The sequence below is a fragment of the Gobius niger genome (assembly GCF_951799975.1).
Source record: "Gobius niger genome assembly, chromosome: 1".
NCBI lineage: Eukaryota > Metazoa > Chordata > Actinopteri > Gobiiformes > Gobiidae > Gobius > Gobius niger.
This window is the reverse complement of record NC_136852.1, coordinates 46,053,257-46,124,705: the sequence shown is the minus strand read 5'-3', so window position 1 is coordinate 46,124,705 and position 71,449 is coordinate 46,053,257. Positions and strand designations below refer to the sequence as shown.

Genomic DNA, 71,449 nt, shown 5'->3' with positions numbered 1-71,449 from the left:
ACCGACGCTAAAACATGTTAAGACCCCAAAATGGCCTGAGGAAGTATGTTAGTAAATTACTACTGTAAACCAGAAACAAGTAGAAATAGAATGAATTATGGTAGAATTGACCTTAGTCATTCAAATAGAAAACAATAATAGAACAATAATAAGGAGGGCCAGCTCTGTCCTGGGCAGCCCCCTGGACTCTGGACAACACCCCTCATCCACTGCACGAGGAGCTGAGCAGCTCTTTCAGTGGAGGACTGAGACACCCTCAGTGCAAGAAGGAGTGCAGCCACAGGTCCTACATCCCCACTGCTGTCAGAATGTGCAACACTGCTGTAAAGTAACTCATGTGCAATAACTTCTATGCAAAACTAAATGCAATAATCTCTGTATCAGCGTCACTCGTTACTTTATCAACCACCTGCATTATGGCTGCAAACTTTGCACTGCCAATGCTGACATTTTAATATTCTACATTTTATAGTCTGTTCTATTTTTTTTAAAATTATTATTATCAATAGTTTTTGCCCCTTAAAGCTTTTTTAATCATAAGACACCTCTATTTAATATTCAATTGTTTGCAAAAGTGAATTTCTTCATTGTGAGGTCAATAAATGCTTATCTTATCTTGTTATCTTCTTTATTTATTAGTATATTTGACAGGGACAGTACATTTCTGTAAATGTGTCAGTATTAGCTGCAACGCTAGTTTTCAACTGTTGTCCCTGGGCAAGGTTTATGTATAAGGTGTATATCTATCTTATCTTATCTTATCTTATCTTATCTTATCTTATCTTATCTTATCTGAATGAACGGTAATCATATTAAAGAGTTTGATATGACGAAGTTGCCAAATCAAGACATAATTCCACGAGAACCGTCAATGTTGTGCCCAAATACAGTATATGAGTGAATAAATAGCGAGATAATGGAAAAAAGAAAACATCAAAGACATACTTGAATCCGCATCTCTGATCTGGCAACCCTGTGGAGAAGCTAAAGTAGCCGCTGCCTGTTAGCATTACTTAGTTGCTACTTGCCATTGAAAATGGCTTCATCTCCTGGTTGTGAACATTATGTGCGTTTTTGCTTGTTAAAAGTAAGTGTTGCGTCTAAGTTCTTTTTGTGTCTTTACTCCAAGAATAAGAAATGTGTGTTTTTATTCAGTGTAGCATCCAGTTTAGCTAGCACGCTGCTTAAAGATGCATGTTTGAGAATCGTGCAGCTGTCATGGTTTTGTAATGACTATTGATAAAGCTTTTATTAGCTGAAAAAAGCTATTGTTTTTAGATGAATATACTCATTAAATTGTGTTCATAATCCTTTATTTTCTTCGGCTTATACATTAATTTATATTGTGTTTACATCATGTATAGGCTCCCTGTTGTGGAAAGCTGTACGTCTGTAGACTGTGCCACGATGCGGAGGAAAACCACCAAATGGACAGGTTTAAAGTGAAAGAAGTGCAATGCTCGGAGTGTCTTACAATTCAGAAGGTAAACATAAGAACATCACCATTAACAACTCTTGTAATCTTGACATTCAATCTAGAAGCAAACCTGCCAAGCCACATTTTTTATTGAATAAAGTTTTGTGCAGTTTAACTAACTCCAGTCTCGTGCAGAGATTAATTCAGAAACCTTCGAGTAAACAGTGCAGTGGCTTGTGGGAGGAGTCCTCTTGGCTCCTTATGGCTTGAAGAAACACCCAGAGGGACCGATGTTATGATCAAAGCTCATCAGTGCAGTTAGGAAGACATTATTTAGGCGATGTATTCCTAACTGTGCGTACACATTCAGGTCCATGATGAGGAGAGACAGAGCTTCCTAGGCTTATTGCCACATTTCGGATGCAGCCCCACGTTGGCCTCCATCTCCATACACTTTAACATACATACTTTGTAACATACTTTGTCACTAGGGCTGCGTGCCGTTGTCACTGATTGCTGTTTTCTTTATCTTCAGGCTCAGCAGACGTGTGAAAAGTGCAGCAAGCAATTTGGGGAATATTACTGTGACATTTGCCATTTGTTTGACACAGACAAGAAGCAGTACCATTGTCAGCCCTGTGGGATTTGCAGGTAAGCCGTCACAACAGAGTGCCAGGCTTTCAAGTTTGAGTTCAATATCTGATGCGTCATAAGCTGCTATTGAGCGATAGGTAACGCTTTTTTCCTGCGACAGGATTGGACCAAGAGATGAGTATTTCCACTGCAATAAGTGCAATTTGTGTTTAGCCCGAACTCTTGAAGGGAAGCATAAGGTAAAGCAAGATGTCAGTTACAAATCAATAAATGTCAAGTGTTTTCCCCTTTTGTTTATACATTGTTATTTTCCAGTGTGTTGAAAATGTCTCGAGGCAGAACTGTCCAGTGTGTATGGAGGTGGGATATAATTCTGTACAATTAAGAAGAAGAAGAAGAAGAACTTAAGGAATACTCATTTGTCATTTGTTTGAAAACACAGGATATTCACACGTCTCGTATCGGAGCTCATGTGCTTCCATGTGGCCACCTTCTGCACAAGTAAGAAACCTATTGTTACGTGTGAAATAATCCACATTTACCCACCCAGTTTGTCGAAAAGGGCTCCTCTCCAGCCACACACAATTCAAGTCTGCTTCTATCATATCATAATCATAACGGCAACATGTGATTCTTTCTCTAGGACTTGCTTTGACGATATGCTCAGAAACTGGTATGTCTCATAACTGTATTAAAGTTAGAAGCGCTCATAAATAGATTGTCATTACTCATGTTTTTCTCTCATTTCTTTTTCAGTGCATATCGCTGCCCTTTATGTATGCACTCGGCCTTGGAGATGCAGAACCACTGGGAGGAGATTGACCAAGAGATCGCTCAGTCACCAATGCCCACGGAGTACAGGAATGCAACCGTTAGGGTGAGTTTAGCATCTTGATGTTTTGGATGTATTCGGTGCTTATCAAGACCTCGTTTATGTTCAGGGCAGTTTTTCAGGAACAACTGTGGTGAATAGCTGACTTTACCTCATCTAACAAACAAAAAAATGACTCAAACAATCAGGGAATGATTTGGATATGTCGATACAGACGCAATAAGGAACAAGGTTACCATGCAGCTTAGAAAAGCCAAGGCAAACTTTTATCTAAATTTGATTAAAGATGCAAAAGGTAATAGTAAACGTCTTTGGAAAAGCATGGATAAATTACTTGGGAAAGAAAAATCAAATTGTGACCATGTACAACTTAAAATAAATGGAACTACTCAAAATGACAATACAGAGGTGGCAATACATTTTAATGATTATTTTTTAAATTCCGTGCGGGATCTGGCAGATACGTTCCCGAAACCAAATTGTGTATATAATTTCAATTGTGATGAGTCGTTCCTTAAATTATCAAATGTAGATGAAGGTGCAGTTTTAAAAGTAATATTGCACTTAAATAATAGTAAATCTAAAGATATTTTTGCCATTGACACTGTGTTTTTAAAAGAGTACAAGGACATTTTAACCCCAGTGCTAACTAAAGTCATAAATCAGTCTATAAATGAGAGTATTTTTCCTACAGTGCTGAAAACAGCTATGGTAAAGCCTATACACAAGTCAGGAGACAAGCTCCAGGTCTCTAACTATCGACCTATAAGCATCCTTCCTACTATCTCCAAAATCTTCGAAAAAGTTGTCGCAGCGCAGCTTGTGGAACATCTTGATTACACTGCTGCATTACATCCTCTCCAGTTTGGTTTCAGAAAACGATACGATAACGGAGACTGCATGCTGCTACTTAACAGAGGAAATAAAGTCCAGTCTGGATAGTGGAGGAGTTGTAGGGGCGGTCTTTCTTGACTTGCGTAAGGCCTTTGATACAGTAAATCATGAACTACTGATAGATAAGTTAACACATTTCTCCATAAGCACAAGTACAATAAAATGGATTCAATCTTACCTCAGTGCAAGGCAACAGTGTGTGTCAGTAAATAATGTATCATCTCCCTTACGAGCATGCACTATGGGAGTGCCGCAGGGTTCTATATTAGGGCCCTTGCTGTTTTCTCTTTATATTAATGATTTTCCATCTGTTTGTATAAATGCCAAAATGATAATGTATGCTGATGACGCTGTGGTGTATATTCATGGGAAAACTGTTAAAGAGGTTACCCAAAAGTTAACCGAGGAAATGAAAAACATTTCTGTTTGGTTGAAAAACTGTCATTTAACCTTGAATATCGACAAAACGCTTTCTATGTTTTTCACAAATCGCTCTAAATCCTCACTATGTGAGACTGGACCAAAAATCACCATTGAAGGTCAGGAAATCTCAAACGTAGACCAAATTAAATATTTAGGAGTCATTCTTGACCCACATTTAAATTTCAAAAAACATATAAAAAAAATGAACCAATACGTTGAAATTTAACATAGCGAATTTTAGATATATTAGAAACTCTTTGACTATAGATGCTTCTAATCTTTATCTAAATGCGATGATAATCCCGCACTTTTGCTACTGTATGACAAGTTGGTCGCAGGCTTGTAAAACAGCATTAAGGCCCCTGGAGTCATTGTACAAAAGTTCTCTTAAAGTTCATGACAAAAAATCTCGCTTATATCATCACTGTCATATTCTTAAAAAACATAGTATATTAAGTTTTGAAAACATAATCATATATTCAAATCTCTGTCTGCTGTTCAAGATAATTAATGGTACTGCAGCTCCTCCATTAAAAAAAGTTTATTTCACTGAGCTCAGAAATGTCATCTCGAGCCACTCGGTCGACTGTTCGGGGCGAGTGTCGGACCCCCCAGTGTAAATCCGCACTCCGCAGCTCCGCTTTCTCCAGTGTGGTCATCAAACAGTGGAATATGTTGCCAACAGAGCTGACCACATGAGTAAATTTTAACACTTTTTCACACCAGGCTAAAAAATGGCTTATTTTAAAACAAACTTGTTCCCATAATGTCCTGTAATTGGTGTGTATGCAAGAGCGTGCAATCTAATGCTTTGAATGAATGAAGTGTGTGTTGATTTTAATGCTGTTTTTGGGGAAATGTATTATTTCTGTATTAGTATTTTTATGACTTTGTTGACATCAGTCTGCCCAGTGACTACAGGTGGAAATTAGCACAAGTGCTATAACCTGGTACAATGCATCTCTCCCTTTGAGGTTAATGTATATTGTACACTGTCCCTGCTCAAATAAATAAAGAAAGAAAGAAAAGAAAGACATTTTACGATTTAGCCATTTTCCACATCGTCTGTTTTCAAAAGCACGCAGCCCTAGTGCAAGCAGAACACAGAAAAGTCCTCCACATTTTAAAGTTCGACCCCATTCATTAAAATAAAAGCTTGTATTTTCCATTTAAGATGGACAGTTCCCACAGCTGCCTCAGAGGGCGCTCCAACCAAATGATGAAGAGATTCAAACTAACAGTCCAAAGATAGAGAGTCCTTCACGTGGACATTATTTTAAGTTTGACAGTTGATCGTATTGTAGCTTCTCATTCATGATTAAGGAAAACCACAGAGAAATAACTAGTGTGATACAAAATAATTACGATACTAATATAACTTTTCTCTGCAGATAATGTGTAACGACTGCCAGGCCCACAGCACGGCGTCTTTCCACGTTCTGGGGATGAAATGTGGGAACTGCGGCTCGTACAACACGGCCCAGGATGGAGGTCTGATTCAGAACAACAACGTGGATCAGCCTGAAGAAAACGAGAACAGCGACACGGAGCCAGAGACAGACACCGAATCAGAGCAACAGCAACAGCAGCAGCAGCAGCAGCAGCAGCAGCAGGACGAGGAGCCCGCTGTGGAATAAACTTATAACAATACAGAGTAATAGATGGTTGTTAACGGTATAGACTTTCTGCAAACAGTGCCTAGTTTGTCCTGAGCAGTGAAGTACATAGTATCAATTTAATTATTCCCATGCAAATTGAAAGGACTACTATAGGAGTATACTATCAGTAAATTACAAAGATTCACTACTTGCCTAAAATTAAAACAAATCAAATAATTCTCATAGGGATAAAAATACAATTGGGTTGCATAAGAAGGGGCCTATGAGTTTTTGGAGACGGGACATTTTGACAAACGGTGGAGTTTTCTGAATAAAGAGCTGCTTTACCAAGTTTCTGTATCTAAATTTACGTTCTGTCCTTCATAAAGACAGGGTGCATGCATGCAGTATATAAACAAAATTAATATTGGTCTAAGATTCTGTTCAGGTGTCAACGCTATCCTCTGCTTTTCTAAAAGTAAGGAAACCGCTAAAATTTGTACTTGTACACAATTCTTTCCCCTGGTAGTTGAGTGCATGCTGCATTAAAGCCGTCTTTACATGAATGCTGAGAGAAAGAATTTTTGTGCTAGAAATATTTTATATGGAGACGGGTTAAGTGGTGGTGAATGTAAAAATGTAAAGGAACGTTTAAGTGGGAATAAAGGGCACAATTATTTTAAACTGTCTGGTTGATTTCTCATCTTCCCATAATTTCTGCACAAGTCCAAGACAAAATTCCCAAAAGGGACAAAGTGGGTGTAGCAGTTGGTCTTTCTGTGTGGAGTCCAGTTTCCGCTATATTGGTCTTAATCTTTGAACTGTGGTAGCCATCAAGTAAAAAAAATGTGTAAGATAAATACAATAAATCCAATTTTTAGTTTTTTGAGTCTGTCACAGCACTTTATATTTTTTGAGGTAGTCTGCCAGAAAGATGACAATTTCACAGTTTTGCGATGATATGAAAAAGCACATTTATCTCAAGTAGGCCTACATGGCGGAAAGATCCACACTAAGAGAACCAACAAAGGCCCCGTAATGTCTGGGAACTGGAGTTGAAGGAACCAACCCATGTTTTCCACTATAAATAAATGAAACAACACAAGATCATGAGAATAAAAATCTTTATTAGTGTTTTATGAAGTCTGCATAATATGCCACACGCCTGAGAAGCTTATAGTCAGAAAAAAAAGGAACTGCTCTATCAATACCGCCCTCTACTGGTAAAACAACTGCGACATCTACTGTACTGACTGCTTTGCAAAAGATTACTATGAAATACACACATACTGTACTACGGTTATGTATATGTACGTCTGGTCCACGTTGGTTCTTGTAATGCTTTTTTTTTTTTTTTTTAACTTCACATTCATATGTTGTATTAGGCCAAAGATAGATACAGGGCGTGACATTGACTTCATTCTCACTGGTCTTTTTCAAAGGTTTAATTAGTTATGACCTTGCTCATTTTAATATAATAAAAACCTATTGAGGGTTATATGTAGATTATTGCATGAAATAAAACAAAAACCCGGCAAGAATGTTTGAGTAAATCCTCGAGTCGTCCAAGCATTTACCCATCCTGGAGGTTTTCAAATACTATCGATTGAACTGAGTTGTTCGGGTCTAGGACATTGCACCTATCTCTCCTCTGACTCTTCTTCTCGCTCATAAGTCATGTGACGAGCTGGGAACTTAATAAAACGGTGGATCCCACTGCAATGTGCATTGAGCAGAAGAGAGGGGAAACAAAGCAGCCCTCGCACAAGAGGATACATCAGCATCATCAGAGCAACTCATCTTAAAGCCACTAACCACACAACTGACGACAAAAAGTCAAGGGAGGAGTCGAAGCGGCAAACGTAAGCAGGGCTCAAGAGTGTCCCCAATTTAGTCATAATTAAGACCAAGATTTCCACGGGAGCGACTCTACATGTTTTTCATTGGTTGCACCGGCCATGGTTTTTATGAACTCAATTCAATTAACTCTTTGGCTAGCTTAATACATCTATTTTATACCAATTCATTGTCTAAATCCCCAAGTCTCAAACTGACAGTGCACACTTTAAGATTTTAGAGGAGATTTCGACATGTATGACTGAAGATGTTTCTAAAGTGGTACGCTTAAAATACTTAGGCGTACCGGTGCAACCAACCAAAATGTTAGTCTTGGAGCTCTGGGGAGACATAAGCCTGTTTTTAATACGACAGGCTCTTCAAATTGCAAGCTATCCTGGGAATACCCGCGATGAAGTGTGCGCTTGAATTATATCGAACTGCGCAGCAGTCTGGGGACCATGGCCGAAATTTTCGCATGGATTTGGAGACCAATCACAGAACGAGGAGGGAGGGCAAGACGATGACGAGCTATTTGACATATAAGAAGAAAAAAAACAAAGAAAAAGTTTATTTACAGATCCAACATGACAGAAGCATCTTTGGATCAAGCTATAGACCATGTTTTAAATAGTTTACAGCGGGTATGTCAAACGTCATCGGGTACGATGACATGATTGGCTATGGCCACGTGCAGGCGCATATGACATTTGTAGCGCCCAATAAACAGCTATGGACAATCATACGCCACACCTCTCCTACGAGAAAATGAATTAGTGGTCCCCAGACTAAATATAACTTGACCCAAGTGACCCAACGACCCCGAATATCATCCCCATAGTGCTGCACGGGTTGCCTTTTTCTCTGGCCTGCTCCAACCTCACCCGATGAAAATCAAACTGACCTAACCAACCCGAAAGAAATTAGTCTCAATTTGCCAACCTGAACCTGCATGCATTAAAAAGCCGCCTCATGAGCGGATATCGGGGTCGACTCGCACATCGCTATACCCCCAGTTCAGATAAGTGGTATTTTAATGAGTGAATCTTGCTCAAACAAGAGCAGGTGGTGCTATGGCGGCCCTGAGTTTAAACAGGTGACCAGCTCGTGTGGTACAACCTATGACAGAGGAGAAGCCTGTGGGAAACTCAAGCAACACAGTCCAGTCAACATTATTTGAAAACCTTCTCGACTAAAGGACTAACAGATGCAATATGATTGACTTTATACTTTATACAGAATCAGGTCTAGGCATCATCAATTGGCCAGAGTAGCCGTGGAGCGTAAATGAGTTCCTAGCCAAAATATAAATCCACCGTAATCGCTGTGTGGCCAGTGGGTGAGCGTCAATGTCAAGCCCCGAATAGAAACAATGTAATACTAGACCCCGCCCACAGGAGGCGACGTTCGCCTGCCCGCCCGATATCTGACCTCACTAGGTGCACTTTGAGTACAATCACTAGTGCCATTATTATAGGTAAACAACATTTACATCAAAATAGGAGCGCGGGGACATGTCGAAACAGCCACGTAATGACAAGAATGGCAGAGATTAAGCTAGGTATACAAGTCTTTGTTGTACATATTGTATTTTATAGACAGAACAAGTACAATACGAATATTAACACTCGAATGTCCCTGTGTGCAGACCAGGCACATCCATCTTACTATGTGATATATTAAACCATGGAAGCAGAAGTGGTCTTACTCCCATGTTTGAAAAAGCCAATAGTCTCCACAAAAAAACCCGCTCAAGTTAAGCACCAAGATGCTTCGAAGAGGTCACAGGTGTTCTTCAATAAAAATAATAATAATATCAATAATAAAAAGGAGATGAATGTACTCGTTGCCATCTTTTGAACAAGCCTATAAGATCCTGAAATGCATCGAAGGACGAGATAATGTGAAGAGGTTTGGGTACAATGTTCTGTGCACTTTAAAGGAGAAGAAAAAAGGTTTACTTCTGATGTTGTAGTTTTCCTTCAAATTAAAATCAGAATTAAAAGATGACGTAAAAGGTGCTTTGTGTAAAATTATGTGGCATTAATTGTCCAAACTTTTTGTAGATCAGTTTGTATTATATTTTAAATAAACATAAAAACAGGTAACGGAAGCTATTTTTGAAGCCAGAGATCTTTAATAAATAGTCTATGCTTATCTTAACTTTAATACTACAAACAGACAGAAATAAATTTTCCCCAATTTTTTCAAATCAAAATTTGCCCAATTTTCCCCCATGTTTTCCCAATTTTTAACCAACTTTCTAAAATTTTCACCAATTTTCCCCCCAATTTCTTCTCAATTTTTCCCTCCATTTATTTACAAATCTTTTACAAATTTTTCACAAATATTCTCCCACTTGTTTTTCCGAATTTCCCTCACATTTACCCTCACTTTCAATATCGTAAATTTGCATACATCTTCCAAACAGCAATTTTGATATTATCTTGCAGAAGATATGCTGACCTCAAACTTGAAATTGGATAACAAATTTCAATTTACTTTTTATTGTAAGGCAAAAATACTAATTCTTTTTCTATTTGGAGTCAAAATGAGTCATTCATTTGAGTAATTGAAATTAGCACTTTTACAGTTGCGCTATAAATGGATGCCTGAGGGTTAAATAAAAAAAATGTAAAAAGATTATAATATTGATGCCATTGTCATTTTGCACGAAGCACCTTTAAGGAGGAATGGAATAATGCTAGTTGGAGAGCAGTAGCCTGAAGGATGTTATCAGCTTAGGTTTGTTGCCAGTGGTTGGATTTTGAAGTATGTGCGTGAGGTAACTGAGAGAATACTCCTCTTCTTCTTTACAGCTTTGGTTAACAGCAAAGTTACAATGCTGACTGCAAGCAATGTCGTGAAACTTCTACAATCCGTAACTTCTCCTTTAAAATCCACAAGGTTTCTTTGGGAAAAAAAAAAAAAAAACAAAGCAGAGGGAGGCTACACACACAGAGAGAAAACAGGGCAGTGATATCGTCGTTAAAACCGAGACAAAAATCATGTGAAATGAATCGAACTGAACCCATCCGGCGAAATGAGGAATGGTCCGTGCCCTCCGCTTTGAGAAACAGCTGTGGTCTTTTTTAAAATATTACTTTTAATAATAAAAAGTGAATGACAAAGTATTTAAGTATATTTATATATAAAAATACATGAGAATACAAAAAGTAGCAAAAAACAATGGGGATAGAGGCTAAGAACAAGATGAAATCGTAGATAACCTTCAATATCTTTGTAACCCCCCAGTGTCGTCGAAAAAGAGAAAAAATACTCCTACCAAACAACAGCTGATCGTTCTGGTCCCTGCCCAGTGCATCCTAAAGCCAGGCTCGACTCGAACCCTCGCGTCCTCAAAAACCGGGCTTCCTCAAATAAATCAGGGATGCAAAAATCAACTAAACTAGAAGGTCACGCGACTAGTGCCATATAATGACAGAGTTTACTCACAACTGCAGCCAGGCTGAGTTTCAACGCTTCGTTTCACTTGAAAGTTTTTTTTTTTTTTGATTTTCGTCAGCTAACATTCCTATTTGTCCGTTTAAGCTGCGTGTCCTACAACGACACACTTTGAAAACCTTTCGACAGGCTGCGTTCACGCGACGTGACATTCGAAAGAGGTCCGTAGGGTTGATACCGAGGAGGGCGGGCAAAGAGATTCTGCGATTCTAGGATTTGAAGGTTTATGACATCTTTGTAATTGCTGGGTTCATCCACAAGAAAAACCTGGCTAAAGTGGAACGTCTCCCGTGTCAGTACAAAAGAACTCGAAGCCACAATGTATAGTAAAATCACTTATGTCTTATATCTGATCAAGTTTTTACACTTAATTTTGTTTTGCTAGCTTGGCCTGAAAAACAAAAACATGGCAGCTTAATGTGTAAAAGTTGTGATTTTCCTAATTTAGTTCCATTTCAGCCACGGCTCAGTCCTAATTTAGTCTTTTTTTTAACCATTTTTGTCCTATACACCAGTAGTTCCCAACCTCTAATGTCTCTCGTACCCCTTGAGTGGTTCATTTATACTTTGAGTACCCCATACCTCGAGGATCTTGCCAATATTATTACAAAGTGACCAACTTAACTAATCTTAACTCTGAATTTAATAGTGTGTTGTGTTCAAAATGACGCTAAAATGCTCTCAAAATCAAACCTTTTACTGAAAAACATAATTAAAATTAATTTTCCTCTAAAATTCAAACAAATTCAATGAAATTCACTAACACTTAAGCCCGCGTGTTCCATGTGTAGGTACAGGGAACAAGAAAGTAATTACACATGTACGTACAGGTAATTACACATTCCAGTGCAAGGCTTAATAAAGGAGTACAAAGTGTAACAACTGTATACGATGTGTAATAAAGGTGTACTAGAAGTAAAAAAAAAAAAAAAAAAAGTGTACTAGGTGTTATAAAGGTGTAATAAAGGTGTACAAAGTGTAGTTGCAGGTGTTTTGTCCCTCATAATGATGTGCCAGGGCAGACTAGTTTCATAAATTGGGGAAAATGAGCGGCTGAAGGCTGTAATCTAAAGCAGTGTTCCCCAACCAGGGGTACTTGAGCACTTAGCAGAGGATACTTGGACATAGGGGTACTTGGACATGGGGGTACTTGGACATAGGGGTACTTGGACATGGGGGTACTTGGACATAGGGGTACTTGGACATGGGGGTACTTGGACATGGGGGTACTTGAGCACTTAGCAGGGGGTACTTGGACCTGGGGGTACTTGGACCTGGGGATACTTGGACCTGGGGAGTACTTGAGCACTTAGCAGAGGATACTTGGACCTGGGGGTACTTGAGCACTTTGCATAGGGGTACTTGACATGGGGGTACTTGAGCACTTAGCAGAGGATACTTGGACCTGGGGGTACTTGAGCACTTCGCATGGGGTACTTGGACATGGGGGTACTTGAGCACTTAGCCGGAGGAATTATACTAGATTAAAAGAGAAAGTGAAACAATTTCAATTTTATTTTCAAAGGAAAGTTAGCATTAATTGTGTTTTTCAGTTAAAAGGTTTGATTTTGAGAGTATTTTAGCATAATTTTGAAGGCAGCACACTATTAAATACTGAATTACATTAGTTTAGTTGGTCACTTTGTAAAAATAATGACAAGATCCTTGAGGAAAGGGGTACACAGAGTATAAATGAACCACTCAAGGGGCACGTGAGACAAAAATAAGGTTCTTGCAATGTGCAACCATTACTGATCAAGTCAATAACTGTCTTGAGTATTGCGATATTCTACAAATCCACCCCTTTAAAAATGGTCATAATAATACTAAATTAATGCTAAACAAGGCGTGAATGCAAATAAACTAGGAAGACCATGACAAACTGAACTTTTGCTCATTTTTAAGTGACCATTTGTTTTTGTTTTAGGCCGTGTTTGCAAAAAATGTGTTAGATGGAGGACCTCGGTGATATTATATTGCGCAGCTTTAATTAAATTGAACGTTTGTGGATTTTCTATAAAAGGTCCGTGCCCTCAGTCTAGAATTCAACATCAAATTCTCAAACGTGAACGCAACCTATCGAAACGGAAAGCCGTATTGGCAAAAAAAATAAACTAGGAGTCCTCGAGTCCCACAACCGAATTTCATATAAACATCGTTGTGGCGATCCTCTCAAAAAGGCCACCAAAGGCAATCATCGTCAAGCTAATTCCCTCACACAAAAATATGGGGTAAAGTTCATAAAAAAAATAAAAATAAACTAAACTAAACTGAAAAAGCTAGAATAACAATGGTTAAGTTGGGCAAATAACATCAATTTCAAGCTTGCTTTTTTTTTTTTTTTGTAACTCGTACAAGCAATCTTCAATACTGAGAAACTATTCACAAATATTTTTGGTATTCCCCCTACTTTTCAGGACTAGAAACGAATATACACTTTATCTGTACCACAAATAGAGATAATATCAGGGACTATTTTAGGAGTTGGGGGTGCATTTTAACAAGGTGCAAGACGTAAAGGGGTTAAGAAAGTGCCAAATTGTAAAATGTTTGTGTTCTTTTGTTCGAGTGAGTGCAAAAGCGTAGATTTTTTTATTTGAAATTTTGATAAAAGAGGGGTGTGGAGCCAAGCCACAAATACTAATCATGTACTTGTTTTTTTTTTATAGAAATCCTGGGTTGACGGAGTAGTTTCCAATGAAAGGACTCGCAGGTTAAAGAGATAGTGTAGTATTTTGTTTTTGATGCTTTGGGATTGGCAGCTTAGTCCACACAGTAAATAATAAATGGCATAGTTCACGTTTGGAGGAAGCAGACTGGAGCCGTCACATTATCCATTGTTTCGTTGGCTTCGAATTCCTCTTGGTTCACTCCTACTTCAGTCCTTGAGAAACATGCTTAGGGCTGGGCATTGTTAACGCTACCAGTACGTTACTCGAAAAAAAAATGTTTGGGCTATTTTTCTACTTAGAAAGCTTCAGGTTTGAGTAATTTTGGCATATTAACCCCAAAATCCGAAACTATGATAATTTTTTAACAATATTTATTTGTTTCAAATATAATTCTCAACTCCCATTCTCCTTATTTTGCTAAGTTTACGTAGAACTGCTCCCGTCCGTTTGAAAAAGATGCTCATTCATTATACTGTGGGGGCAATAAAGGATCGATCCCAAAGTGTGTAATCAGACCATAAAGCTACAAAACACTGTACTGTCCCTTTAAGAGGTGTTAAAATCTTTGTAACGGGCTTTGTTTTTGGGTGATCCACAGCTGTTTAGGACATGCTGGAGCAGCGGGCGGAGGGAGAGCCCATCTGTGTCAGAACCTTGTCCAGCCACTGCAGCGGCCCGTTCAAGTGCAGCTCGATCCAGCAGGGGGTGCTCGTCACCGTCTGCCGCCTGTGGGACACGAGGTGAAGAATTAAAGCGGGGTTATGTTTTACCTTTTGTGGTCATTTCACCGTTCACACACATCTTAATCTATATTTTCCATTATAACTTATTTTGTTGCTTAGAACAACCCTCTCCCCTCATCGATACAAGAGCAAAAAATGAATGCAACACTGGATCATTGGACATTGCAGAAGCTCATTAAAGGGTCACCGGAGAGAGTTGTGGAGACCATCGCGACTGCCAGTCTCTGCAATATTTCCACACCTCGTACTGATTACACGTATACAAAAGGCCTATCCCACCGGCCTAGAGATTTGTTAGAGACTCAAGTTGCCACTGGTCACGCAGAAGTCTCTGAGACGTCCCCTGGAGAAAACGAACAGGTGCGATTTCAGCAAAGACTCTACATGGTCTCCGAGAGGTGTCCGTGGTCTCAAGCAGCTGTGACAACATCTCAAACACTATTTGTTGTCCTCAGCCTGTGAGACGTTTCTGTGACATCCCTGCAATGTCTCTGAGACCTGTCGGATATGACTCTTTGAGTTCTCCTTAGTATTCGACAGCTCTCCGAGACATTGCAGGGACGTCACAAAAACGTCTTACAGGTTGAGGATAACAAATAGTAGTCACAACACAACTGCTTGAGACCCCGTAGACCTCTCGGGAGACCACATGGAGACTTATTCAAGTCTCCAACCAGTCTCCACCGAAATCGAACCTGTCCATTTTCACCAAGATTACCTGGAGACTCGCCTTATCTCCAGGGGATGTCTCGGAGACATCTCCATGACCAGTAGCAACCAGAGTCTCCATTTAGTCTCCAGGCCGGTAAGATAGACCCTAAAGCTAAATTTTAGAGTGAGTGACCTTTAATCTGTAGCGAAGATTTTTTTTTTCTTTTTTTTGGTCAGGCCGTGTTTGTCGACACAAAGCTTTTACAACTTCCAGATTCACGCGAAAGACTTACCTTTTTTCTTCTTCACTGAAATAGGAGATAGAACATTGCAGACTAAAATCCAAAATGATGAAAACATTACAACAAGTTTTCTGCTGAGATGGTCTACATTTATCCACGGCCTCACTCACCTGTATTCTGCGCCCCAGCCTTTGACGAAGCTCATGCGGATGGTGCACATCCGGGTCAGCTGATACACCGCCTCGAAGCCCTGGTTCACCGATTGAGCCAAAAGAGCTGCAAACTCCTGGTTGTTGAAGATTTTCAAATTACAGCCTGCAAAAGAAACACGATAGATACCAAATTATTAATGTGTTGTTACTTTCCAAGTTCAAGCAATACTTCACCATGGTCGGATTACGGTTTTCAGTTGTTTGTTGTGATTATAAATTGCACGAAATATTAACTATATAGATTTCAGAAGCAGCATTGTGTGATTTATGTGTAATCTATCTTTTGTCGGTTATTTTAAAATAGAAATTGTGGCCTGATTGAAAGTGGGTCAGTGGTCCCGTTCGAAAAGTATAATCCTCTATTAGCAAAGTGAACCAAAGAATCGGGACAATCCAAAACACAGAACACTGAAATTAATCACTAAATCCATCACTAAAGTTTGAAACTGAAACATCCGGTTACCTGGAGGTATTTTGCACACGGTCGCCGGATGCCAACCGTACCGCTGGTTGCAGTTTGGACTTTGGACAAAGATGGCGCTATCACTCAGGCACTCTGCAAACACCTCTCCTCCGATGTAGTAAAGCCTAACGCCTCTTCCTGTGTGACAAATGAAATTCATCTCCCATTAATGTAATGAGAGCCATGTTCTTCACTTCAAAAGGACAACTGAAGTCGCATTAATTGTCTTTGCGTAGCCTTTTTTTGAATCAAACGTTTCACCTATGTGTCTGCGGGTCATCTCCACGGTGGCGTTCCTGTTGACGTTGGACAGCAGCCCGAGGCAGAAGCGCTCGGAGTTGGAGGGGTCCGTGAAGCCGTCTACCGTCAGAGAGGGCTGCGAGGCGTGGAAGGTCTCCCCCACACGCTGGTTCAGCTCGTAGTACGCTATCGAGCACCAGAACGCCGGCTCCGAGTAGGTCACCGGCTGGAGGTCTGGGGGGATACCAATATGAACAGACTTTGTATTAAACATTCCAAAGTTGTGCATGGAATCATCTTAGGTAGCTTAGTTTATAAAGTTGTTTTTGTTTTCTTGGCTGAAGTAAAGGTGAGTCTCAGTCAGAGGTAGTAATCAGTTACATTTATTCACGTACTTAACTTTTTGAAGTAGCTGTAGTTTTGTAAGCAGTTTTTTCGTACAGTACTTTTTACTTCAAATTGAGTAATATTAAAATTAAGCATCTGTATTCTTACTTGAGTAAAAAGCACGGCTGAGTAAATCTTCAACCGACAAATCTTTGCATTTAATTACGTTTGTAATTTATTTCTTCATATAGATTTGTTTTTTATGGTTATTTTCTTCCATTTTTGGTTTTGGATCTCACAATGAAACATGACACAGACTTTTACGCTCAAACAGTTACTCCGTCCTGAAGTCAAAGCACTTTTTTACTCTTACTTAATAATAATGCATCGGTTTTATATAGCGCTTTTCTGGACACTCAAAGACGCTTTACATTGCACTATTCGTTCACTCCATACTCGGTGGTGGCAAGCTACTATTGTAGCCACAGCTGCCCTGGGGTAGACTGACCGAAGCGAGGCAACCAGTCTGCACCATCGGCCCCTCCGACCACCACCAACCACTCACTCACTCACTACATTCGCTAGGCTTCCTGGTGTTACTAAACGGTCTCCCATCCAAGTACCGACCAGGCCCTTCCCTGCTTAGCTTCCAAGGTCTGACAGGATTGGGCATCGCAAAGGCGGTATGGCCACTACTTGAGAAAATATCTGGGACTTTGAGCATGAACTAGTCAGAAGGAGTGTTGTGATTGATTAAAGATGATTAAAAGGTCGATTAACACATTTAAAAGGTCGATTAACACACTTTTTAACACACTCTTGCCTTTTCACATAAAAAATGAGCTTTGTTTGAGGTCATCGTGTTTGTTTGGTCACTCATAAATAAGTATTTCTTACCCATGCTATGGTTGACAGGGGAAAGAGTGCTTGGGGACAGTTCAGCTGGAGAACCTGAAAGAGAAGAATGTATTCAGTGTTTGGCTACAGAATTCAAATTCAATAATACACACACACATCTTGAACAAAGGGGTTTATAGACTGTTCAAAATGTCACACGGTTTAGCAACATTAAATTAATTAGAAATATATTATAATAAGCGTGTAAAGGCAACAGCTTGAAGTTTCCTCCAAGACACTGAAATAAGGGAGTGCAAAACGTGGAAAGATTGAGGACATTGAAGCACAAAGGAGGAGAATATAAGTCTGTTGTGATTTCACTCAGCTCAGAAGGATGAGGGAAAAGGTGCAGAGAAAGCAGGAGCTAGTCTAGGATACCTGTGTCCATACTTTGATTCATCTGTTGATCACTGGCCTCTCCATCCTCGCTGATGTATCCCGGCGGAGGTGTTTCTGTGCAAAAGAAAATATAAATCAAGCCGCGTCTTCTTTACAGCTTAATTTTGACAGTATGAAAAAAGATATATATTGCTTTATTTTAAAAGGTGAAGCCAAGTATTTTCCGTCCAGCCTTTAGTGCAAGTACTGACCTGGTATGTAGTTGCTGGGAGGTTCGATTCCTGCGGGGAAGTTTGTGTTTTCGGGGATGGAGTGAGTGTAGTCGTCCAGAGGGGGCAGTTCAGTCATGATCTCTGAGTGTCGAGGCACCAGAACAGCAGGCAGCACTGCAGAAAGTATGAAATAAAAATAAAGGTAAGGCAAAAACAAGGACCACCGTGAGCTACTGTATCACCACTTTACAGCCACAGACGGCACTGTGGACTTGGGCTGATTGTGAGTGCTTCACAGAAGGGAAAATGTTAAAAACAACATATCTGAGAATAAAACATTCACAATCTAAGGCAACGCAGAGTCAGTAGGATTAGAATGCTTTCCTAACCAGACACATTTTAGGTGCTTTTTCAAGGCATCCAGGGAGCTGCTTCTCTACATCATGATAATCAGTTATTACATTTCAGGCATTTTATGGTGTTGTCAGAAAAAAATCACTCAAACGGCAGAGGCGCAAGGCAGGATAAAACGATCTACCTCAGCCCCTTGAGGTTAGGTTACAGCAGCAGCTCTAACTCGGTTAATCGTGATCAGTGTATACGCTCATGTGCGTGCAGCTGCTGTGTGCGCTCACCTGGGGTCTCCACCCTCTGGTAGTGGTAGGGGTTGATGCACACCTCGTCCTTCTTCAGGTGGAAAGAGAACTCGCAGGCCTCGATGGCGCGCAGCTCGTGGTGGCTGTGCAGGTCGGGCCATCGCCACAGACGGCTGTAGATCACATGAGGGGGGGACTTTCTGTGGGACACCTGCAGACGCCCGTCCAGAGACCTGAATGGAGCGGAGACGGGGATGGGTTAGATCAAGAGGTTGAATGACCTGCAACTTGAACCAGTCGGGATGTTCAGTCACCTGGTTTGGTCGGGGTAGTTGTACAGCCCAGAGGTGTCCCACTGCTCTATCGTATTGGGAGTGCTCAGGCCCCATATTTCAGAGCAATTACTGTCAACAGAGAAACAGATCATAAAAAAGAGCCATTAAAAACTGCTTTCAGTCAATAGAGGCCAATAGTGGTCAAGAATTCAGTCAGAACAGCAAAGGGCAGCACTACAATGTCAAGTACTTGGACCAAACACTGTGACACAAATATATTACTTTTAGTTAGAGTTATAATTATAAATAAGATAAATTTGTGGTTGATTTGTTCCTTTTGGAAACGGGCCTGTGGTTTTTTGTTTAAATGTAAATTAAGTGATGCCTCTGACAGATCAACAGACCCAGTAAGTCAGGGATCATTTATTCATTTATTTCAGAAAAAGGGGTAAAAGGCACAAGAAAACAAATCCTGAATAATATGTTGAATGTTCAAAGGTTAAAAAACGCATGGTTCGTAAAACAATTGTGATGTATCGTAGGTTATTTTTCTGCGGTACCCAGTATCGTCAAATCATTGTTATTGTATTGAGCCATGCATCGTGTATCGTATCGAATCGAGGGTACCCAGAGGTTCAAACCCCCAATCTACATGACCAAACATAATCCATTCTAATGGATTTGTTGCTACTTTTGAGTAGAATTATTACATTCAACACCATTAGAGCATAACATGAAACATGATAGCGAAAAAGCAGCTGGAAAAAGCACAAAGTCTGTTCCATCCAGGAACGGACTTCTTTCTGACCTCTGACAAGAAATTCATTCAAAGGAACCAAAATCTTTACAATTTTAACCCTGGCCAGGTTGTATACCTGTTGCTGTTGTTGCTACCTCACAAGAGCAACTTCACTATTGTGAAACTGCAAAATAAACAAACTTAATGCCAACAATGTCAACAATGCTCCAAATGTAGTGCAACAAGCAGCACCTGATAAAATATTGTCCACATAAAGACATTAATGCTTGTATTTTACTCCATTTATTGGGTGAAACTTGCACATATGGCATTTATAGTGGCATTTACAAATTAAACAACATATAGAGGGCAGACCACATTAAAACACACCTTTATGCTTGAATTGTCCAAATGACTGGAGAGAAAATGTGCCCTGACTTGTAATCACTTGTGAGGAAACCACTTGTACGTTGAAAGCCATAATTATGCATTTAGAAATAATTAAACCCGTCTCCTTTTTAGACATAATTATTCTGATGGGCACTTCTGATGCAACAACAGGCAAACCAGCCTTCTACAGACGCATGGACAGAGTGTTCTTTAACACAAATGTCTCCATTCAGCAGTAAATTAATCGAGGCCAGACTGAAAACTGATAAGGAGGACATCAATCTCACCCTCCAAACTGCGCTTTGCACAGACTACAAGCAAACAGCAAGTTCACTCAAATAGGAATAAAAACAAGATTTAATGAGATGTCAAAAATGCAACGTACCAAGCGCTTTTCTTTGACAACATTGTCCAAAACAAGTGAAATGTATAATTACCTTTGCTGATCACATTGAAAACTGGTTGTAATGATCTGCTCGCTATGCTGGGTACATGTCATTTTGTGATAATTAGACATCTGCTTTAATAGTGTGGGCTGACAGACACATGTAGGGCTTTTCACAGCACAGCTCAGCTCGACCTCTAATCCCCTCCGAAATTAACGGTATTTTCCTTTTTGTTGTGATTACGGACTATTGAGAACCTGAAAATAAGCTGCACCAACTATGTAAAGATTTAGTTTTTACATATATAGGCCGCACATATAGAAGCTACAGCTGTCCACGACCACACAAAAATAATTCTATATTTTTTTTAAACCCGCTTGTGTTCACTGTTCAGTCAGAATAATGACTCCTCCTGGGAGGGTGGCCATGTTTAGTGCAGCCCTCCTTGGCCTCGGGAGGTTCGGCGTGTCCCTTCATAATATTTCAGTGGTGAGAGTAGTTCTTGTGTTATTGTTTTTGTTGGATACAAAAAGAACCGCGTGAGATCTCCATTGCTCCACGCGCACAAGTTTATGTTTGGATTTGAAGCCGTTATTGCGTCTTTCATTAGAAAGAGCTGAGTGTTTTTGGCGCATTGTTATTGATCACACAGTATCCAGTATGACTGTAAAAATGCATAAATAAGCCGCATCGTTGTAAATGCCGCAAGGTTCAAAGTGTGTGAAAAAAGTAGCGGCTTATGTTTTAGTACAAGCGGTGAAAGTTGTTTTATCTCGCTAGAAGCGCAAAGCACATGGGTCGGCAAATTCTTGAATCTGAAAATTTCCCTCCAAATAATGACATCTAGACGCAGCAACCACTGTTGTGAATTTGAAGAGAACCAATTCTTAATGACCTGAGTTTTAACCAGGACTTTATCAGTTAACCCGCACTATAGCACTGAAATGCCTGTGTTTTTACCTGGGGATGGTGATACACTTGGTGTTACAGTTCTGCGTCGCGATGGCCTTCTCCAGTTCGTCCAGCTGCCCCGTCTTCTTCAGTTTCTTCACCAAGATCTTCACGGCTTTCTCGCACCATTTATCCTCCTGCCCGTTCTGGTCGCCGCCCCCCGCTCCGCCCGGGCTGCCAGACTTCTTCCACCCCAGCAGCCTCTTCACGACTGGAGGGGTGAACGGCAGGATGGAGGACATGTCTCTGCAGCGGATGTCCAAGTCTCGAGCCCTGGTTTGAGGAGAAAAGAAAATGTGATTATTATATTATCTGGACTATATGTGCGCGTTATTACTGAAAACTAAGATTTGGCACATATTTGAGAAAAGACTAGAATAGTAAAGTAATACACGAATCACATACCAAGACAAAGTCAGGTGAAAGAGGAGTGACGTTAGAAGATGCTCTGGGCCCTTGCTTTCAGGGGCCCCTGTGCTGCTCAGCGCCTCACAGTGTGGAAGCCAGGGTTAGCAGGACGGACTCTGTGGATACCTGAGGAGAGAGATTAACAGATTAAACGCAAAACAAGCACAGTGTGGCATCTGATCCATTATCAAAACAAGAAAACACTGATCCCAGTAACACAGCTTTTTCAGCTATGCAGAGCTGTAATAGTGATAAGAGCGGCGTTCTGGAGTAACCTCTGTGTACAAATGTTATGTGAATTTACTTCAAACTGTAGTGCTTCCGGTCACAAATCTGAAAGAAAAATCTAATTCTGAGAGCAATTTCAGATATTTTCCAAAATCTGGATATACATTCACTATGATCACATAATCCTATCAATGTTTTCAGTATCAAAATGAAACGTTGAAGTTTGTCATTTGTCTCCTTTAGTTTGAAAATGCTGCTGTCACTTTACGTTATTTTGAGGTTACTGGCCAGCAGAGGTGGGGAGAGTGGCAAAAATAGTTACTCAAGAGAAATGTTAATTTGAAATGATTTTACTTAAGTACAAATAAAAAGTAGTGACCCAAACAATTACTCAAGCAAAAAAGTACTTGGATAGAATGTTACTTGAGTACCGAGTGACTAACAGAGCAAAAAAGTCTGATTTACTTTCAACTTCGCCATAAAAGAAAAGACAATTCCAGAAATGGCATGAAAACACTGAGAAACTAAATAATGCTAAAGAACAAGGTAAATGAGATGAGTTTTAACATTTACATTTTCCACTGATATATTTACTCACAGTGGAAAAGGTAACATTTATTTTTATTCAAGTAAGAGTCCAGTTCAGTATGATTTAACTCAAGTAGAAGTAAGAAGTACCAAATGATAAAACTACTCTAAAGAAGTAAAATTTCTTCAAAAAGTTACTCACTGTAACTGTAAATGTAGCCTAGTACTACCCGCCTCTGCTGGCCAGACAACTGAAGAACACAGCATTTAATCACTCACACACGACAAAAACAACAACTTTATGAATTAATCCAAAAGAGGGAGCTCTAAAACTCATCCAGGGACATCATGAAGAAAAACCATAAGCATTTCAGTACATGTTTGTAGAGGTCTAAAGAGCATGTACATTGTATACATAATACCCCACTGTGGCTGTATTTTGAAGAGATTTTACTGTATTACATAAGAGGTTGCAGCATTTGCAGTTTTCAGATTACAACTAAAGGAATGGTGAGTTGCGAGTCATAATGTTGAAGTCCTACTCAGGTTTATCAAAACATTCCACATTTTACTTTTTCTAAGGTTCAATATATTAACAACCTTATCTGGATAATGTTGGTATTTGTTATCATTTGTTATTGTACTTTTCCCCCCCATTATTACTATTAACCGTTGTAATGGTTGCAAAATCGGATACAAAGTTCCCTAAATAGGATAATTAGAGTAATTCTGATTCCAACAGACACAAACAGGCCAGATGCTAGCTACAGTAGCTCAGCATAGCATCATTATTGGCAGATTATTAGCGTGTTGCAAATACAGACAGCCACAACAAAAGAAAGCCAACAGGACTGTGTGCAATCTGGAGCATAGTTTGGTCATTTAGGTGCATTGGAAGCGATTCAAGGAGGGGTCATCGAGTGGCTAGTTCAGCTAAAATGGCGTTAGCAGAGGCTTTCCAAATCCCTGGCGTTTCGTTCGGGGGGCGGGGCTTAACGTTCTACGTCACTCGCTCATTTGTTGACAAAATGTTCACTTATCTTAACCCAAAACAATCTGAAATGCTTTGTTTAGTCTTGTATATACAGTGAAGGGGGTGGCAAGTCAGTTTTTACGTGTTTTCAGTTTAGTACGAGATAAAGCAACTACCTTACCGTTACTCGTCCACACTAACATAAACGATAACCAAATCCCTATCTTGCTTTATAATAACAATTAAGTACTAGCTATTACATACAGACACGTTTTGAGCAGAAATTCATAGACAAATATAAACCTTAAATGTACTATTCATTTCCTGTGATTTGACCATCCTAAACCAAAACATTAAATGGCACCGTTGATGTCTTTTTAGATCAAGAGGCAGAAGTTTATTTATAAAATTTATCTCGAACAAGCGAAAGCCACTCCTTTGCATCAACACATTGTCCATGTAGTTGTTTGATGGAAAACAGCTATTATCAAAACAGGTTGTCATCATTATGTTCAGAATCACGACGACGTCCTCGGTTACGTACGCCCACTCGAAGCGAAACGCCTGGGTTTTAGCGAGCCCCGTGTTAGCTTCAGCTTGTTATCAAAATCCTTTTGTTGTGATCCACGAAAAAACCTCCAGCGCGCATTAGTCCAGTCGGGCTGCCTCTACAAGCATCGTCAGCCTGTCTGCTCACGTCAGGACACAACTTAACAGAAAGTGTGCAGTAATCAGTGGTGACTTTGTGAGTATGACGGGTTGATTTGCAAGGAGTTTTGAGATTTAAAGTGCATAAACGAGCTAGCATCTCGGGCTTGCAAACTGGCTCTCGCTGGCTAACGATGCTAACATGCACAACAACATCATTAAAAGTCAAGAAAAAGATGAATGCGTTGCAATATTTACCCAAGTTACGAAGTCATAAACTCATCCTTTTCACAGAAACGATGCAGACAGTTCCATAAAACCCATAAAAGTGGATAAATTGCTTTGAATCACGGCTAATTTTTGACAAGGCTCTTCTGAAGTTGCTACAGGAGCTAGTTAGCGATAGGTTTGGTAGACCGGAACAACACAACAAACGTGCTGCCTACGTAGGACCTCTTAACTCCTCCTACACTTCAAAATGAAATATCTATTTTCTTTCTGAACTTTTCATGGCCTCACTGCAAATGATGTGCTGATGAAATAATATTATTAAACGTGGAAGACATTTTAACGTGTTAAAAATAATAATAACTGGGGATTACATTGAATACATGAGGAAAAAACGAAAAAAAAAAAAAAAACATACAATATACATGCATACATTGAACATCTAGTGTGATGAGCTCGAAGTAGAGTTGCTGCTCCTCCACGATTCGAGGAGACGCCTAATCCAGGATGACCTGGGACACGCTGGAGGGACTTTCAGCTGGCCTGTCCCTGAGGAGGAGCTGGAATAAGTAGTGTCATGGGTGAAGGAAGTGTACCTAATTAAAGGCACACTGCATAACATTTTGGACTATAGTGTTGCCATTAGTGCAAAACATGCTCCTATTGACCAGCTCGACACAGAAAAATACTATTACTGCAGGGAATAATCAAAGAATGGATTTGGATGAGGACCTAACCTGTTTTAATCTCAAATTCTACTGCCTTTAGTCACATCTCCATGGAGACGAGCTGGAGACGTACCCACTCCTGGTAAAGTTACAGTCATGTCTTAGGAGAGCTGAGCCGCTCACAGCAAAAACACATGTTTGTTTGTGTATTTATGAGGTATTTTTCAATGAGGAAATGATCTATCATAAAATAGATACTAGTATTTCAATTATATTTATAAGTAAAATTCTACACGGTGTGCCTTTAAACAACTGGCTCTGCATCACATAATAAGTGGAAGAAAATAAATGAAATTTGTATTTATCTAAAAAGCTTGAGCCCTCCTGGTTCACTGTTGGCTGGACAAACTAACAAGGCACTTAGGCCCCTCCCACTTGTGTCACTCAATCAGCCTGCATTGGAGTCACCTGTTAAATCCCTGCAGCTCCTTTTGTTTCATTTTATTTTTTATTTCTAGCTATGACATTCGTTTATTTAATTTGTTTGATCTTGTTACAGCTATTGGGGCTGTTTCATGGTGAGGCAAGAGGATAAAACCTCATCTTTCTACTTTTAACTGTCTTATTGATGCACAAAGTATGGTCTTCACATTTTTAACACGCTTTGTTTTGGTAAAGGCTACACGGTTGTTTCTGCTGGGACGGCTCCATTGAAGTGTGGCAGAGCGTCTAAAGCTTGTAGCGATGGTTCGCAGTGTGTCCCGTACAGCCATGTGTGTGATGGGGAAACCGACTGCAAAGACCGGTCTGATGAAGAAAACTGTGACTCAGAATGCACTGAAGGTAAAGGACTTTTTCAAAACTTGGCACAATATTTAGGTATGTGGAGATTTCTAAAATGGAGTTGCCGTTTTTGTCCCCAATATCTGTGACCGGGTTTTGCCCAGATCATTTTTAAAGCGGGACAGCAAATGGCCTTTTTGGCTGGAATTAGATGGCCTACGTGACTAGTACGGCACTAGTCACGTAGTCAGGATAATTGTCTTCAGTCTCGTGTGGAAATGGAGAGTATCTGTCTTCATTTACTCACGCAGTAGCAAATTCAAAATTTAATTTCTAACTTCAATATGCAAGAATTTAATAAGCACCTTTCAAATACTGTGGACACTGTGGAGAAGGAGGTGGACATGAAGAGTGTCTTGTTGTCGTTTGCTGCTCAAAGTTTTGTGATCTTTCAAACTCCCCCACATTTTTTGTCACTACTGCTAATGCACATGTGGAAGAGATAAACCTTAGTGCCAACACCATTCAGTTACTCAGCTCCACTTTTGTTGCTCGTTTTTCCCCACTTTCTGTCCACTATCATTAGTTTTGTTTACTCTGCCCACTGACACAACTGAAAATAGCCTAATTAAACCAAACTCCAGAGCCAAAATATAAAATTATGTTTCAACACGTACAACCAATGGAAATATGTTAAATCAATCATTGATGAAAGAATCTTGAATATTTAAAAAGTTCTGGTCATTTCTCTTTTTGGGTCACACTTGCCTCCATTCGTTTCAATGGAATGGGCGGGACTAAAGATAGAGGCTGATTTTGAACTAGAAACCGCTGTAACTTTCTTCATACTGAACATATACACACACATTTCCTTGCATATTGTAGGGGGTTGCTACATCTTTCCACCTAAACTATTTACTTGCCTTTCTATTGAGTTTGAAAATGTTATCCACATACCTACAATGTTGTATTTGAAAACGATGTGAACATATCTCACCTATTTAGTATGTTTTAAAGTTGATAAAGGAGTCTACATGCCATTATCATAAAAACAAAACAAAAATCACCCAAATAATCAACACTTGGTGCGTCTTGCCACAAACCTATATACGTTTATTTATTTATTTTTAAAGGGCTTGGACGCACTAAGCAACATTTTATGACAAAAATAAGATGAACAAAGCGCTGTCCCTTGTCTCAGCTGGAGGAGGGATGTCAAAATGAATGGCGATATTTTTTTTCCATGGCGTAAACCACAATTGCTCTGTCCAGCCCAGTTCCAGTGCAGCCACGGGAGTAAGTGCATAGACAAAGCGCAAGTGTGCGACGGAGAGGCCCAGTGTCGGGACCGGTCCGATGAGCTGCACTGCACGAGCGCGAGCGACGGCTGCGTTCACCACTGCGACAACAAGACCCGCTGCCTCCCTGCCAACTTCCTGTGCGATGGAGAGAGGGACTGCCTGGACGGGACAGACGAGGCTGCATGTGGTAATGTTCAAGACCATTTCTAATCGTAACTCCTATCACTTTCAATTCAGTTTGTTTCATTGTCAACTCTGCCACATGTTTAGACCTATGCATTTTTTTCATGGGTTGTCTTCCCATTTGTCACCTTTTTTCCAGAGGACAAAGTGGGAGACCCTGTGGATAAGAATACTTTAACGCCTTCCGCTCACCCCTCTGCCTCGTCTGCTCCACTGAGGTGCTCTTTTTCCTCCAAACCATGTAAGGACAACTCCCGGTGTGTCTCCTATGACCACTTCTGTGATGGAGAGGTGGACTGCAAGGATCAATCAGACGAGGACGACTGCCAGACTGACTGTTCGAAAGGTAAAGATGGTGCTTTTCCATTTTCTGTTTTGTGCAAAGACTTGAGAGGTTACATGCATTTCACTGGACCACCACTTGCATTGTTTCAATAAGCTTCTGCAATGTCAAAAGGTCAGACCGTGAATCTTCTCTCAAATGTTAATGCCCCTGGACATGTGTGAAGTATTCACAATGGACTGAATCTTGATTTTTAAATCTTAAATTGCAAATCTAATCTCAATATGCACTTGTCTTACTCATTTACTTATTATTCTCTTTATGTGTAGACCAGTTCCAGTGTGGCCACGGGCGCAAGTGCATTGACCGGTCCCAGGTGTGCGATGGGGTCCCTCATTGCCAGGACCGTTCAGATGAACTGGACTGCTCTCGTGTCGTGGAGGGCTGCTCTCACCAGTGTGACGACGGCAGCCGCTGTGTGCCGTCCAGCTTCCTCTGCGACGGAGAGCGGGACTGCCAGGATGGCACCGACGAACTCAACTGTGGTATGACTCATTTAAAGTGTGCATTAGGCTTTAATCGGGCTTTTGACGCACCTTCACAAATTGTATGACTTAAATTAATGCACAAGTAGAGAATCATTGTTAAATTCAGCCACAATTTCTACATGTATGCATTTACATTTCTGAAATCAGCTGGAGACACTGTACAAATGAATCTTTTGCTGCCTTGTGACCACGTACTTATGGTGATTATGGTAAAATTGCATTTATTTCTGGGAAACTGGAAGATAATTTTGATGTCCGAGTTCCTGAGATGAGATGACCTTTGACCTTTCAACACAAGAGTGAGCAGCTATAACAGAGCTGAGGGAAGAGGTTTTGGTTAGGGGTGCTGAGGGACAAAATCTGTGCGTATTTCCTATTAATTAATATTGCCTGCAGTTCACAAACTATCCACCGGGGGTACTGCAGCACCTTCAGCACTCTGGCTACCTGGCTTTGAGCTAATACATTTTTATGTCTTGAAGTCTTTGATTTGAGGCCTACACAATGCATTTAGCTATTTGCATTAAAATAAGTGGAAAAAGAGACATGTTTACTGATCAAAGTAGACACAAAGTGGCAGTAAGTCAGCGGCTTACTGAAAAGCACTTTAACACAATGCACTTGTAATTTCCACTTCACTACTAGAAAGGCTCATCTTTACCAGAGCAAAAGGCAGCATTAAACTATTAAAGTGCTGAATGTGCATGTTTACCCTTAACCTTCACAACAAAGTGGGTCAAGTCGAGATGTACTTCCCAGCTGTGCAAGTTTCTACAGTTTTCTGTAAAAAAGGTGGCCTGGATGGATGGACTTTGTCAGATGCAAGGATCTGGAATTTGTTTTGCAAAGTTCAGCAGCTCCGTAGCAACACACAGACAGTGAAACTCTTGACTTTTACTAGTAAATCCAAGAAAAATATCCCAAGAACCTTTTTGCTTTTTACCTCCATTTTCTTTAAAAAAAAAAATCTCAATTCCACTGCCTCCTAAGTTAGAGGTTTGTTGCTGCTGTCCTGCACCATCCTCACTCTGCAAAGTGCTGTGTTGCATCAGGAATTCATACTGGTCACACATTTACTACTTTTTGACAATTTAAAAATAAAAGATAACTGTAATTTGTGTCGGTGCTAATCAGTCCAAATGTTGTGTTTTCGCTTGCCTAAACAACAAAACTGAGATAAAAAGGGGTTCACTTTTGTCAAATATTGTCAACCGCACTTTGGCAGCACAGTTTCTTTTCATTTTAACCTGAGATTATCCATTCGTCAGCTGCTGAAGAATGCCGCCCCGATGAGTTCCGATGCAGCGGTGGTCAGTGCGTGGCGGCCTTGATGCGCTGTGACGGTCACCCGGACTGTCCCGACCAATCGGACGAGGACCGGTGCTCCAAACCTCCAGTGTGCTCCACCAAACAGCGCTGTCCCCAGAGCAGAGAGTGCCTGGTGCAGGAGTGGGTCTGCGATGGAGAGCAGGACTGCAGGGACGGCACCGACGAGAAGGTGAAGGTTTTATCTGGAAACTCCGCCTTGTAGGTTTTGTGTGGGAAGTTCATGAACTGTTTGTGAGAAGAGGAGAAAACAATCTTGATATTAACAGGCCATTAATTTGCTAATTCACTCAACAGTTTGTACTTTGAACTTTAAGTAGACTTTGTTATCTGTTTTTAGGACTGTCCAGTGGCCCAAGTGTCATGTGGAGACTTCCAGTGGGCTTGTAAATCCAAAACAAAGTGCATCCCGGCGTCATGGAGGTGTGACGGCTCCAGAGACTGTGAAGATGGCAGTGATGAGGAGGCGTGTGCGTAGATTCACTTTTAAAACGACACACATGCTGAAAACTCATTATTGGGAATTTGAGTTGGGTCTCGACTTTTATAAATTCTAAATCTTTCCCTGTCCCCCAAGTCTCTTACAAAGAGTGATCTAAATAACCATTTGTAAGCGGCTCAGCTCTCCTCAGACCCGTCACTTCACTGGGAGTGTGACGTCTCTAGCTCGTTTCCATGGCAATGTCGACTAGAGGCAGCCAAATATGAGCTTTAAATGGGTTCGATCCTCATTGAAATCCATTCTGTGACTGAAAGAAGCCTGTTTTGTATTGTCTAAAATGTTATGCAGAGTGCCTATGAAATGATGCTGCATAAAATAATGTAGTGCTGCTTTACATGACGTGACAAGTAATGCTATGTTTGTTAGTGCGACCATAACTAGTTCGTGAAAATACATTGAAAAAGGACCTTTTTTAGCTATACAATATTTGAAAACTGTCTTGAATATAATGATCAGGATATTTCACCAACCAACCACCGCCAAGGCGCTCTAAGTTGCCTTGTGTACAAAATGCGTGGTATAAATAAAGTTGCCTTGCGATTTCATCATGTGCGCTCCATTAAAGTGTGTCAAAGCAAGACTTGTAAACAAAATCTGGACCAAAACAATGTTTCAAACGAACTAAATCAGAAAAATCCTGTCTAAAATTGAGCTCTTAACACACGTTTAAGTTATCATTAGGCCCGAGCGGCCTGCCGTCGCAAGGGCCTATAGTAATCGCAACGCAGTGCGCATTACTTTTGACTTGCTTATTACTCTTTGATACACATTGATAGAAACCTTTATAATGTAAAATCTCTTTAGTTAGAAGCTTGTGTTTGTCCGTGTTTCTCAGGCGACGTGGCGAGATGTGCCCCTCACCAGTTCCAGTGTCAGGACAGGCGCTGCCTGGACTCCGCTCTGGTGTGTAACGGTGTCCGAGACTGCGCTGACGGTTCGGACGAAGGAGGAAACTGTCAGGTCAAATGCACAGCGGAGGATCAACAGCGCTGCTCTCAGACCTGCCTCACGACTCCAGAGGGACCGGTGAGCACAGCGAGACCAGTGAATTTACCGTCTTTTCATCACGCGTTTCAAAAAGTGCTACATTTTGACCTTCTCCCGCAGCGCTGCAGCTGCGCCCGAGGATACAGGCTGCTGGTGGATGGAGTCTCTTGTGCAGATCTGGACGAGTGTGAAGCGCAGAGTCCCGTGTGCAGTCACATGTGCAGAAACAGCCCCGGCTCCTTCACCTGCGACTGTCACCCGGGATACGTCATGGAGACGGACGGACGGCGCTGCAAGGTCACAGGTAAAACATGCCACACATCATTATTTTGTACTTTTTTGTTCCTTTTTTAAAAAAAATTTTATTTGGAGCTGTTTTGATTGAGAGTGGCTAGGGATTGAGGTAAAGTGAGTAACATTTTTTGGGGGGGATTTCTTAAAGGAACAGGCCACCGTTTTTCCATACCAAATTATGTTTTTACCTTAGACGAGTTGATACGTACCTGTCTTTGTGTGTGCCTGTGGAAGAGCTTGGTAGCTTCCAACTTAACCCCTGTTTGGAGCTATAGGGATATACTGGGAGAGGCCAAATGCTAACAACATCTTTGGTCTTTTTGCGTGACTTGGTGAACGCACAAAGACCAGTTTGTACTTGTACTTGTTCATGTGCAGCTTAAGGCAGTCTTGCTCTAGTGCCTTTTTAACAACAACAACTCTTTAATTTTGATCCACTGTGGAACATTTAAATTACATTACGGCTTATCAAAGTGATTTTCCGGTCCTGATGCAGTACACAGTTATGTTCTGTGCTGGCATCTGAATGTCTTGTGCATTGTTTCTGTCAGGTGAGCCGCTGCTGCTGTCGTCGATCCTGAACAGCCTCTTTGTGATGGGGCTCCGCAGCGGCAGCCTGGACGTCCTGCTGTCTTCTGCCAAAAAGGCCATTCTCTCCGTGGACTACGACTGGAGTGAGCAGCGGGTCTACTGGGACAGCCTGGACTCCGAGAGCATCAAGTGGTCCTCACTGGACCGCAAGACAACCGGCACGCTCATCAGAGGTACGATGACTAAACCATCATCCACACCCAGTGCCGCCTCTATCCGGCAAATGAAACATGGCTGACTTTTCTTTAGTGAAGAGCATGTGTAGGTCCTTCAAGCTCTAAACTAATTGTGGAAAAAATACTGTGCATCTAATTATGAAGCATTTGCAAACTAGCTTTACTGTGACCGTGGTCATGAAAATTGACCATGCCAGTTGTGAAGCGTGCAGCCAACTGACCTGAAGTGTCCAGAAGTACAAGGTGTTCAGTGCTGAGACATTGCCAGTGTAACAAAAGTGTAAACAAGGGCTGGACGATATATCACAAAAAATATCGTATCGAGACATTAGGTGATGCAATATCCGTATTGCAAGAAGCCACAATATACAATGGGAGAAAAAAAGTATTTGGCCAAAATCCAATACAAAGTCTATGGGGAACTGACCAAATACTTCCTGCCCCACGGTATCCCAACATTACTAAAGTCTTCATCTGACTGAATTTTTTGCAAACTCAGTCAAAAAACAAACCATGCAAAGTTCAGTTTTAGTGAAACATGTCCTTATGTAGTTAAAAATCGAGTCTTGTTTTAGTCCTGATGACACAATGTGCTGAAAAACTAGTTCCTTACAGTTTGTGATAATTGGAGTGGACCGTATTGTGTTGAAAGGATTTAGTGAAATATCGCAATATTGCACATCTGATTCGCATATTGCAAGTTACTTCAATATCATTCAGCCATAGTGTAAACCCAACCACTATTGATCAAGATAAGCTAAAATGTTTGGACTGGGTGAGGACGGATTTTCCAAAGGTTTTAAGGTCTGAATAGATCAGTGACTGGCAGATAATGGATTCCTGATGGTTTTATGCTTCATTATTCTTCAGGCTGTGGCCGTTACTTTGCGTCTTTTTCTGGCAACTCACTTCTTACGACCGTGATGGCCACTGACAAAGCATTAAACGATTCTGTGTCCTGTCCCAATAATTTTTTATGGGGTATTACTCATAAGGGGCACTCAAGGCAATACTTGACACTTCTAGTTCTTGCTGTATTGATGTGAGAATCAATGGCTCAGTTTGTAAAGCGTTCCCCCACAAACCTAAAGGGCAGTGGTTCCGTCCCAGCTCCCTTAACCAACCTCGTCTCCAGTGTTAAATAATCTGTTTCTGTTCCGTCAGGAGTGCGCGCTGACTCGGTGGCTGTGGACTGGCTCGGGAGAAACCTGTACTGGATCGACGCCGTAAACAGTCAGATTTTCGCCGTTCAGCTCCCCGCAGCCGGGGTGACGAGGCCAGACTTCACCGTGATCCTGGACGAAGACCTGGACCAGCCCAGATCGCTGACTCTGCTCCCACAAAAGGGGTCCCTATTTGTTTTTAAAGTGGCGGCTCGCAGTTTGAGTTCTTAAGTTTTAAAGAGTGTGTTCCTCTTCTACAGGTTGATGTTCTGGACGGAGATCGGGAACACGGTGAAGATAGAGCGCGCCGGGATGGATGGGTCTGAGCGGAGGGCGGTGGTGACCTCCAGTTTGGGGTGGCCTGTGGGCGTGGCCGTGGACACGATATCCAACAGGGTCTACTGGACCGACCAACGGCTCCGAGCCATCGGGTCGGCAACACTGGACGGAGAGGACATTCAGGTAGCGCTCAAAAGGCAAACATGAGCGTGACAAAGCGGTACAGTACAGCAGTGTGTGACAGATCAAAAATATAAATGCATTTAAGGCGAGAGACTGCAGGTGAATAGGGAAAGATATCAATTTGAAACTTGAAGAGGGAATTTTGGATCTTTTTTAATTATATTTGTGGGGGAAAAAAAATCATTGTTTTTGGAGAAAACTAGTAAACCTATATTCTGATGTGTTTGCAGTTACCGGAGTCAAATATTTGTACATTGTAATTTCAAAGCGGTTTATTTGAAGTAACATAATCCATAATGTTTTGTTTTTTTTCCAGATCCTGCAGATGAAGGAAACCACAAACCCGTTCTCGTTGGCGGTCTTCAACGACATGTTGTACTGGTCCGACACAAAGAGGCGCGTGGTGCTGGCGGCGCACAAACTCACGGGCAAAAACAGACAAGTGCTGCTCAAACGGCCCCGACAACCCTTTGGAGTCAAGGTCAGGAAATGCTCTTATTTTAATATTTTCTCTGGGCAAAACTGAGAAACCATTGAACCCCGAAGTTACTGATATATTTATTAGATGACAAATAAGTCAACAGTGTTTTAACCGTATGACCATGAATTGTATCCCAACATGGCACTTGTTCATGGTTGATATTTAAACCATTTCCCATCATTCCTGTTCACTGGAAAAGTATTAAAAGCATTACGTTTGACTCTCCGTAGTCTGTATAAGCCCTGTTCTCTTCAAACGTCTTTCAGATCATGCACCCGCTGCTGCAGACCGCCTCAGAGCGCCCCTGTGAGGCTAAAGGCTGCTCCCACCTGTGCGTGTTGGCCCCGGGGCCCAGAGCCGTCTGCAAATGTCCCTACGGTCTGCTCCTGTCTGAGGACGGACTCTCCTGCTCCAGCTCCTTCAACACAGCCTTTCTCCTGATGCTCTCGCCTTCCTCAGTCACACAGGTACAATGATCGTTCACAGCTAATGCGCATTATGATTAAATGTCACCATGTAGTTCTTGTGACTCATTTACAAACTCTCTCAGATCAAAGAACAATATTCAAGAAAGGGTTTAGATCTTTTTGTAATTACAATTACTGCAGTTACGAAAGCTCACGATGGGTTAATTGTAAGAATTTTAGGACTGCTATCACGTCTCATGAGCCCACATGAAGTATATCCTTTTTTTGCGTGATAATTACATAATGTTGCTAAAGGAAGAGTCCCAAAAGAACCATGTGCAGCTGCGCGGTGAAAACTAAAACTTCGAGCACATGGAAATCAGCTGATCATTTGTTTTGGCTGTTTTGTAATTATAGTGAATTAATGAGACACCGATCAGAGGGAATATCTTGTAGAATGTCTTTTGAAAGCATTCAAACCTATTGAATATGCTTCCTTTTTAGATATAGATAATATTCTATTGCTTATTTATTTTAAAGCGGTACTAAGTAACTTGTATTACTCAAGAGGTGAAGTAGAAATGATTTTCAGGATAATGGCAGGTTTGTGAATCCAGTCACTATCAAATATGATTTCAAAAACTGTTTCTCTCAGAGTTGTATTGATACCTGCCCACCAATTCTATGTGAATGCAACCTATCAAATCAACCCTTTAAGTAAATATAAAAATGCACATATAATGTCCTGTTTCTTTTTGTGAACATTAAACAGTACTGTTAAGGCTTTGACGATTTCTTTTTCTTTAATTTTGCTTATTGTGAATAATTGTAAAATCTCAATCATTTTCCTCACTATAATTGTGACTCAAAAATATAGAATCGTGACATCCCTATCCCATGCATGTTTCCAGATCTTCCTTCAGTCCAGACACCTCACCTCGGGGCTGAAGGACTGGCCCGAACACTCCGCCCTCCAACTCCCCGGCATCAACCAGGCGGCCATACTGGACTTCAGCCTCAAAGAGAGCGTTTTATTTGTAACGGACGACAGCACGACTGCGCTGAGCTTCTTCACGCTCAAAGACGGAGGCTTGAGCGCCGAACATCAGCTCCTGAAGATCCTGGACGACGGCATCACGACCATGGCCTTGGACTGGGTGACCCTGAACATCTACTGGAGCGGCACCAAACAGCGGAGGATACACGTGACCTCCGCCACGAACGCGCACACGCTTGTGGTTTTGAAGGAGGGCATCGGGAGAGTTGAGTCCATCGCGTTGCATCCTCAAAGCGGGCACATTTGTTTCGCCAACCTGGTCACAGTGCGGGGCAGTGACACCGAGGCCACAGTGGAGTGCTCCAACATGGACGGAGGGGAGAGGAGGGTGGTGTGGAAAGATGCAGCGAGGCCTACGTCGCTCGTCTTCTCCAGCAACGGGAAATCCATCTACTGGGCCGATACCGGTAAGAGCAGGTCTGAAAGAACTGCTACAAAGGATCCAAAACACACTCCAGTGTAGTGTTGTAACTGCATGTCTCTGGCAATAACAAAGCATAAAAACAATCAAATCGTATTAAAGCAATATAATTGATTACATAAACACTACAGAAACCACAAACAACAAATGAAACACTAGATCCCAAGTGCTGCAGCCCAACTACCCACTAATCGGTCAGCAAAACATTCAAAAATAGTCAACTACGCTAGACCATATGAAGTAACCATACAAAAAGCTAAAGACTAGAACAAGCGTGTACAAAAAGTGAAAGGAGTAAAAGCCACCGTTTCACATGCAGGTTTCACAAAAACTTTCAGGTGTGCTTAAAGTTGCCTAGTGAGTCCTATTTATTTAAAATGTCTACATTTTACCCATATTTCCCTGTTTGGAAAGGTTTTGTTAATCTTTAATTATGATTAATGCATTAATCTTTAGCACTTGAGGTAAAAATAGCGTCTCTGAGCACAGAAATGGAATTAAAAAAAACACTTAAGTTTTGGCCTGCACTTGTAGAAACCCGGTAACGGCTCATGTTTGAGACGTGTTAAATGATACTGGAGTGAAAATTGCGTTTTTTTAATTTTTTTTATACAAGGTCTATTTAACCATGACATCAGTACTCATAATAGCGAAGCCTATATTTTATTTAATGAGATTGAATAAAAAAATTGATTGCTCAATGAGGGGTTTCTTACCATTCTGAAAACCTAAATGTCACGTAAAAATTAAAAAAATTTAACTCCAGTTTGAATGTGATGTTTGCTCCACAATTCTTTGTTTTATGTCCAGGTTTGGGGACGATCAGCTCCGTGCAGCTGGACGATCTGGTTTACAGAGAGATGAAAGTCGGCGATGGTTTGGCGGCTGTGGCCTTGAACGACGACACACTGTTTTGGATGACCACCGGAGGTAACGGGGTTCCTGAAGTGAACTGAATATGCCAGAATTTAGGCCTTAAATGTTATTCAAATCACTAGATTGGACTGATTGGAAACTTATTGGAAAATGATGGCATTGCTCAGCTTGTTTTCACTGCATACCTTCTCAAATACTGCAGATTTGACTGAAATGTTTTGTTTAAAAGTTGCCAGTGTCCAGTTTTATTTTGACCATGGCAATTTAATTTTTATGGAATGTTTGCACAGTTAAAACAAAATTTTTAGCCTTAAAATGGCATTTAAAAGCTTTCAATTTTACTTGCTGCTACTTGTAATCGTTAGTCACATTTTTCTGTATTGCTGGACAATTGGATGACTGTATTTTAATTGAATGGTGCCGTTCACAGATAAGACCAGAGTTTGGTTCCGAGACGAGTCGCAGCAAAACAAGATGTGGTTTGAAGTCGGGACTGAAGTGGTCAGTTTGAAAGTGTTCAGCAACTCCATTCAGAAAGGTACCAGCGCAATATTCCTTTTAACAAGTACTGTGAGAATAGTGATACTGAAAGCACTGGAACGAGACTATTCCACGAGAGCCCTGTTTCATAGCAGAGAATAACAATAGAATATCTACAATGCAGCCGTGTCACTCTTTAAGAGTTTTTTTTTTTAGATCGAAACATGTCATGTGACCTGGTGTAGCTTCTTAAGCTGTAGTTTAGTCACATGTGAGATAATCAGGAAACCTCCCAACAAGTCCTTTTTTATAAATGAATAAAATGCAGTGTTGCTCTCTATTTGTGCATAGATATAGAGGTCCTGTGTCGGGATCCAACCTGAAATGTCCCATTTCTTATCAATTTTTCAAAAAGTTAGCTGATCAGCTATGTGCGAACTTTTCTGCCTGATGAGGCTTTACAGGTGCCTGAAAAGTGCATTTCATTTACTTGCGGGAAATATCAGCTGCTGCTCAAATGCTCTCACATTCCTTAGAGATGATGCTCATTTAACCCCACATTTCCATTTCTTTATAATGGAAATGTGGGTGTTTGCTCAGAATTTTCAACAAAGTCAACTTTGTAAAACGTGAATGACAAATTCAAAATTAGTTTTCTGAAATGAATCTAATCAATGTAGATTGTGATTGTGTTATGTACTTTCAGGCTGAAATGAACAGCAATAATTCAACATTTTATACTGATGAACGGTAAAGGCCAGAGCACACCGGAACGCAACACACCGCATCACAGCACTTCAAAGGGTTTTCTCAAACCATGCAGCGATTTTAAACACTTATCATAAATGAAAAAAGCTGGGTGTCAAAACATCTCTGGCCTTAACAAGAGCTTTAGGGCCTTTTGTTATAAATGTCTTTTTCTAATGCATCTTTTCCATATTGCTGCCTCGGTTGCCAGGTTCAAACCGATGTTCCTTAAACAACGGGGGCTGCTCTCACCTCTGCCTGGCTACTGCGGGGGGTCGTTCCTGTAGATGTGCCCACGATCACGTCCCTCTGAACTCCACCCACTGTGTGCTGGGGCAGAAGTGTCCCGCCGGCAGCAGGCTCTGTCTGGACCAGCTCTCCTGTCAGCCCGACAACAGCTTCTGCAACGGACATGTGGACTGCCCCGACTACTCTGACGAAAACTGTAGGTCTCAGACATTCTTCAAAACTAATGGTTATTTACATGGTTCTGTTTGTTTTTTTCAATACATGAAATGCAAATTTGATGAGGTTCTAAACTAGAAGTCGGACGATTTATTGATCCAATGCCGATATCTCCGAGACAAAGTGAGAGACTTCCTGTTTTTTGCATTGGAAAGTGCCCAGTCAGAGAGTTAAAAATGAGCTCACAACTTCCTAGGCTTCAGGGGAACTGAAAAACATCAATGAAAACCCTCAAGTATTTGTATTTTAGTTTATGAAACAACTGATCAAACATATATATTGATTTTATGCAACCTAAAAGCCTGTCATGTCTTTTACATTACATTAGACTGTATTGATCTCACTGGAGAAAAGAGGACCATTCACTTGTTCACACAGAGAAAGCCACTTTTAAGAAAGGGTATTGGTATTGGTTAGTATCTACTGAACAGGAATGTTTTAATAAATCATACCTATACCCCTAATCAAGCAATTTCAACACAATACATGGGATTGACACAAGATATTATGGAAAATCGGCCGTGCTTATTGGCCTTAGAAAAGCCTATATTGGCCGACCTCTGTTTTAAATATCTGCATTGCTTACTTTCAAGCTTGTTTCAGTAATCCCGCATATTCAGTCTCTCTCCCTTCCGCCCTCAAAACGAATGCCCATACTCTGATCCACGTCACAGTGTAGAGACACCTTCCCCAAACCTGTTCAGATCCTGTCCATGAGCGTTAAGTCTTCCTTGCGTCGGTTTACAAGTTTGCTTGTTGTCGTCATTCACTATTCTGTCAATTTGAGCCACTTCCTTGTTCACTAAAGCGAGATAATCAAGGTTGTTGTATCCTGAAGGTGTTCAAAAAGTTAAGTTTACTCTACTATACTGTGTACATCTCAAAATGTGGGTACAGCAATGCCTTTTTGAGAAGTTTACATTCGCCTTGATTCCTGTGTAGAAAGATTTCTTTTTTTAATCTTTGACTACAGGGCAAAGACATTCATCGTAGCACTTGTTTCTCTTCAGGCATCTCCATCAAACAAATATCGTCGGACAGCTTCGTCCCCCCACATCTCCACAACTCTCCGCTTGCCCCGTCTTTCCCCGCTCTGCCCACAAACCGGAGCTCCTCCCTGAACGTCAGCGAGGGGCTGTGGACTCTCGGCCTGGAGCAGTGCAGTTCCACGCGGTGCGGCGGTAGGGGGCGCTGTGTGGTGGTGAACGGGGAAATGCATTGTGTCTGTTCGATGCTGTACTCGGGCGAATCCTGCGAGAACCACCTCCTGAAGACGCTGCAGCAGCCGCTCATCTACGGCGCGGTGGGGCTGGTGACGCTGGTGGCCGTCATCGTGGTGTTGGTGGTTTTTAGGAGCAAGAGGAACAACCAAACAAGGTGAGATCAGTGCACATATGCTCACGAAGTATTCATCGTAGAGAAGCTTAGATCGACAGGGTTTGGTAAAAGTAAAGCTTCAACTCGACTAAACCCAATAAGGCAAGTTTATCTGTAGAGCACAATTCAAAGTTATTTACAGGTGCATAGAATTACAAGTAAGCAGATATCATCAATAGGTAGCGTTCACGTGACATCACAACATTCTAAAGAGCCTATAGTTTAACATTGAGGTGGAGGTCAACTGACGGTAACTATGGTAACGGTGGTAACTGACAAAATGCATATTTTTATGTCTTTTTATGGCTCATATCTCAGTCATTACTGGAGGAATCCACATGAAACAAAAACTGTCACAAAGTTCATGATCTCCTCTGTCGGCTCATATGAACTAATGTCCAATTATTATCTCAGAAAAATGTCAAAAAGTGGTGACAATATGTGAAAACATGACCGTGATGTTGTCCAATAGAAAAGACTTTCAAACATAAAAATAGTATCACAGGTTTGTGAATCCAATCACGATCAAATACTGAAGAGGAAAAACATTTGTCAATTTTCGTTTTGGAGATTTCTTCCAAAAACTGCATTTCTCCCATAGAGTTGTATTGGCCCTGCCCTCCATCTGACATTATGACATCATCACATTCTAAATCGTGAACGCCACCTATAAAACATCAACATAAAAATGTATCAATTAGAGTAAAAAGCAAGAGTGCATATAAAATGGTCATACCGCCTTTGCGATGCCCAATCCTGTCAGACCTTGGAAGCTAAGCAGGGAAGGGCCTGGTCGGTACTTGGATGGCAGACCGTTTAGTAACACCAGGAAGCCTAGCAAATGTAGTGCGTGAGTGAGTGGCTGGTGGTCGAAGGGGCCGATGGCGCAGACTGGTTGCCTCGCTTCCGTCAGTCTACCCCAGGGCAGCTGTGGCTACAATAGTAGCTTACCACCACCGGGTATGGAGTGAATGAATAATGCAATGTAAAGCGTCTTTGAGTGTCCAGAAAAGCGCTATATAAAACCGATGCATTATTATTGTTATTGTCATTATTATTATTATAATACTTTCAGTCATATGCACGAGTAAAAACTGTTTTCAGCTTGGATTTGTATATGTCAGAGTTGAGGCCTATCTCTCATTCTCATGAAGACTGTTCCAGATTTTAGCTGCATGAAACTGAAACACAGCCTCACCGTGTTCATTATTGACTCTGGGAACCACCAGGAGACCCCTCCCTGAAGTTCTCAGGGCCCGAGATGGTTCATATGGCTGTAACATGTCAGATGTACTTTGGCGCTAAACCATGAAAAGACATAAGTGACAGGAAGCCAGGGTTGATCTTAGTGAAGCTTATATCTCTGCACTAATGGGTAAAACATAGTGAATTTCTTCTGCATGTCCTCCAATAAGAAACTTGGATTGCATATTGGAAAAAGTCCAAAACATTATTTTAGGGCTGCACAATATACACTGCTCACAAAAACTTAGGGCACACTCAAAAAACACATCCTAGATGTCAATCAATTCGATTTTTCGGATGATAATCTTTATTCATAGTGTAGGGCAATGTGTTGAGAACAAAATAACATAAGAATGAGAAATGGAAATTAAATTCTCAGCCCCTGGAGGTCTGGATCCAAAATTATAGTCAAAATCAAAGTGACAACTCGGGTCACTGGTTGATCCAAATTCTGTAGAAATTCCTCCAAACGAGTCTGTATCATCCTCAGTCGTGTGTGTGGCCTCCACGTGCCTGAATGCACTCCCTACAACGCCTGGGCATGCTCCTGATGAGACCACGGATGTCCTCCTGAGGGATCTCCTCCCAGACCTGGATTAGAGCACCAGTCAGCTCCTGGACAGTCTGTGGTGCGACGTGGCGTTGATGGATGGACCGAGACATGATGTCCCAGATGTCTCTATTGGATTTAAGTCTGGCGAACGGGCAGGCCAGTCCAGAACATCAATACCTTCATCATGCAGGACCTGCTGACACACTCTTGCCACATGTGGCCTGGCATTATCAGGCATCAGAAGGAACCCAGGGCCCACAGCACCAGCATATATGGTCTTACAATAGGTCTGAGGATCTCATCCCGGTCCCCAATGCCAGTCAGGGAACCTCTGGCTCGCACATGGAGGGCTGTGTGGCCCTCCAATGAAATGCCTCCCCAGACCATCACTGACCCACCACCAAACTGGTCATGCTGGATGATGTTGCAGCAGCAGAACGTTCTCCAGGGCGTCTCCAGACTCTGTCACGTCTGTCACATGTGCTCAGGGTGAACCTGCTCTCATCTGTGAAGAGCACAGGGCACCATTGGCCAATCTGCCAATCGCTGTGTTCTCGGGCAAATGCCAATGGGCTGCACGGCGTTGGGCAGTAAGCACCGGCCCAACCTGTGGACGTCGGGCCCTCATACCCCCCTCATAGAGTCGGTTTCTGACCATTTGAGGACCAACATGCACATTTGTGGCCCTCTGGAGGTCATTTTGTAGGGCTCGGGCAGTGCTTCTCCTGTTTCTCTGTGCACAAATGAGCAGATAGCGGTCCTGCTGCTGGGTTGTTGACCTCGGCCGCCCCCCCCAGGTCTCCTGGTGTACTGGCCTGTCTCCTGGTATCTCCTCCATGCTCTGGACACTGCGCTGGGAGACACAGCAAACCTTCTTGCCACAGCATGAATGGACGTGCCATTTTGGATGAGCATCACTCCCTGAGCAACTTCTGTGGGTTGTAGATGCTCCTCATGATACCTCTAGTGGTGAGAACACTGGACAAATGCAAAAGTGTTCCAAAAATACGGTACAAAGGATGAAGACAGGGAAATGGTATGTGGTCACCACCTGCAAAACCATTCCTCTTTTGGAGTGATCTTGCTAATTGCCTCTCATTTCCACCTGTTGTCTGTTTAATTTCCACAACACCAAGTGAAATGGATTCACAATAAGCGTGGCTTCCTAACTGGACAGTCTGATATCCCAGAAATTTGACTGACTTGGAGTTACATTGTGTTTTTTGAGTGTGCCCTAAGTTTTTGTGAGCAGTGTATAATTGCAATAATGTGACACATGGTATCCACTTTGAAAGTACTTGCACTGGCTCCTTCAGTTGATTAAACTACACAACGCCATGAGCCAGGTGAAGGAAAAACAGAGCTCCAAAAGGACTCCGCTTTGAGGCTTGGTAGTTTTTACATTTTGCCCGTTATACAACTAAAAATAGAAAGGACAAATGGCACGCCACCTCCGGAAACAATTAGCGAGCAGCTACTCTTGGAAACTTTGAGAAGTCCAGAAATCCGTTTCGTCTGATTCTGAATGTCAAAATTGTATTCATTACCAATTCCTTGGTAACAATGAAAACGGGACACCGGTTTTGTGAATTTATACACTTTTAGATGCATAAATGTAAATATTGTTATTAATCATTATCGTCTCCTTGTCAAATCTCTAATTCATAACAGCAGGCTGGTGTGTTCATGTGTAAACAATTTAATGTGTTTCCTGCAGCAGAGCGGATCCACCGGCCGTAAAAGAGACCAGCCTGACTGAGATCGAGACCAAAGCAGAGCCCAGTCCCAGTGCACAGACCTCCACGCCAGAAGCGGACAAACCAGAGGTTCAAATACTGCGTCATAAATCACTAAATCAGAAGTATACGTGCTTGGAAGGGGTGTGACAGTCTGCATTTTTCTCTTCCAGGAAGTGGTGACTCCGGTGGACTGACAGTGATTTGAGGGAAGGCTAATTTTAAATAAACTGTATATGAATGTATACTAAATGGTATGGGTGTGTGTTTGACTTAATGACATGGCAAAGATGGTGTGCATCCCAATTGAACTAAAAATATGCACAATGGCCACCAACATAGATTAGAGCAGACCTTCCCAAGTCCAGCACATTGCGGCTTCACTTTTTTAAATATAAAATATATTTATTTTGAACTGGAGTCCATAAAATGTAGTGTAATATAATCATTTTGCATAATAATTAGAAAACACACATTGATTACAGACTGAATACATCAAACAAATACACATAAAGGTCATTTCAAACCTGTTTGAATTTGTGGATAGAGGCCCTTCTGAGGTCCCTGGACCCCACTTTGGGAATGGCTGGATTAATGTAGGTCTTGATAAATGATGTTTTATCTCCAAGAATACCTATAAAGAATACATATTTATAAATACCTAATATAATGTAATATAACTTCATGGTTTTTTTGGTTTTAAGAATTCAATTGTTTGACAAAAAGCTCTAGATTAGGTTATTTTGCCGCTTGGTTCACTGGTTCCAAGAATTGTGACGCCCCAGATACAACTGTACCATTTCCACCTTCCAAATAATTATGTATGGGCGATTAATTTTAATGATTGTCTCGTAGTTTTGAGTGCACCCACCCCAAAGCTGTTAAAGGGAAAATCTAAATGTAGAACACATTTTATAAAATGTGTGAAATTGGCCACCTGGTCTTGCATTTTTATGTAATGTGTATAATTTTTTGTAAAGTCTCTCCATCGTCTACTTTTTAAAATTCTGTTCCTGCTCTCATTTTTCTAACTAAGGGCGGGAGAGGGGAGAAATTTGATTGACCATTTCACTCTCTCTCACTTTGCAAACTTACAGACTATCACTTTAAGCTTTTAAAAGGGACAAATATAAATGGAGAAAAATCTTGTTTTGACGAGATGATACTTAAAATAATCTCCAGTAATGGCTAAAACTGGCGCACATTAAAAATATGTAATGAGACTGTATAACAAGATGGGATTTTGGGGGGGAATTGAACTGAATTGAATTGTCTGACGAAAAGCTAAACATTTTTTTTTTTCCGTCTGCTTGGTTCACTGGTTCCCAAATTGCAGCACCCCCTGATACAACTTTACAGCATTTCCACCTTCCAAATAATTATGTATGGGCTATTGATTTTACTGATAGTCTTTTGTGGTTTTGGATGTTCCCGCCCCAAAGCAATAAAGTCTATTAAAGGAACTAATAGTTTTCAGATTATGGAAAAGTCTGTCAATAATGAAGTTGGTTTATACCTCACTTTCTTGTTTAAAAGCATTTAACGAAAGCTTCTTCTGAACTTGAATGTCTTAACTTCAGCTTTGAGAGGCTAAAACCCTAGCGTTGAACACACAGTAGCTTGTTTCAGTCGTGCACCAAACATTACTTTAGGTCAGGGGTGTCCAAACTTTTTTCATGGGGGCCACATATTGGAGCGTACACGGGGTGAAGGGCCATGGGTCGGTGGTTAGTTACACGAAACCTTCGAGTAGCAGAGGTTTAAATTGTGCCTCATGCCTTTATGCTTAAAACCTTAATGCCAGCTCTGTCTCACAATAAAATGCTAGTTAGGTTAGAATTGTGTAGAATTATTACATATTAAATAAAAAGGACCATGATGTGAACCGATTCAGCAAGCAGCCCGAGGGCCACCAAAAATTGGTCTGAGGGCCACATTTGGCCCATGGGCCGCACTTTGGACACCTCTGCTTTAGGTGATCAGCTTGCGGGCTCGGTCGAACATACCAAAGTAAACCGGTCGCTAGGAACTGCGTGACTTGAGGTTGAATGAGTTGTATTTAAAGACTCGACAGATGCTTCCTATTGTTCACCCCCAAAGCCACAACAATCATGTTTACGCTTTGTTTGTAGGCACTTGTGTCTTCTTCTATTATCCGCCGACAATTTTTAGCGCGGTCTAATTTCAGAGCGTCTCAGCCATGTAAATGATACGGCTTTGTTAGTGGATGAGTTACTGCCACTTTGTGCCCACACATCACTCTGGGACTGTATATAAACAGGACACAGTTGAAAGTTGGATACCAGTCAGTTTGTGAAGCGAAAGGAAAGCAAGGTAAGACATTGAAATCTTTTAAAATGTACATTTGATATGTGTCTGAATAGAAGTTCATCCAAATTGTTTTCTCGCAGCATAAAATATGGGGGATAAAGCCGTGACTCTGCTGTGGATGGTGGTCGGTGCATTGTTCCTGTTGACTGTTGTAACATCAAAACCGGTGAGTTTCCTTTTCCTTCTTTTTGAACAAAGTAAGATGTACATATACTTTGGCCTCGCAATGTTACAGATAGATTAACACAAATGTAATGTCCATTGATAAATAACAAGCTGAAAAGATTAAGATTTCTGTAGATTCCTGGATGGAAATTCTCAAAGTGTAGATAATATGGGTATGTACAGTACATGAATTGTACTGTGGTATAGGTATGGGTTTCAGTAGCCTATTTGTTGGTAGGTTGTGGTTAGGATTAAGGTTGGGGACGGCAATCGTGATGCAAGTTGTGTTTCACTCACACAGATCTGGCACATATTTTTAGAAACTAGAAGGTCTTTGCTTTCAAATTAGGTATCACACTGGCATATTGTCTGTAAGCTCTCCAGTCAATACGCTTTGAGATTTGGATCATTGGAGAAAACAACCCTAACCCTAAGATGGCAGACAACAGGTTAAAAAGGGACCATTGGTTGGCGGACATTGAAAATTTGTTTTGAACACCACTTGCAAAGTAACACTTTCATAAAAAACAGTTTGGAAAAGTGCAGTTGTGACGGATTGGCCCTATTGTATTTGTGTTATCTTGGGTTCTTTTGCTGGGTTGCCATCCAGGTCTCCCTCCTGGAACATAGGATATTGGATTTTAAATATCTTGGGCCAATACACACATGAGGACATACACTGTGTGAACTACAGTGACCTCAAAGTGCAAAATTAGGTTAAAACAAATGTATTGTAATAGACGTTATATTCTTGTTTTTCCATCCAATTAGATTAATATATGCAGTTCACCTTATCTATAATAATTTGCAAATAGGATGGAAATGGAATTACTAATGAGGAATGCTTCATTTTGCAGCTGTGTTTATATTAGTAAAGTGATTTACAATTTGAAAATGAATGTTGCATGTCCTATATCTACTGTAAGTAAATGTTTCCTCCCATTTTCAGGCACTGTGCTATTTCCACCCTTACTAGTAATATGGTGGTACTGTGCTGTAATTTGTTAAATGGACTATACGGAGTTTAAAAATGCTAAAATTAAGTATTCCCCCCCCCCCCCCCCCCCCCACTTGCTCCAGAAATGTCCTAATGTGTAGAATGAGCCCAGACCTGTTCACCACAACTGCCGTTCGCTTAATATAGAAGCTGCAGTTACGCTCAAGACCTGAAGTGGCAGTAGTGAGTTTAAAAATGACCAACTTGCATTTAGTCCCTTTAAACAAGTGAATGAACATGGCTTCACTGTTACCTATGGGGGTGTCTGGTATAAAATCCCAGAAATATTGACTGATTTCTATTGCCAGGTCTCGTTGCACACTGCGGCAGACGAGTCCGACTCTGTTGAAGCAAACTCCTCCGAAGAGGCGGCGAATGAGGAAGTTGAAGAAGTGGAGGAGCCAGAGCTGCCAGAGACGACTGCCACAGAAGCCACCGTCACCGAGGCCCCGAATATTGTGACCCTAACCGACCCGCCCGCCACCATCGCCCTGCCCGTCGCCGTCGACAGCACCGCTTTACCATCAGACGCCATCGACCCGCAAACCTCCACAGACGGGCTGCAAATGCTGCCCGAAGACCCCTCCCAAACTTCCCCTGGTGTGGTGGAGGTGTCCCAGGACATGCCCGAAATCGATCCCGCCCACGCCCCGCTCACGCCACACGTGGACGTCGGTGTGGAGGTTGCCGTCGCTTCTGATCTGCCACAGCAGCAAACCAACGACGTGCAGCAGGAGGTGATCCCGGTGGCAACTCTGTATCCGCCGTACGTTAAAGGGAAGTCTACGCATGTGTCCGTGATCAACGCGGTGCCGGTGCACGTCAGCGAGCCCGGGGTGCCCGTCTGCTTCACCTTTCACACACAGCATCAGTATGTAGCTCCACAGTACAATCCACCCAGAGGAGACAACTATTGAAACTCAATTTTGTGTGATTTGTTTTGTTATTTTCAATGTTATGCATGCTTTTTGAATCTGGAATAGCCTTTTAACTTTGCGTGTTGACTTCTGTGACAGGCTTCATAACAGTTGCCTAATGTTCTTGACTGTGAAGATGAAATTGTTTCACATGCTTTGACCCTTGCCTGTATTCTTCTTTTTGTGTGTGATTTAAAATGTAATCTTTATAAAGTAATAAACTTAAAATTTGAAACCGGTTTATCTGTGTTTTAATGCTTTAATTCTCATGTAATGCAGTTACTTCAAGCAACATGGGTTCTTCTGACTGTCATGAGTTGTTATAAATGGCCCAGATTTTGAAGAGCAGAGACTGTCCAAATGAGGGACAAGGGAGTTATTTTTTCCCCCAGCTGCAACACTATTAAATTTCTCTAATTTGTTTAAAATTGTGTAATGGTCCTAACGGGTCAAATAGTTGTGAGTCATTTAGATGAGGTCCTTTCTTTTTGCAAGTCCATTAATTCTCAAACACCAGGGCTTCAGATGATGCAGAGTCATCTGAAGTTTTGTGGTTCCCGGAGAAGAACGCCCGCGGACGCACCACACCTTCAGCTCTGAGGCTTTCCGATTTTCAAAAGGAGATTTATGGTTCTCCAATCAGAACCTTTGAAATGATTTGAGGGAACTAACAAAAAAAGAGCTTTTAGAACTACCCACACATTTTGGGAGGTTTAAGGCAACTATCTGACAGTGAAGCGCTTTGAGAAAGTTGTCCACACTGGCTTGTAAAGTGCATTTCAAGTTTAGGTTAGGTTAAGGTGCTTTATTTGTCATTATACAACAACTACACAAGATTAGACCCATCCTTCCGACACCGCTGGGACGCCCTGTAAGACGCAGTGGGCAGCGCCCGGGGACCCGTCTCCAGATGTGGAGCCAGGCTGATGGTCAGAATCAGGATCCACCTATTGTACATGTTTTAGTGCCAATATTATTAATGAAGACAAAGTATTTCAAAGCAGAATGCCTCCTCTTATTTCAGTATACAGGCACATCAGGTGACTCCCTGTGGAGACAAATATGCTCAGTTATTCATGCATTGCTAAAATGTTCAATGTAATATTGTAACCAACCAGGCTACACAATAATCTGTACTCTGTATTTAATCATAGCAGCAAAGACTCTCAGGTCACAATTCATCTGCTTCAAAATGGCTTGTTGCTCACATGACGGCAGCCAACATCAGATGTGAGTAGTACCTTTACTTTTTGAAGTACTTGCACTTCACTTTTTCAATGAAATGTTCAATGTAATAAATTACATTATTGTAACCAATCAGGCTACACAATAATCAATACACTATATTTAATAATACCAGCACAGATTTTTTTTTTAAAACACACACAATCAATACTTCAAATTGTCTTGTTGCTCACATGATGTAGTTGGCCGACCTCAGAGGCGACTTTACTACTCAGTTGTTTTTTGAAGTAATTTCCCTTCTTGGAATAGTTTTCATATATGGTACTTTTTACTTCTACCTGAGTAATAGGCTATTATAATGAAGTAACTGTACTTTTACATGAGTAAAAATTATAGTTCTCGTTCCACAGTGAGTTAATCTTGAAGTGGCAAAAGCATCTTCTTGACACATGCAATAAATGTAGTTTGTGTTTATATACTTTATTAATCAGAACAATATTCTTATATTTTTATGGCATTTCCTTTGGAAAAAATAGGAGCTCGGAGGTCCAGCCCTATTAGGTGACGGTGATCCTTCAGTCTCCAACTTTCCAAACCAATCCATAACTTCATACTGATATCACTCACCATTACCATAGAGCCAGAAGAAGAAGCAGAAGCAGAAGCAGAAAAAGCAGAAGAAGAAGAAGAAGAAGAAGAAGAAGAAGAAGAAGAAGAAGAAGAAGAAGAAGAAGAAGAAGAAGAAGAAGAAGAAGCAGAAGAAGAAGCAGAAGAAGAAGAAGAAGAAGAAGAAGAAGAAGAAGAAGAAGAAGAAGAAGAAGAAGACAAACATTGCTGTCAGGCTCTCCATCATGTATTATTTTAATTAATGCAATGTTTACAATGACAACAGTATATACAATCATTGAGTCGACAGGCTCTCCATCTGGTTATACAAATCACGATTGACGCGCGCGGCGTCACGAACGTGCCGTGCGTCAGTGCCATGGAAACGGGGCGCTATTTAAACAGCGACTTGACCAGAATCTTTCTTTCTGTCACTGACAACCCGACTTGGAGATTACACGTGAGGTCTGTATCTTCATTTCTTGTGAAGTCCATGTCAACTATTGGTCAAATACACATTCAAAACACTTTGTAACACTTTGTTTCTCTTGTTATGTGTGTTTTGCAGATTTACTGAACGAGCTAACTACTGAACAATGGCACCTTCGTTCTTCGAGTTCCCTCTTCGTGGTAAGTCCTGTCTAAAATACTGTATATCGACAAATATTGCAAACATAGCGTGAGTGTTGAATGTTGGCAACAGTTTTGTCCGCGTGAGGGCAATGCGGCTTTTGCTAAAGCTAATGTTTGGGTCATAAGTGGTTCAGTTGACGAAATGGTCAAGTTTACAGGTAACTTAGTTGGTAACTTTCACTCGACGATTTCTTTTTAGGACATGGTTAATACCTGATAAAAAGGGCTTAAATGTATCAGTAGGAGTCTTCAGTAAAACATTATCAAGGAATTTGTTGGAAAACGAAGGTATTTTCGTTTCTGGGCGTCTAGTTTTGCGCAGTGTTCAAGTTGCTGAAATGGTTTCCTTCACAGGTAGTTTATAACTTTCACTCGACGATTTCTTTTTCGGGCATGGTTAATGCCTGATAAAAAGGGCTTAAATGTATCAGTAGGAGTCCTAAGCAAAACATTATCAAGGAATTTGTTGAAAAACTAAGGTGTTTTAGTTTCTGGACATGTGTGGTGTGTTACACAACATGGACATTCATGGATGTTTTATGTAAGCTTTCCAGTCCAACTTTCTAAACTGGCAGATTATTATTAGTTACAGGAATGCATTGGCAATGCTTAAAAAGCAGATCAATATTGTTTTAGTTGACTTTTGTGCATTTTTAGGTGTAGATGGCACTATCAGGGGCCCTGTGAACTTACGCAAAACTGAGGTTAGTGATATTTCACTTATTTCTTACAATTGTAATATTTAAATGTTAAAATGTAATATTGTAGCATTCAATGAATGGTAATTAACATGAGTTGGTTAATAGTTATTACATGTTCCTGTAAGTTGCTTATGTTTGTTTGTTCCAGGCCTTCTGCTGGACGCTCCGTCGGTCGCCCTGTGGGAAGACCCGTGGGACGCTCCAGAGGTCGACGAGGACGAGGACGACTGGTTTGAGGTAAATGAGTTGTTCTTTTTCCTAGCATCTTCTGATGAAGAGGAGGAGGAAGAGGAGGAGGAGGAGGAGGAAGACGCTGCGGACTCTGATGAAGAGGAGAGGGGAGAAGACTCTGCGGACTCTGGCGACAGCTGTCTTTCAGAGGAAGAGGAGGGTGAAGAGGATGACCAGCGCTTTCCTCCAGAAGAGTTTTGGGCTGGCTGGCGGGCCCCTCCTGCTCAAGCTGTGGAGAACCCTGTCCCACAGCAGCGAGCAGAGAGCCTGTCTCCAGCCTTCAGCGCTCTGCAGAGGATGTTCGAGGAAGCGCTTCACCGTCAGGACCTCGGTCAGCTCTCTCCCCCTGCACCCTCCCGTCCCGCCCTGGATGTGTCTTCAGGTTCTGCTCCGGACTTTCTGCCCCTCGGCGGATCCAAGCGCAGCAGGGATGAAGATGACGAAGACAAGGAGGTCGGCTTCAAGCGCCCGCGCCTTTCTTCCTAAGACGGCCTGACAATCTCTCCACTTCTGCTGCGACGTCCGGGGACTTCCCCCGCGAGTCCCTCCAGTTCCTGCTCCAGGACCCAGAGTCAGACGAGGACTGAGTATTAGCCTCAAAGCTTTGGACCTGGAACCTCCGTAACGGCGACTTTTACCACCGTCCACGTCGCCGCGCTTTGACCTGTATATAGTCTTTACTTAGTCGTAGCTGTGTGTGCGTCAAAAACAAAGACAACAAATATATATTTCTTGTGGTAAGTAAGTAGTAAGTAAGTAAGTAAGAAGTAATAGTACTAGTATTTGTGTGTGCGTCAAAAACAAAAAGACAAAAAAAAAATCTTTGTTGTAATAGTAGCTGTGTTTCCAGTTTTCTAAATGTAAAGGTAAGTGTGTGTGTTTGAAACTATATATTTACAATATTTTGTACATTCTACTTATTCTTCTTAGTCGTAGCTGTGTGTGCGTCAAAAACAAAGACAACAAATATATATTTCTTGTGGTAAGTAAGTAGTAAGTAAGAAGTAATAGTACTAGTATTCGTGTGTGCGTCAAAAACAAAAAGACAAAAAAAATCTTTGTTGTAATAGTAGCTGTGTTTCCAGTTTTCTAAATGTAAAGGTAAGTGTGTGTGTTTAAAACTATATATTTACAATATTTTGTACATTCTACTTATTCTTCTTAGTCGTAGCTGTGTTTGCTTTAAGACAAAGAGACAAAAAAAGTTTAAACTCAGTGTATTTGCACTTTTCCTGCAGTTGTAGGTGTGCCTTAACTAGTTCTACTCTGGGCATAGGAGGGTTAGACAGGATCGCCCCATAACCCGAGGGTTGTCTGTGCGACTCCTTCACTGTGCGTTTTGTGTAAATATTCCATTTGACTTCTTTATTGGCCGTGTTTAAACTGAACATTTGGATCAGGAGGTCTGGGTTTGTTGACGAGCTGGTCGGACAATCTCTGTCCTCCTGATGAGGTTGTTGTTATGGGACAGCAGTGGCTCAGCTGGTAGAGTTTGACCTCTAACTCAAAGGTTGGAGGTTCGATCTCTTATACTGGCAACGCTCGCTGTCGTTGTGTCCTTGGGCAAGACACTTGACCCGCCTTGCCTCTAGTGTGGATGTGTGTGTGTGGAGAGAGTGAATGGGTGAATGGCTGACTGCTGTACTGTGAGGTAAGTGTGTCTTTGGAGACACTTACTGACTGTGATGATCTGTAACGTGGCGACTTGGGTTTGTCCATGAACTCATCAGTTTGTGGGACACTCCCTCCTTCTCCATTTATCTTGTTTTTTTATTGTACTGTATTATATTAATGTCATTAAAAGATTTGTCTTGCCTCTTTGCACTTGATTTGGGTTTATCAAAAATACAAAAGCTATTTTAAAAGGTGAGAAAGGTGTGGACAAAGGGCTTATTATTATCATTAATAAAACTAGAAAAATAAAATGTCAATTTAAAACTGGCCTTAATCAAAACTGCTGCATGATTTTCATCTAATTTATGGCTAATGCCACAATATTAAAGATGAAAAAAGTGTGTTTTCGTAGGTAGGGTGTGTGTGTTTTTGCTTTATTTGTTTACAGGGAAACATGGAGCCGTCCACATCCGGGAGTGAACATCGCACCAGCAGAGGGGGTCCTGACCAACACCACACAAACGCAGCTCCAGAGGGACCTGGGAGTGACCTGTGAATTCTCAGGAGGCCACTGCTCTTGGTAAATGGTCTCAGCTTATATAGCGCTTCGCATCAAGGAACCACTCACCCATTCACACTCTCATTCATTCACCGATGTACGCAGGTACCGGAGGCAAGGACACGACGGCAGTGTGCACCTGCAGGAGCCGGGGTTCTTCTGACCATGAGACGACCCGCTGTCCTCCTCTCTTATTGGAAGTGGCAGGTCACTGGAGTGCACAGAGGCCACAGAGGGAGCTCCAGCTGAGGTGAGGCGGTGCTGCAGCGGGGTCCTTCTGACTGTGCAGCGCCATGAAGCACTTAAGGCAGTGATCAATAAACCTTTGTAAATATGGTTGATTTGTATTGTCTTTTTTGTTTACAGTTTATTAAGAAAGTATTGGAAAGAATCATTTACCTTTGTTGCGAGTGAACTATTATAAACAGCACAGATGTGGTAGAGCAGAGACTGCCCAAATGTGGGACAGGGGAAAAATTGTTTGTGTGATGGTCCTAACAGGTCAAATAGTTGTGAGTTATTTAGATGAGATCCTTTTATTTGCAAGTCCATTAAGGGGAGACACTACAGGCAAAACTCCATTTTTTCAGTTTCAAGTTTTGGGCCAAATTGGTCTCTGAACATACAAGCTTTCTCCCGGGAACCAAAAATATACCGAATCTTCACAAAAACATGTTTAAATATTGCGCTGATTCAATGTTCCCCCATAGACTTATATGGGACAATGCAATTTGAAGGGCCTTTTTCTCAAAACACATTTTTCTGTCATTGTGGCGACACTATGTTCACGTCAGTCGGACCTAAAGACTTCAGATTTTCCAGCCTTGGACTGAACAATATTTGGAAGATTTTTTCAGAGGGATTTTTTATTATCTAATCCCTAAGCCCCATTTATTGAGTTTTGAATGTCAAAAAATAAGGCGAAAATTACATTTTTCCACTAAAAAACAGCTTATTTTAAAACTAAACAAGAAATCCAAAATCCCCTCTGAAAACGTCTTGGCAACTCATTAATCAATAAAATGAAACCATAAATTTGAATGTAGCTCTATACATTATTCAGATTTCGTCGCCGAAAAGATGGGAAATTTGGGGCATTTTTAGGCATAAAACACCTTGTTCTTATACGAAAAGATAAAATGACAGAAAACTTGCAATGTATTTTTTTCTCACATTTATGCCAGTGATCTACAGCAACAGTTTCAAATTGATATCTGTGAATATACATTTTTTCCCTATTCACCTGCAGTGTCTCGCCTCAAACACTAGGGCTTCTTCAGATGGTACAGGGTCATCTGCTATTTTGGGGAGATGAAGGCCTGCGGATGCACCACACATTCAGCACTGAGGCTTTCCCATTTTGTAAAGGAGGTTCACGGTTCTCCAATTACAACCTTTGAAACTGTATTTACTGTATTTCGGGAGAACTCAACACAAAGAAACCGCATTTAGAACTGCTATTTGGGGAGGTTTAAGGCAACTATCTGACAGTGAAGAAACTTGAGAAAGTTGTCAACACTGGCTTGTAAAGTGCACTTCAAGTGTGGGTTAGGTTCAGGTTAAGGTGCTTTATTTGTCATACAACTGTACACTGATATTTGTCCTCTGCATTTGATCCATCCTTCCGACACCGCTGGAACGTCCTGTAAGAAGCAGTGGGCAGCGCCCGGGGACCCGTCTCCAGATGTGGAGCCAGGCTGATGGTCAGAATCAGGATCCACCTATTGTACATGTTTTAGTGCCAATATTATTAATGAAGACAAAGTATTTCAAAGCAGAATGCCTCCTCTTATTTCAGTATACAGGCACATCAGGTGACACCCTGTGGAGACAAATATGCTCAGTTATTCATGCATTGCTAAAATGTTCAATGTAATATTGTAACCAACCAGGCTACACAATAATCTGTACTCTGTATTTAATCATAGCCGCAAAGACTCTCAGGTCACAATTCATCTGCTTCAAAATGGCTTGTTGCTCACATGACGGCAGCCAACATAAGATGTGAGTAGTACCTTTACTTTTTGAAGTACTTGCACTTCACTTTTTCAATGAAATCAATTAAAAGAAAAATGAACTGAAAATGAGACAAATGTGCTTTATTGATGCTCAAATGTTCAATGTAATAAATTACATTATTGTAACCAATCAGGCTACACAATAATCAATACACTATATTTAATAATACCAGCACAGATTAAAAAAACAAAAACAAACAATCAATACTTCAAATTGTCTTGTTGCTCACATGATGTAGTTGGCCGACCTCCGAGGCGACTTTACTACTCAGTTGTTTTTTGAAGTAATTTCCCTTCTTGGAATAGTTTTCATATATGGTACTTTTTACTTCTACCTGAGTAATAGGCACAGTGGCGACTGGCAGTGAGTTGCGAGTTGTGTCTCGTCTTGTTGTGTTTGCTAGACTTGGCACAGACAATGGGTATAACCACGGCCTCTTTTACTTGGTGGACAATTGGATTGTTTTTGCTGCTCGTTTTGTCCAGTTTTGCGGACTGTCTTAATCAGGGAAATGCTGCGGGCGGCATTATCCAGTACTCACGCGAGTTTTTACTTCGACATAATGTTAATTCCCCTCTGGACAACATACTTATTCGTAAAATTCAAGAGCACAAACTTTTGCCACAGCGTAAACGGAAACGAGGAAAGAAAGGAGGAATACGACAGAGGCTGAAGAAGCTGAAAGATCGCCTTCCATTGCCTACCTGTCTGCTGCTGAATGCCCAGTCCCTTCGCAAAAAAACTGAGGAACTGACGGCTAATCTCCGCTACCTGCAGGAGTATCGCGGAGCCTGCGTGCTGGCCATCACAGAAACTTGGCTGGATGATAGTATTCCTTCCACCGATGTGGAGCCGTCCGGATTCACGGCCTTTCGTCTGGATCGGGACCCGACTACTACTGGGAAAACACGTGGAGGAGGGACCTGTGTGAAGTTAGCCCCCCCATAGTGTCAGATTTGCTTCAAAATAGTGTCATTTGTTTGTGCTTCGTTTGTGCACGTTTGTGCACACAAAATTAGCGTTTGTGCGCACTTCGTTTTTGAGTTATTGATCATTGATTGATAATTGATCAGCCCCCCCATAGTGTCCGATTCACTCCAAATTAGTGTCATTGTTTAGCATTTCGTTTGTGCACGTTTGTGCACATAAAATTAGCGTTTGTGCGCACTTCGTTTTTGACCAGACCAAGACCCGAGTGTGTGTGTGTGTGTTCTACCTACAAAAATCACACCATTAGAATTACAAATTTGATCTATTTTATTATTTTTAAAAAGGCACTTGTGAAACACCTATATCTTTGGTGTGGGACCTACATGGAACTATCGTGGGAAAATGCTGTGAGTCAACAGTAACCATGGTTACCAAGTACTCAAATTGTTACATTGCCTTTTTTTCACACTGTCACGTTCAAATCTGTTTGTAAGGTGAACTGTGGCTAAAACAGAAGATATGCACAGTTTGTCAAAGTGTTTTATTTCTTGTACCACAAACATTTTGTGTACTTTGGAATTACATGAAATAATAATTAAAGGTGCAAGCTTCAATATTTCTGTGAACCAAAGAAAAAAGTGCCTCATCATGATGGAAGCAGGAAAAAACACAAAAAAACTGGTAAAAATTCTATTTCTCACCTCATTCTTTGCCTGAATGTAAAATATCAGTGACAAAGGCTGTGGACATTAGAAACAAAATGTATGGGTTCAGTTGGTCCAAGAGATGGAAAATAAAGACCTCAGGTGCAGGTTTCAGTTAGTTTTAAATCAGCGGTTCCCAAACTATGGGTCAAGGACCACAGAATGGGACCATTTGCCATTTATCATTTTAAAAAGTTGGGAAATAGATAAGATAATCCTTTATTGATCTCACAAAGGAGATCACGTGTAGACGTGTAGTAGTCCTAAATCCCAGTCTCACAGTGGCTTTGTGGTTAGTGATTCTCACACATGGGGCAGGGCCTGAAGTGAGGTCATTATGTTCTTCGTCGAATAGCCATGGGACGTGTGCTGTAGGGCCCAAGTGTGGATTTTTGCTTGGGGCCCCAGAAGGGCCAGCACCGGCTCTGCTCTCCATAAATTTGTTTAATGTTGGCACAAATGGCACATTTGTCAACAATGTGTTTTGGAAACACAAAATAAGATGGCAGGTGCCATTTGATGATAAAACAAAAAAGTAAAGTTTTTATCATGAAGCCAACCGTTTTTAAACCCTGATCAATTACCAATCAATGATCAATACCTCAAAAACGAAGTGCGCACAAACGCTAATTTTATGTGCACAAACGTGCACAAACGAAATGCTAAACAATGACACTAATTTGGAGTGAATCGGACACTATGGGGGGGCTGATCAATTACCAATCAATGATCAATAACTCGAAAACGAAGTGCGCACAAACGCTAATTTTGTGTGCACAAACGTGCACAAACGAAGCACAAACGAATGACACTATTTTGAAGCAAATCTGACACTATGGAGGGGCTAACTTCACACAGGTGGAGGAGGGGTGTGTCTCCTGGTAAGGGATGCCTGGTGCGGCGCGGTGGTGGTGAGGGAGCGTCTCTGCACACCTCATATCGAACTGCTCTGTGTGTCACTCAGACCATATCACTTACCTCGTGAATTTCCACAACTTTTTTTCACTGTGGTCTATATTCACCCTCAAGCAAACAGCTCTAAAGCGGCAGAAGAAATATTCAACTTATCACAAAAATTAGAGTCTCTCTCCCCAGATGCACCCAAATTTTTCCTTGGGGATTTTAATAACTGTTCACTAAAAAGTACTTTACGTACGTACCACCAATATGTAAAGTGCTGTACAAGGAAAAATAAAATATTAGATCTCTGCTATGGCACGGTGTCAGGGGCCTATGTATCCTCTGCACTGCCACCTTTGGGAGCATCAGATCATAATGTAGTGTATCTTCGACCAGTCTATGAGCGACTATTGAAGAGAGAGAAGCCACAAATCAGAACAGTCAAAATTTGGAACGAAGACAGTATTAAGGCTCTTCAAGGCTGTTTTGAATGCACCTTATGGGACACTTTTAACTGTTCTGACTTAAATCAGCAAGTTGATGTAATCTCTGACTATGTTCTGTGTTGATTCTGTCGTGCCCACAAAAACTGTGAAAAAATATCCTAATGACCATCCATGGGTCTCCAAAAAACTGAAATACCTATTGCATAAAAAAAGAGTGGCTCACACCCAAAAAAATGAGATAGCTAAGAAAGAAATTCAACGTGAAATTAAAAGGCAGGTCAAAACTGATAAGCTTGCCTTCAAAGATAAAATGCAAGGGGCTATGGCATCTGGAAATAGTAGAGAAGCCTGGCAGGGCATCAAGGCAATTACCAATGTTCCCCACAAGGGTAAAGCTACAACAGGCCATGGGAGAAGAGGGGAGGAACATTCAGCCAATGACTTCAATGAATTTTTCTCCCGTTATGAAAATGGTCATGATCTGAATCAAGTACACTCAGTGACATCGGACACTCACACTATCACTATTTGTCAGGGGGATGTGTGTTCCCTTTTCAAAAAAATAAATCCACGCAAGAGTCCTGGCCCAGATAACATCTGTGGTAATGTGCTAAAACATTGTGCCGAACAACTGTCCCCTGTCTTTACTGATTTGTTTCAGTCTTCACTGGACCAGCACATTGTACCACGTCTGTGGAAGACATCAACTATTACGCCCGTGCCGAAAATTACAAAACCTTGTGACTTGAACCACTTTCGCCCTATAGCTTTAACCCCACTGGTGATGAAATGTTTTGAAAGGATCATAAAAAAACACATAATCGAGCAAACGCAACACAAACTAGATCCGTTTCAGTTTGCCTATCAACCCAATAAGGGTGTTGATGATGCCATAGCAACATTATTGCACTTAGTTCTCTCCCACTTGGACACATCAAAAAATTACGCTAAAATCATTTTTTTTGATTTTTCATCTGCATTCAACACTATTCTGCCAAATATCTTGGCTCAGAGACTAGACAGGGACTTTTCACTTGAAGGAGGACTCATTTTATGGGTTCTGGACTTCCTCAGCCAACGAGTGCAGCAGGTCCGGATGGGGTCTGTGTTTTTCAGACAGGATTGTCACTAACATCGGCTCTCCTCAAGGGTGCGTATTATCGCCATTGCTTTACATTCTTTACACCAATGGCTGCACCAGCTCCCTCCCTGGCAGGCACTTGGTAAAGTTCGCTGATGATACAGCCCTTATCAGCCTGCTTCGGGAGAACGAGACTGAACACGGCCCTGTCCTAAACGAGTTCATCTCCTGGTGTGACGACTCCTATCTCCTATTGAACACAACAAAGACGAGGGAGCTGACCATCGACTTCAGGCGGGAGTCCACACACAGCCCGACCATCATCAAAGGAGAAGTCATTGATTCTGTTTCTGAGCACAAGTATCTGGGTGTGATCTTAGATGACAAATTAAAGTGGGATAAAAATACAGATCACATCACAAAAAAGGGTCAACAGAGACTATATTTTATGAAGAAATTGGTGTCCTTTCAGGTGGATACAACCATGTTGAAAATGTTTTATAGTGCTTTTGTGGAGAGTGTACTGACTTTCTCTATCATCTGTTGGTTCGGGGCCATGACTGAGGCACAAAAGAACTCCCTCAGGAAAATATGTACAGTTGCAAACAAAATCCTGGGTGTTCCTATGAAGGGTCTGCAGGACATTTACTTTACTCGAGCTCGGAATAAAGCAGACATAATATTATCGGACTCAAAACATCCTCTGTTTAGTGAGTTTGAGCTGCTCCCCTCAGGTCGAAGGTACAGGAGCCCCGCCCTGACTAAAAACAGGACCAGGCAGTCATTTGTGCCACAAGCCATTTTACAATTAAACAAACCAACAATTCGAAGTAACCAACAGTGATTTTTTTTTCTTTTCTTTTTTTTTATTCTGCACAGCTGGTCTGTCAGAGAAGGTTTTTAAGGAATGTAGATAACGATTTTAACAATTTAAACTGAGGTTGACTGGCCGTGGTTTGTTCTTTGTATGTTGTCGATGTTTGGATTTGTCTGCTGTGGTCATTGTTGTATTTGTGTACTCACTGCAAATGAATTTCCCCCACGGGGGACAATAAATTTTCTACTACTACTACTACTAACTGTACTTTTACATGAGTAAAAATTATAGTTACTCGTTCCACAGTGAGTTAATCTTGAAGTGGCAAAAGCATCTTCTTGACACATGCAATAAATGTAGTTTGTGTTTATATACTTTATTAATCAGAACAATATTCTTATATTTTTATGGCATTTCCGTTAGAAAAAATAGGAGCTCGGAGGTCCAGCCCTATTAGGTGACGGTGATACTTCAGTCTCCAACTTTCCAAACCAATCCATAACTTCATACTGATATCACTCACCATTACCATAGAGCAAGAAGAAGAAGCAGAAGCAGAAGAAGAAGAAGAAGCAGAAGAAGAAGAAGAAGAAGAAGAAGAAGAAGAAGAAGAAGAAGAAGAAGAAGACAAACATTGCTGTCAGGCTCTCCATCATGTATTATTTTAATTAATGCAATGTTTACAATGACAACAGTATATACAATCATTGAGTCGACAGGCTCTCCATCTGGTTATACAAATCACGATTGAGCGCGCGGCGTCACGAACGTGCCGTGCGTCAGTGCCATGGAAACGGGGCGCTATTTAAACAGCGACTTGACCAGAATCTTTCTTTCTGTCACTGACAACCCGACTTGGAGATTACACGTGAGGTCTGTATCTTCATTTCTTGTGAAGTCCATGTCAACTATTGGTCAAATACACATTCAAAACACTTTGTAACACTTTGTTTCTCTTGTTATGTGTGTTTTGCAGATTTACTGAACGAGCTAACTACTGAACAATGGCACCTTCGTTCTTCGAGTTCCCTCTTCGTGGTAAGTCCTGTCTAAAATACTGTATATCGACAAATATTGCAAACATAGCGTGAGTGTTGAATGTTGGCAACAGTTTTGTCCGCGTGAGGGCAATGCGGCTTTTGCTAAAGCTAATGTTTGGGTCATAAGTGGTTCAGTTGACGAAATGGTCAAGTTTACAGGTAACTTAGTTGGTAACTTTCACTCGACGATTTCTTTTTAGGACATGGTTAATACCTGATAAAAAGGGCTTAAATGTATCAGTAGGAGTCTTCAGTAAAACATTATCAAGGAATTTGTTGGAAAACGAAGGTATTTTCGTTTCTGGGCGTCTAGTTTTGCGCAGTGTTCAAGTTGCTGAAATGGTTTCCTTCACAGGTAGTTAATAACTTTCACTCGACGATTTCTTTTTCGGGCATGGTTAATGCCTGATAAAAAGGGCTTAAATGTATCAGTAGGAGTCCTAAGCAAAACATTATCAAGGAATTTGTTGAAAAACTAAGGTGTTTTAGTTTCTGGACATGTGTGGTGTGTTACACAACATGGACATTCATGGATGTTTTATGTAAGCTTTCCAGTCCAACTTTCTAAACTGGCAGATTATTATTAGTTACAGAAATGCATTGGCAATGCTTAAAAAGCAGATCAATATTGTTTTAGTTGACTTTTGTGCATTTTTAGGTGTAGATGGCACTATCAGGGGCCCTGTGAACTTACGCAAAACTGAGGTTAGTGATATTTCACTTATTTCTTACAATTGTAATATTTAAATGTTAAAATGTAATATTGTAGCATTCAATGAATGGTAATTAACATGAGTTGGTTAATAGTTATTACATGTTCCTGTAAGTTGCTTATGTTTGTTTGTTCCAGGCCTTCTGCTGGACGCTCCGTCGGTCGCCCTGTGGGAAGACCCGTGGGACGCTCCAGAGGTCGACGAGGACGAGGACGACTGGTTTGAGGTAAATGAGTTGTTCTTTTTCCTAGCATCTTCTGATGAAGAGGAGGAGGAGGAGGAGGAGGAAGACGCTGCGGACTCTGATGAAGAGGAGAGGGGAGAAGACTCTGCGGACTCTAGCGACAGCTGTCTTTCAGAGGAAGAGGAGGGTGAAGAGGATGACCAGCGCTTTCCTCCAGAAGAGTTTTGGGCTGGCTGGCGGGCCCCTCCTGCTCAAGCTGTGGAGAACCCTGTCCCACAGCAGCGAGCAGAGAGCCTGTCTCCAGCCTTCAGCGCTCTGCAGAGGATGTTCGAGGAAGCGCTTCACCGTCAGGACCTCGGTCAGCTCTCTCCCCCTGCACCCTCCCGTCCCGCCCTGGATGTGTCTTCAGGTTCTGCTCCGGACTTTCTGCCCCTCGGCGGATCCAAGCGCAGCAGGGATGAAGATGACGAAGACAAGGAGGTCGGCTTCAAGCGCCCGCGCCTTTCTTCCTAAGACGGCCTGACAATCTCTCCACTTCTGCTGCGACGTCCGGGGACTTCCCCCGCGAGTCCCTCCAGTTCCTGCTCCAGGACCCAGAGTCAGACGAGGACTGAGTATTAGCCTCAAAGCTTTGGACCTGGAACCTCCGTAACGGCGACTTTTACCACCGTCCACGTCGCCGCGCTTTGACCTGTATATAGTCTTTACTTAGTCGTAGCTGTGTGTGCGTCAAAAACAAAGACAACAAATATATATTTCTTGTGGTAAGTAAGTAGTAAGTAAGTAAGTAAGTAAGAAGTAATAGTACTAGTATTTGTGTGTGCGTCAAAAACAAAAAGACAAAAAAAAAATCTTTGTTGTAATAGTAGCTGTGTTTCCAGTTTTCTAAATGTAAAGGTAAGTGTGTGTGTTTAAAACTATATATTTACAATATTTTGTACATTCTACTTATTCTTCTTAGTCGTAGCTGTGTGTGCGTCAAAAACAAAGACAACAAATATATATTTCTTGTGGTAAGTAAGTAGTAAGTAAGAAGTAATAGTACTAGTATTCGTGTGTGCGTCAAAAACAAAAAGACAAAAAAAATCTTTGTTGTAATAGTAGCTGTGTTTCCAGTTTTCTAAATGTAAAGGTAAGTGTGTGTGTTTAAAACTATATATTTACAATATTTTGTACATTCTACTTATTCTTCTTAGTCGTAGCTGTGTTTGCTTTAAGACAAAGAGACAAAAAAAGTTTAAACTCAGTGTATTTGCACTTTTCCTGCAGTTGTAGGTGTGCCTTAACTAGTTCTACTCTGGGCATAGGAGGGTTAGACAGGATCGCCCCATAACCCGAGGGTTGTCGGTGCGACTCCTTCACTGTGCGTTTTGTGTAAATATTCCATTTGACTTCTTTATTGGCCGTGTTTAAACTGAACATTTGGATCAGGAGGTCTGGGTTTGTTGACGAGCTGGTCGGACAATCTCTGTCCTCCTGATGAGGTTGTTGTTATGGGACAGCAGTGGCTCAGCTGGTAGAGTTTGACCTCTAACTCAAAGGTTGGAGGTTCGATCTCTTATACTGGCAACGCTCGCTGTCGTTGTGTCCTTGGGCAAGACACTTGACCCGCCTTGCCTCTAGTGTGGATGTGTGTGTGTGGAGAGAGTGAATGGGTGAATGGCTGACTGCTGTACTGTGAGGTAAGTGTGTCTTTGGAGACACTTACTGACTGTGATGATCTGTAACGTGGCGACTTGGGTTTGTCCATGAACTCATCAGTTTGTGGGACACTCCCTCCTTCTCCATTTATCTTGTTTTTTTATTGTACTGTATTATATTAATGTCATTAAAAGATTTGTCTTGCCTCTTTGCACTTGATTTGGGTTTATCAAAAATACAAAAGCTATTTTAAAAGGTGTGAAAGGTGTGGACAAAGGGCTTATTATTATCATTAATAAAACTAGAAAAATAAAATGTCAATTTAAAACTGGCCTTAATCAAAACTGCTGCATGATTTTCATCTAATTTATGGCTAATGCCACAATATTAAAGATGAAAAAGGTGTGTTTTCGTAGGTAGGGTGTGTGTGTTTTTGCTTTATTTGTTTACAGGGAAACATGGAGCCGTCCACATCCGGGAGTGAACATCGCACCAGCAGAGGGGGTCCTGACCAACACCACACAAACGCAGCTCCAGAGGGACCTGGGAGTGACCTGTGAATTCTCAGGAGGCCACTGCTCTTGGTAAATGGTCTCCGCTTATATAGCGCTTCGCATCAAGGAACCACTCACCCATTCACACTCTCATTCATTCACCGATGTACGCAGGTACCGGAGGCAAGGACACGACGGCAGTGTGCACCTGCAGGAGCCGGGGTTCTTCTGACCATGAGACGACCCGCTGTCCTCCTCTCTTATTGGAAGTGGCAGGTCACTGGAGTGCACAGAGGCCACAGAGGGAGCTCCAGCTGAGGTGAGGCGGTGCTGCAGCGGGGTCCTTCTGACTGTGCAGCGCCATGAAGCACTTAAGGCAGTGATCAATAAACCTTTGTAAATATGGTTGATTTGTATTGTCTTTTTTGTTTACAGTTTATTAAGAAAGTATTGGAAAGAATCATTTACCTTTGTTGCGAGTGAACTATTATAAACAGCACAGATGTGGTAGAGCAGAGACTGCCCAAATGTGGGACAGGGGAAAAATTGTTTGTGTGATGGTCCTAACAGGTCAAATAGTTGTGAGTTATTTAGATGAGATCCTTTTATTTGCAAGTCCATTAAGGGGAGACACTACAGGCAAAACTCCATTTTTTCAGTTTCAAGTTTTGGGCCAAATTGGTCTCTGAACATACAAGCTTTCTCCCGGGAACCAAAAATATACCGAATCTTCACAAAAACATGTTTAAATATTGCGCTGATTCAATGTTCCCCCATAGACTTATATGGGACAATGCAATTTCAAGGGCCTTTTTCTCAAAACACATTTTTCTGTCATTGTGGCGACACTATGTTCACGTCAGTCGGACCTAAAGACTTCAGATTTTCCAGCCTTGGACTGAACAATATTTGGAAGATTTTTTCAGAGGGATTTTTTATTATTCAATCCCAAAGCCCCATTTATTGAGTTTTGAATGTCAAAAAATAAGGCGAAAATTACATTTTTCCACTAAAAAACAGCTTATTTTAAAACTAAACAAGAAATCCAAAATCCCCTCTGAAAACGTCTTGGCAACTCATTAATCAATAAAATGAAACCATAAATTTGAATGTAGCTCTATCCATTATTCAGATTTCGTCGCCGAAAAGATGGGAAATTTGGGGCATTTTTAGGCATAAAACACCTTGTTCTTATACGAAAAGATAAAATGACAGAAAACTTGCAATGTATTTTTTTCTCACATTTATGCCAGTGATCTACAGCAACAGTTTCAAATTGATATCTGTGAATATACATTTTTTCCCTATTCACCTGCAGTGTCTCGCCTCAAACACTAGGGCTTCTTCAGATGGTACAGGGTCATCTGCTATTTTGGGGAGATGAAGGCCTGCGGATGCACCACACATTCAGCACTGAGGCTTTCCCATTTTGTAAAGGAGGTTCACGGTTCTCCAATTACAACCTTTGAAACTGTATTTACTGTATTTCGGGAGAACTCAACACAAAGAAACCGCATTTAGAACTGCTATTTGGGGAGGTTTAAGGCAACTATCTGACAGTGAAGAAACTTGAGAAAGTTGTCAACACTGGCTTGTAAAGTGCACTTCAAGTGTGGGTTAGGTTCAGGTTAAGGTGCTTTATTTGTCATACAACTGTACACTGATATTTGTCCTCTGCATTTGATCCATCCTTCCGACACCGCTGGGACGTCCTGTAAGAAGCAGTGGGCAGCGCCCGGGGACCCGTCTCCAGATGTGGAGCCAGGCTGATGGTCAGAATCAGGATCCACCTATTGTACATGTTTTAGTGCCAATATTATTAATGAAGACAAAGTATTTCAAAGCAGAATGCCTCCTCTTATTTCAGTATACAGGCACATCAGGTGACACCCTGTGGAGACAAATATGCTCAGTTATTCATGCATTGCTAAAATGTTCAATGTAATATTGTAACCAACCAGGCTACACAATAATCTGTACTCTGTATTTAATCATAGCAGCAAAGACTCTCAGGTCACAATTCATCTGCTTCAAAATGGCCTGTTGCTCACATGACGGCAGCCAACATCAGATGTGAGTAGTACCTTTACTTTTTGAAGTACTTGTACTTCACTTTTTCAATGAAATCAATTAAAAGAAAAATGAACTGAAAATGAGACAAATGTGCTTTATTGATGCTCAAATGTTCAATGTAATAAATTACATTATTGTAACCAATCAGGCTACACAATAATCAATACACTATATTTAATAATACCAGCACAGATTAAAAAAACAAAAACAAACAATCAATACTTCAAATTGTCTTGTTGCTCACATGATGTAGTTGGCCGACCTCAGAGGCGACTTTACTACTCAGTTGTTTTTTGAAGTAATTTCCCTTCGTGGAATAGTTTTCATATATGGTACTTTTTACTTCTACCTGAGTAATAGGCTATTATAATGAAGTAACTGTACTTTTACATGAGTAAAAATTATAGTTACTCGTTCCACAGTGAGTTAATCTTGAAGTGGCAAAAGCATCTTCTTGACACATGCAATAAATGTAGTTTGTGTTTATATACTTTATTAATCAGAACAATATTCTTATATTTTTATGGCATTTCCGTTAGAAAAAATAGGAGCTCGGAGGTCCAGCCCTATTAGGTGACGGTGATACTTCAGTCTCCAACTTTCCAAACCAATCCATAACTTCATACTGATATCACTCACCATTACCATAGAGCAAGAAGAAGAAGCAGAAGAAGAAGAAGAAGAAGAAGAAGAAGAAGAAGAAGAAGAAGAAGAAGAAGAAGAAAAACATTGCTGTCAGGCTCTCCATCATGTTTTATTTTTATTAATGCAATGTTTACAATGACAACAGTATATAAAATCATTGAGTCGACAGGCTCTCCATCTGGTTTTACAAATCCCGATTGACGCGCGCGGCGTCACGAACGTGCCGTGCGTCAGTGCCATGGAAACGGCGCGCTATTTAAACAGCGACTTGACCAGAATCTTTCTTTCTGTCACTGACAACCCGAGTTGGAGATTACACGTGAGGTCTGTATCTTCATTTCTTGTGAAGTCCATGTCGACTATTGGTCAAATACACATTCAAAACACTTTGTAACACTTTGTTTCTCTTGTTATGTGTGTTTTTGCAGATTTACTGAACGAGCTAACTACTGAACAATGGCACCGTCGTTCTTCGAGTTCCCTCTTCGTGGTAAGTCCTGTCTAAAATACTGTATATCGACAAATATCGCAAACATAGCGTGAGTGTTGAATGTTGGCAACAGTTTTGTCCGCGTGAGGGCAATGCGGCTTTTGCTAAAGCTAATGTTTGGGTCATAAGTGGTTCAGTTGACGAAATGGTCAAGTTTACAGGTAACTTAGTTGGTAACTTTCACTCGACGATTTCTTTTTAGGACATGGTTAATACCTGATAAAAAGGGCTTAAATGTATCAGTAGGAGTCTTCAGTAAAACATTATCAAGGAATTTGTTGGAAAACGAAGGTATTTTCGTTTCTGGGCGTCTAGTTTTGCGCAGTGTTCAAGTTGCTGAAATGGTTTCCTTCACAGGTAGTTAATAACTTTCACTCGACGATTTCTTTTTCGGGCATGGTTAATGCCTGATAAAAAGGGCTTAAATGTATCAGTAGGAGTCCTAAGCAAAACATTATCAAGGAATTTGTTGAAAAACTAAGGTGTTTTAGTTTCTGGACATGTGTGGTGTGTTACACAACATGGACATTCATGGATGTTTTATGTAAGCTTTCCAGTCCAACTTTCTAAACTGGCAGATTATTATTAGTTACAGGAATGCATTGGCAATGCTTAAAAAGCAGATCAATATTGTTTTAGTTGACTTTTGTGCATTTTTAGGTGTAGATGGCACTATCAGGGGCCCTGTGAACTTACGCAAAACTGAGGTTAGTGATATTTCACTTATTTCTTACAATTGTAATATTTAAATGTTAAAATGTAATATTGTAGCATTCAATGAATGGTAATTAACATGAGTTGGTTAATAGTTATTACATGTTCCTGTAAGTTGCTTATGTTTGTTTGTTCCAGGCCTTCTGCTGGACGCTCCGTCGGTCGCCCTGTGGGAAGACCCGTGGGACGCTCCAGAGGTCGACGAGGACGAGGACGACTGGTTTGAGGTAAATGAGTTGTTCTTTTTCCTAGCATCTTCTGATGAAGAGGAGGAGGAGGAGGAGGAGGAAGACGCTGCGGACTCTGATGAAGAGGAGAGGGGAGAAGACTCTGCGGACTCTAGCGACAGCTGTCTTTCAGAGGAAGAGGAGGGTGAAGAGGATGACCAGCGCTTTCCTCCAGAAGAGTTTTGGGCTGGCTGGCGGGCCCCTCCTGCTCAAGCTGTGGAGAACCCTGTCCCACAGCAGCGAGCAGAGAGCCTGTCTCCAGCCTTCAGCGCTCTGCAGAGGATGTTCGAGGAAGCGCTTCACCGTCAGGACCTCGGTCAGCTCTCTCCCCCTGCACCCTCCCGTCCCGCCCTGGATGTGTCTTCAGGTTCTGCTCCGGACTTTCTGCCCCTCGGCGGATCCAAGCGCAGCAGGGATGAAGATGACGAAGACAAGGAGGTCGGCTTCAAGCGCCCGCGCCTTTCTTCCTAAGACGGCCTGACAATCTCTCCACTTCTGCTGCGACGTCCGGGGACTTCCCCCGCGAGTCCCTCCAGTTCCTGCTCCAGGACCCAGAGTCAGACGAGGACTGAGTATTAGCCTCAAAGCTTTGGACCTGGAACCTCCGTAACGGCGACTTTTACCACCGTCCACGTCGCAGCGCTTTGACCTGTATATAGTCTTTACTTAGTCGTAGCTGTGTGTGCGTCAAAAACAAAGACAACAAATATATATTTCTTGTGGTAAGTAAGTAGTAAGTAAGTAAGAAGTAATAGTACTAGTATTTGTGTGTGCGTCAAAAACAAAAAGACAAAAAAAAAATCTTTGTTGTAATAGTAGCTGTGTTTCCAGTTTTCTAAATGTAAAGGTAAGTGTGTGTGTTTAAAACTATATATTTACAATATTTTGTACATTCTACTTATTCTTCTTAGTCGTAGCTGTGTTTGCTTTAAGACAAAGAGACAAAAAAAGTTTAAACTCAGTGTATTTGCACTTTTCCTGCAGTTGTAGGTGTGCCTTAACTAGTTCTACTCTGGGCATAGGAGGGTTAGACAGGATCGCCCCATAACCCGAGGGTTGTCGGTGCGACTCCTTCACTGTGCGTTTTGTGTAAATATTCCATTTGACTTCTTTATTGGCCGTGTTTAAACTGAACATTTGGATCAGGAGGTCTGGGTTTGTTGACGAGCTGGTCGGACAATCTCTGTCCTCCTGATGAGGTTGTTGTTATGGGACAGCAGTGGCTCAGCTGGTAGAGTTTGACCTCTAACTCAAAGGTTGGAGGTTCGATCTCTTATACTGGCAACGCTCGCTGTCGTTGTGTCCTTGGGCAAGACACTTGACCCGCCTTGCCTCTAGTGTGGATGTGTGTGTGTGGAGAGAGTGAATGGGTGAATGGCTGACTGCTGTACTGTGAGGTAAGTGTGTCTTTGGAGACACTTACTGACTGTGATGATCTGTAACGTGGCGACTTGGGTTTGTCCATGAACTCATCAGTTTGTGGGACACTCCCTCCTTCTCCATTTATCTTGTTTTTTTATTGTACTGTATTATATTAATGTCATTAAAAGATTTGTCTTGCCTCTTTGCACTTGATTTGGGTTTATCAAAAATACAAAAGCTATTTTAAAAGGTGTGAAAGGTGTGGACAAAGGGCTTATTATTATCATTAATAAAACTAGAAAAATAAAATGTCAATTTAAAACTGGCCTTAATCAAAACTGCTGCATGATTTTCATCTAATTTATGGCTAATGCCACAATATTAAAGATGAAAAAGGTGTGTTTTCGTAGGTAGGGTGTGTGTGTTTTTGCTTTATTTGTTTACAGGGAAACATGGAGCCGTCCACATCCGGGAGTGAACATCGCACCAGCAGAGGGGGTCCTGACCAACACCACACAAACGCAGCTCCAGAGGGACCTGGGAGTGACCTGTGAATTCTCAGGAGGCCACTGCTCTTGGTAAATGGTCTCCGCTTATATAGCGCTTCGCATCAAGGAACCACTCACCCATTCACACTCTCATTCATTCACCGATGTACGCAGGTACCGGAGGCAAGGACACGACGGCAGTGTGCACCTGCAGGAGCCGGGGTTCTTCTGACCATGAGACGACCCGCTGTCCTCCTCTCTTATTGGAAGTGGCAGGTCACTGGAGTGCACAGAGGCCACAGAGGGAGCTCCAGCTGAGGTGAGGCGGTGCTGCAGCGGGGTCCTTCTGACTGTGCAGCGCCATGAAGCACTTAAGGCAGTGATCAATAAACCTTTGTAAATATGGTTGATTTGTATTGTCTTTTTTGTTTACAGTTTATTAAGAAAGTATTGGAAAGAATCATTTACCTTTGTTGCGAGTGAACTATTATAAACAGCACAGATGTGGTAGAGCAGAGACTGCCCAAATGTGGGACAGGGGAAAAATTGTTTGTGTGATGGTCCTAACAGGTCAAATAGTTGTGAGTTATTTAGATGAGATCCTTTTATTTGCAAGTCCATTAAGGGGAGACACTACAGGCAAAACTCCATTTTTTCAGTTTCAAGTTTTGGGCCAAATTGGTCTCTGAACATACAAGCTTTCTCCCGGGAACCAAAAATATACCGAATCTTCACAAAAACATGTTTAAATATTGCGCTGATTCAATGTTCCCCCATAGACTTATATGGGACAATGCAATTTGAAGGGCCTTTTTCTCAAAACACATTTTTCTGTCATTGTGGCGACACTATGTTCACGTCAGTCGGACCTAAAGACTTCAGATTTTCCAGCCTTGGACTGAACAATATTTGGAAGATTTTTTCAGAGGGATTTTTTATTATCTAATCCCTAAGCCCCATTTATTGAGTTTTGAATGTCAAAAAATATGGCGAAAATTACATTTTTCCACTAAAAAACAGCTT

At 41.4% G+C, this 71,449-nt stretch overlaps 4 protein-coding genes across 5 annotated transcripts; 3 read left to right on the top strand and 1 right to left on the bottom strand.

Annotated features, from left to right (window-relative positions):
• The first annotated feature begins 953 nt into the window (after positions 1-953).
• Positions 954-5,982, top strand: rchy1 (ring finger and CHY zinc finger domain containing 1). Its single transcript, XM_079568774.1, has 9 exons — positions 954-1,087; positions 1,365-1,484; positions 1,953-2,068; positions 2,172-2,250; positions 2,327-2,371; positions 2,454-2,512; positions 2,655-2,684; positions 2,768-2,888; positions 5,552-5,982. Exons 1-9 carry the CDS (start codon positions 1,037-1,039, stop codon positions 5,795-5,797), a joined length of 867 nt encoding a protein of 288 aa, XP_079424900.1. The 5' UTR covers positions 954-1,036; the 3' UTR covers positions 5,798-5,982.
• Positions 5,983-14,187: 8,205 nt separating this feature from the next.
• Positions 14,188-24,583, bottom strand: LOC306971841 (mothers against decapentaplegic homolog 2). 2 transcript variants are annotated; one of them, XM_079568267.1, is made up of 12 exons: positions 24,438-24,583; positions 21,800-21,928; positions 21,404-21,667; positions 18,968-19,057; positions 18,693-18,886; positions 18,097-18,231; positions 17,885-17,959; positions 17,507-17,560; positions 16,304-16,516; positions 16,043-16,180; positions 15,538-15,682; positions 14,188-14,457 (listed from the first exon to the last, which is right to left on the bottom strand). In XM_079568267.1, the coding sequence occupies exons 3-12, from the start codon at positions 21,634-21,636 to the stop codon at positions 14,334-14,336; spliced, it is 1,401 nt and encodes a 466-aa protein (XP_079424393.1). In that variant the 5' UTR covers positions 21,637-21,667; positions 21,800-21,928; positions 24,438-24,583; the 3' UTR covers positions 14,188-14,333. The 2 variants fall into 2 exon arrangements, with proteins under 2 accessions (XP_079424393.1, XP_079424394.1); XM_079568268.1 differs by having other exon boundaries at positions 17,897-17,959.
• On the top strand, positions 23,086-43,809 carry lrp13 (low-density lipoprotein receptor related-protein 13; the record flags this gene model as incomplete). Its single annotated transcript, XM_079572555.1, has 21 exons — positions 23,086-23,104; positions 25,754-25,918; positions 27,131-27,346; positions 27,482-27,688; positions 27,955-28,170; positions 29,442-29,671; positions 29,840-29,969; positions 30,837-31,027; positions 31,109-31,292; positions 31,834-32,046; positions 33,214-33,397; positions 33,473-33,674; positions 33,991-34,155; positions 34,422-34,622; positions 35,474-36,026; positions 36,851-36,970; positions 37,347-37,454; positions 38,355-38,588; positions 39,619-39,985; positions 43,504-43,609; positions 43,693-43,809. The coding sequence occupies 21 exons, from the start codon at positions 23,086-23,088 to the stop codon at positions 43,714-43,716; spliced, it is 4,035 nt and encodes a 1,344-aa protein (XP_079428681.1). The 3' UTR covers positions 43,717-43,809.
• A 1,896-nt stretch (positions 43,810-45,705) lies between these two features.
• LOC306972362 (uncharacterized protein) lies at positions 45,706-48,028 on the top strand. The gene is made up of 3 exons (XM_079568952.1): positions 45,706-45,853; positions 45,931-46,016; positions 47,321-48,028. Exons 2-3 carry the CDS (start codon positions 45,939-45,941, stop codon positions 47,927-47,929), a joined length of 687 nt encoding a protein of 228 aa, XP_079425078.1. The 5' UTR covers positions 45,706-45,853; positions 45,931-45,938; the 3' UTR covers positions 47,930-48,028.
• The last annotated feature ends 23,421 nt before the right edge of the window (positions 48,029-71,449 follow it).

Excerpts from the sequence above, each read along its gene's own strand:
- rchy1 (XM_079568774.1), top strand. The coding sequence starts at position 1,037 with ATGGCTTCATCTCCTGGTTGTGAACATTATGTGCGTTTTTGCTTGTTA. Across the intron at positions 2,372-2,453 it reads ACTGTCCAGTGTGTATGGAG|GATATTCACACGTCTCGTAT; the intron begins GTGGGATATAAT and ends TTGAAAACACAG. Across the intron at positions 2,685-2,767 it reads GACGATATGCTCAGAAACTG|TGCATATCGCTGCCCTTTAT; the intron begins GTATGTCTCATA and ends TTTCTTTTTCAG.
- LOC306971841 (XM_079568267.1), bottom strand. The coding sequence starts at position 21,636 with ATGTCCTCCATCCTGCCGTTCACCCCTCCAGTCGTGAAGAGGCTGCTG. Across the intron at positions 15,683-16,042 it reads CGTGTGCAAAATACCTCCAG|GCTGTAATTTGAAAATCTTC; the intron begins GTAACCGGATGT and ends TTTCTTTTGCAG. Across the intron at positions 14,458-15,537 it reads GGCTGGGGCGCAGAATACAG|GCGGCAGACGGTGACGAGCA; the intron begins GTGAGTGAGGCC and ends CGTGTCCCACAG.
- LOC306972362 (XM_079568952.1), top strand. The coding sequence starts at position 45,939 with ATGGGGGATAAAGCCGTGACTCTGCTGTGGATGGTGGTCGGTGCATTG. Across the intron at positions 46,017-47,320 it reads CTGTTGTAACATCAAAACCG|GTCTCGTTGCACACTGCGGC; the intron begins GTGAGTTTCCTT and ends TTCTATTGCCAG.